The sequence below is a fragment of the Amblyomma americanum genome, chromosome 4 (genome assembly GCF_052857255.1).
Source record: "Amblyomma americanum isolate KBUSLIRL-KWMA chromosome 4, ASM5285725v1, whole genome shotgun sequence".
Lineage (NCBI taxonomy): Eukaryota > Metazoa > Arthropoda > Arachnida > Ixodida > Ixodidae > Amblyomma > Amblyomma americanum.
Window position 1 is genome coordinate 208,954,530 of NC_135500.1, and position 59,914 is coordinate 209,014,443.

At 45.6% G+C, this 59,914-nt stretch overlaps 3 protein-coding genes across 4 annotated transcripts in view; all 3 read right to left on the bottom strand.

The window, feature by feature from the left end:
* Positions 1 to 210: 210 nt before the first annotated feature.
* Positions 211 to 13,305, bottom strand: LOC144129214 (alpha-tocopherol transfer protein-like). Its single transcript, XM_077663199.1, has 6 exons — positions 12,925 to 13,305; positions 10,972 to 11,121; positions 10,140 to 10,391; positions 3,878 to 4,071; positions 1,838 to 1,948; positions 211 to 1,047 (listed from the first exon to the last, which is right to left on the bottom strand). The coding sequence occupies exons 1-6, from the start codon at positions 12,998 to 13,000 to the stop codon at positions 856 to 858; spliced, it is 975 nt and encodes a 324-aa protein (XP_077519325.1). The 5' UTR covers positions 13,001 to 13,305; the 3' UTR covers positions 211 to 855.
* A 5,738-nt stretch (positions 13,306 to 19,043) lies between these two features.
* Positions 19,044 to 30,965, bottom strand: LOC144127546 (alpha-tocopherol transfer protein-like). Of its 2 annotated transcripts, XM_077660539.1 has the most exons (6): positions 29,535 to 30,965; positions 26,202 to 26,408; positions 24,993 to 25,241; positions 23,524 to 23,717; positions 20,435 to 20,545; positions 19,044 to 19,549 (listed from the first exon to the last, which is right to left on the bottom strand). In XM_077660539.1, exons 2-6 carry the CDS (start codon positions 26,338 to 26,340, stop codon positions 19,358 to 19,360), a joined length of 885 nt encoding a protein of 294 aa, XP_077516665.1. In that variant the 5' UTR covers positions 26,341 to 26,408; positions 29,535 to 30,965; the 3' UTR covers positions 19,044 to 19,357. The 2 variants fall into 2 exon arrangements, with proteins under 2 accessions (XP_077516665.1, XP_077516666.1); XM_077660540.1 differs by lacking the exon at positions 29,535 to 30,965 and having other exon boundaries at positions 26,202 to 26,606.
* A 14,388-nt stretch (positions 30,966 to 45,353) lies between these two features.
* LOC144129996 (alpha-tocopherol transfer protein-like) overlaps positions 45,354 to 59,914 on the bottom strand; it is a 17,568-nt gene continuing 3,007 nt past the window's right edge. The window contains exons 2-3 of the mRNA XM_077664044.1: positions 52,030 to 52,223; positions 45,354 to 45,518 (exon numbers count right to left, since the gene is read on the bottom strand). Coding sequence (XP_077520170.1) covers positions 45,354 to 45,518; positions 52,030 to 52,223 — 359 coding nt within the window. The remainder of the gene's footprint in view (positions 45,519 to 52,029; positions 52,224 to 59,914) is intronic.

Genomic DNA, 59,914 nt, shown 5'->3' on the forward strand with positions numbered 1-59,914 from the left:
GGAAAAAAAAAAGAGAGAAAGCTTGTTATGTTCGTCACTGTGCTTCAAGGTTCAAGGGGATAACTTCAACGGGAAAGCCAAGCATATATTTAAAGTACAAATCGAAATACACGTCATGCAAAGAGCGGCATACTAGCGCTACTTTCTGAAGTTACGAACAAAAAACAGCGCAAAAAACGACTTGACAAGAGAACGAGACAACAAGAGTGCTGACTATCAACTGAGGTTTATTTTAAGACAGAAGGAACTTATAGTCACATACAAAAAACAAAGAGCACGATACGGGCTGCTGATAATCTGCAGACAAGAATGAAAGGCGCTGTTTTCAGTTTGTATCTCTATGCACCAACTAGCACGCCAACATGCCCTCCTAAGTTATCTGCTTGGTCCGTAGGTTAGTGCCCTCTTACATGCCAGATCGAAACTGAGGGCACTCTGGCTCGCCTTAGAGAAAGAGGATTAATTTCAGCAGCTGGGGTTCTTTACCCAGCACTAAGATCTCATAGCATTGGCGTTTTCGCATTCCTATCCTGTAAAAATTCTACCGCTGCGGCCAGGATCAAACCCGAATGCTTGTGCCCAGCAGCTTAACGCCATAGTCTAGCACCAACGCGGTGGATCACGCCTAACGTAGAATGACGTCTTTGTGACATCTGAGACCACAAACATCACGGCGAGCACTCGCCCAGTGCTCATTTGCTGCAATGCTCATTTGTTGCTATATGAGCTCTGATATAGCAGAACTTGCCATGTTGTCAATTTGGAACATTTATAACCACTAGGGACTAGCATGCACAGTATTTACATGGGTAATACATGCGAGACTTTAGGTACAAAGCGCCCGTCGATCAGTGGTTACACGGTGTCCTGTGGCGCTTCCCGGTAGCCGTAGGAGTTCCACTGCTCGAATACTTCATCTCGAGCCTTGAGCTCCCTTTCTATGTCGTCGTAGTCGTAGCTCTCGAGCGTACCTCCGTACTTCTCCGGAATCAGGTCATCGGGAACAAGGCCGTGCAGCTTGTTGAGATCGTAACCAAGAAGGTGAAACTGAAAGCAACGTGCAGATTTTCAAACGGTCACTGCACTCTTTGATTGCATCTTAATACAGCGTTTCCTTTGCTTGCTTGCAATCACTAGTAGACTGCATTCCCGGCTGAATTCTCTGGATTAATTTCTAAATCCAACGCTACCCCCCCCCCCCCCCCCCCCCAAACTACCATAACCCAAGTCTGACAACCAGTACCCTATCCCGCAAATCGCATCCTTACCGACTACTTCCCATGCATGGGCGATCTGGGGAGTTTTCACTGGCCTGCTCTTATGGCGACGGGTCGCTGTGGTGGCTATTCCTGATTATTTTTTTTCCTCGCTTTCGAGTGCACTAAAGACCGTTTGTCCTCAGAGGCATGCTAGTTTCTTAATAAAGTCTGCTTTCTTATTACGACGCGCAACTGGTGCGGGCTGAGGTGTTATTTTTCTTAGTTACTTTTATACGCCTGAATATAACTGCTGTATTTAATGTTCGCTAAGAGTGTGAGTCAAGCATTCGGCTCTGTTATTGCTCTTATGCATCATTGGAGCAGACATCGAGATAACTGTTGGGAGCTGTCGCCTTTAGTATTCTATACCTATAAAAAGCAAGCGAAAGCAAGTCTTAGCTTGTACGTGTCAAATAGTGTCCCATCTGTCATATAGTTATATAAATGAAGAGAGCTTAATTCTATCTGGGGCGCAGACCTCATTTATGGTTAGCAAGAATTTTATGCCCAAGAAAAAATTACTTGCGCAAGACACCGACATGCAGAACGGCGAAAAAAATGAAAGGGATGATTCTCACCCTTTTCACCAGTTTATGCTTCAGAAATGGCTTTGCAATAGCAAACAAGATATCGAATACTGCGGGGTTGTTGATAACGTAGACTTCTTTGATCCTCATAGGACAGCAATCCTAAGGTAAAAAGAAAACGTGCGTTAGCGGTTTCTCGCTTGCCTGTTTTTTTTTATCGATCATGACACGGAGAAAGCATTGGCTGCCGCCATGCTCATAGCGTTCTGACGATATGTATGTGGCAGGGCCTATGTCTTTCTCAATGACATTTCCGCAGATTTTTCGTCACGAACTGATTGCATGCTCGTGCTCAGTGACGTTTAGCCTTTCAGAAAGATCGTGATGCATCTCTCGACGGCTGTTACAAGAACCGTGTCCGGAAGCCGAGAGATTGGCATGGGTGACCGCATTCCATCTTTATATGCGAAAGCACTGGTGCTGTATGGCTACTCCTGGCCGCGGGGTATTACACGTTACCATCGATCAGTGACGCAGCTACGTATACGGGGCACGCGGCCATTTATTTTTTTATTTTCTAACAGAAGACCCGGTACTGCTACTGTGGCTATTCTAGTGCATTTGCGGGCCGTGCAGTGAGCAATGTTCTCTTTTTTTTTTCTCGCGGACTGGTGTCTCAAAAAATATTGCACAGTACGCAGCGAGAAAAACGACGCCAAGCGGCGAGTGCAGAAACAGGTCACGTGGGCAGGTGCGATGATGTGTCCATTCGTTATACCGGGAGGCTAGAGGGAAATAAAAAGAGCATAGGCGAGCCTGGCTGGGGCTACATTGCATGCAGTGTATTTTCTTTGTAGACCTTTCTGTCCTGGCGCCTTATACCGTTGGGAGGCCGAAAAATGTTGCGCATATGCATTGTTCCTAAGGTATACGTACCAACAAAAATATTGACCGGCGATCTGTGCGCCGATATTAACTACGGGTTCATGCCTCCAGTACCATGTTTACAATCCAGTCAAGAATGTGTTCGGTATCATCAAAGTGCAAGAGGAGCATTTAAATGGTGGTGTATTTCGTGCATAGAAAATTAGTAGCACAATTTCGGGACATGTAATTGGCGTTCGTAATCCAAGTATCTTCTTCAGATCCATTGTAGTTTCTCTGGCTACCACGTCCAAATTTGTAAGTGGTTGACCGTACTGAGTTTCTCGGGTAATTCGTAGGTTCTGCTGTAAAAGTGATAAAAACTACACGTCAGTTTCGCATGCAAATGCCGCGAGGCTGTATATGCGCCGCTAAAGTATACAAGTTCTAACGCAAATAGCAATAAAGTTTTGGCTTGTGGGATTACCGTAAAGGTAGGAACCTTATTCACTGACATGGACGGCAAGAAAACTTCGCAGCACCTTTCGGTACTTTTTCTGAAACCCTCTCATGCGAAATATGTTTAATCTTTCATATGCCGTTCACTTAAGCACGTGTGCGTTTTCCACGCCCCTAAGAAACCACACGCATGCGGCTTTACCTACAATTGAGGTACTCCGACTTTTGTGTAGGTGCATGCTACGTGAGATTTGTGTAGTTGTCCCCTAGCGCAGATATGACACATTGCTCACTGAAAAGCTTTCATTAGTTTATCACAAACTTCTTGCGAGTGCAAATCATAGAGAACAGCTGCAGCATCAGTATTTTCGCATACAAAGGAACCATGCTCTTGACCGAGTCATTCGCTTCACTAATGAACGCGGTGCTTTCTACAGCATTCGCAGTGTACTTCGCCATCTTTCTGAAACCCCAAAGTTCATTGAACACAATCATGAAGTCATCCCACCGTCAAAAATTTAGAGAAATGTCGTAGAACACGCCCTGTTTCTAAACGTGGCCGCCGGACCATTGCGGCAACAACAGGGGAAAAAGAAAAAAGAAGAAAATAACACACAGGCATAGCCAATTAAGGCATACATAAGTTTGCCGAAGAAAGCTTGACATCTCTGGGACCCCAAACGAATGTTTGCTTCGAGACACACGCGAGAGACAAGTCTTAAGAGGGCAAACTTTTCGTCATCTATCAAAGTGACGTTTCCTACTTACTTGGACAAGCTTGACGAACTTCCTGACATTATAAGGCGTGTAGTGAGCCAAATGGTAGGGACCAAGGTTCTTAAAATCTACCACGATCACGACGCCTGTCACCTGGAAGCAGTCCTTGAAGATGATGTGCATAATGTGCAGTATGCCTACTCTGTAGTACTGATCCAGCGAGCAGATGCTCGTGTTCCATGTGCCTGAAAAGATCGCAACAAAGGCATGTAGGTCCCACAGACATGTTTCACTAGAAAGAGTGGAACAGCATTTTAAAAAGAATCGCAGGATATTTCGGACTGGAGCAGCATTATGGCGAGAAATTTTGTTGACATCTCTTAGCGTGGGACCGGTGAAAGCCGCAATAGCCAACGCCTTTTGCAGTGAGAGCAGTTAGGCGCCCGTCCCTCGCTTGTGCGTCGCAGTCAGCCTTCGAGACGCCGAGACACCCTGTCGCTCCTACGAAGAACCAGTTCACGTCTGCTCTTTTTTGTTCTTCTGTTCACGACTGGCGTTTAGACTGTCATAAGGACCGTTGGAGAAGTGCTTCCGCTCGATTGCCCGAAGGGCCGCCGTCTGTTCCGCGGTAGTCTTTGACTGTCTGCCTTCGCCTCCCAACAACACCTCTCTGCTCTACAAGAACCGCTGTTGAAGAAGAAGGGCATAATGGCTTACGGCACTTCGAGTATGCGAACACATACCACGCAATAAACAGGTGCTTTTGTTTTTCGTCCCCATAGAAACGCGGGTAGTGCGGCCATGAATTCAAACCGTGAAATCATGCTCATTAAAGTAAGCGTAACAAGATAAAATATATGTAATAAAAAATAAACATAATTGCTGCGGCTTTGAGGAAGTTTCAATATTTCGACATCGTGTCCCGTTAAAAATGACTGATAAAATACCCAGGGGTAAGGCAAAGTTTATTAAGCGTGTACGCAACCCTCTTTATTTGGCTCTCGGAACTTCGGGGCTATTCACGGACAGGGTGACCGTTAAAAATCGATGTGGGCGAACTTGCTTGACCTTCTCTTCTTACCATGTATAAGGAAGCAATTTTATTGCGAAGCAATACTACTTTAGGTCGCACTTCAGCCCGTTCCGTGGCGAGGCGGTGGTAGGCACCATTGACCTTTAGCGTGACCTCGCTGCGTGACGTCACACCACGTGACCTAGAGTGATGTCACACCAGCTGTGTAAAAACGGGGCCCCATCTCACGCCGTCGCGAGGCGAGGCGGTAGCCACCAACGGCGGCCTAACTCCCGCTCCTCTCACCAGGGGCGCTACGGTCAGAGTGACGTCACACCAGCTGTATAAAACAGCTCCTCTCCTCTCGCCAAACACACTATTGCTTCGCAATCACCAGGCTTAACCAAGCTAAGCCACGGCCGTTTTTTTTTCTAGTGTTACTGTGGTTTTAACGCCTCTACCAGCTGTTCCTTTTCTTGTGTACCACGAGACTACTTGCACTCAATGGACAATTTACCTCTTGGGCTGCTGCGGGCCCGATTCCGGGCTGGGCTGGGCCCGGGCTCAGTAGAGAGACAATGTGGCGGGCCCTGTTCGGGAAAGGGCTTGAAGCGCCAGGTCTGGGCCTGGTTCAGCCTTTAAGTCTCCGGCTCGGAACTCAAAATACGGCCAGTGTGGTTCTCTACCCTGAAGTAATAAGGGAGTAATTACTCATTGGCATCCACCCAAGCGCACCCATACGACTAGAAAGGAAAGCTATACAGCTTTATCAGAAAGTTCGCAGTTCAAGAAAAAACCATCCTGGTGCGGGGTTTGAACCCGGGACCACCGCTTCACCGCAGCAGTCACTCTACCAACTGAGCTAACACCGGGGCGGCAAGCTTATGGTAGGGCGAGAGCGAATTGATCACTAACTCGGTGGTGGACCAGTGTTGGTCACATGTTTAGGGGAATCGCCCAAGGTGTAGTAAATTTCGAGCCCTGGTCTGGGTTTGAACTCCGGACCAGGAGGAATTTTTCTTTAAGTGCGAAGTTTCTGAGAAAACTGTATAGCTTTTCTTTGTAGCCGTATGACTTTGCTTGGGCGGATGCGAATGAGTAATTACTCCCTTAATACAAACCTAATCCACCTTCGGGGATTCCCCCTAACATCTGACCAATGCTCTACCCTGAGGTCATTTCCTTTTATTCCTACGTGGCTAAGACTCCAGGACAATGTCGCGCCCATTTCCACGTGAAATACGTTTGACACATGGCTGCACTGGGGTGTGGAGGCGCGCATTTAGTTTATCATGATTCATTTTACAATTTCATGTGTGCGTTATGACTCAAATCGATGTCAATATTTCGGCAGCAAGAACGCAGCCCTGTTCATCATCCTTTTTTTTTCTGAGCGACGAGGCACTGCACCATTTGACCAAACCTTTATCTCTCGATTAGGCATCCTTCAGTCAGATTAGATATAGTTCATGGTACTCTCGATATTTCACCCATCTTTGAGACTCCTTTTTAGTTCTTACCTAACATTCACTACCCTCTGCTAAATCACACTAAATTGAGTTTAACGAAATATGGCCTGCGATACTGACCCTCAATTACTAGTCCCAGCTGCCCTGAAGTCACAGGTACTTGAACTACCTGTTGTTGTCTTTTTACATGCAGCTTGTCAGCCCTTGTTGTTTTTTTTCCTCTTTTGGACACTGGCAGTATGGCTGGAAAGTTCAAGGGCGAGCCTTGTGCGGGCCAATCATTTTTCAATTTGCCTCCCTTTATGTGCTCTTTATCAGCATCTCTAATCTCACGAATATTTATACCTCCCCACCCCGCTCCCTAACAATGAACTTCGGTGCATCGCGACTAGAGAACATGCAGCTCTAAATAGCTGTTTCGCAATGTAGCCGCTAGTTAGTTAGCGAACGAACAAAGTGAAAACCTGTCAGCCTTAACGCGATAAAAAAACCGACTAGATATTAAACAGAAGCACGTCCGTCTTCTGCACTGGTTCTCTAGTTTTTCGTTATCTCTTTTTTTAAGTAAACAGAAAGGAAATCGCTCACATTCTGCTCACCGAGCTCGTATGTAAAAGCACGATTGGCCTCTCTTGGACCTGGTGTGCTTCTTACGCTATTTTTTCTATTTGGGAAGCAATCGAGCGGTTCTGTATCATTTCTGCACTGTAGAGTTATTTGAGCAGACGGTTAACTTTTTGTCTGAGTTATTACAGTGTTCCAAAAACAAAACATGTTGACTGACCTCAAAAGCGCACTGAAAAAGTAGCATCGCTCATACGAGTAATGCTGAACGTCAAGGGCCAGAACCCTTCAAAGAAGTACCATACAAACTGATATTGCCCTGCCCACCTCCCTATATTTTTACCGAGAGGATGTTTGTGTATGTGGCTTGCAGGCGTTTCGTGTCGCCTCAAGAGACATTGTATGCTCGTTTCTTGTTTCACCTTTACCTCACCAATTTTTATTAAAAACATTTTGTCCCTACTTGTATATGCAGACCCCAAGAAGAGGAATTTACTACTTTTGTAATGCGAAACTCCAACTGTTTATTTTCTACAGGCATGCCCGAAATTATATGCAAACGGTCACAACGATTAAATATTGTAACATTACAAACACCAAAAGTTGGTCACTCGGGGTACCGTGGTCTGATATTTATTTGCCTTTGAGGAAGCGCATCAAGGTAGACAATTAATGTAAGTGCAACGTCATTATTATGGACGACAAAACTCTGTCACCATGATTACGCTGAAGGCCGCGCTGCTAAGCTGACTTTTTCAAACAATTTTTATTCCGCTCGCCAGCTAACATAAAAAAGCCCCACTTGCAGTACTAACAGCGGTGAATTCATCTCAAACAAAGCAGGCCTCGCTCCAAAATTTTATATTAAAATATGTCAGTTCACTTAGCTCACACTTGTGTACATAACGCAGTGAAGAGTGCCGAAACATTTCCGAGGTCCGATTGCCACGAGGCTTTCTGGTTACTTCCAGCGCGAATGTTTGAATGTCGACGTTTTCGGGTGGGCGCTGAATAGTAAAGCCAATGCGCCAACAGTGTAAAGATTAGGACTGCGCTTTGATAACCTTGTGCATGCGCACAGACTCGAATATCTTCAACACTTCGTAGCAGTCTTATCACCGTCTTGAGCTTACGAAGGGAAGAGTGAAACATGGGCGGAAGTGTTCATGTTTGTAACCGAATTCCAAAGCCTGTTCTCTAAGGCAACCATGTTGACTTGTTTGTCGTGTAAATATTTGTAATACGTCAGTTCGTAAGTAGGAAAAGGCTGTAGACGCGGCAGCCGGTGACACATCACGACTGGCAACACGTTCTGTACGTAACAGCTGCCACTGAAGCAATGTCGAGAGAAGGAGTGCAATGGGTTAAGTGTGAAACGCGCCAAGGTGTGGCCGTCCTTCCTGAAACGTTTAGAATGCACATCCGCTGCATTGTGCAATGTGCGGCTGGAAAGGAAATCAAGCCTTGTATGTTGTCGCAAGCATCTTTTCTGCCTCATTCTTTTTGCTTTCTATGAGAGATAGTTCCAACATCATGGGGCACACCTCATAAATAAGCAGTGTCATCCGCTCCGTCCAATATTGAAGGCGGGAGAGGCCAATGGTAAAGAATGAAAAAAAAATGATTTGCGAGAGGAATTGATCTACGATGCGGTTCCAAGGCGATTCCCAGTTTTAATGTATTTATCAGTTTTTTTCTTCCTGTCCGTGGAAGACAAGTCAACAAAACTGTAGCCATTTAGAAGCCGCATGGCTTCACTCGTATGCTTGATCGCGATTATTATTTTTCTCTGAATAAGATTTGTAGGAATTTCCTTCTACCTGCTCTCGTGGCGCAATTCTCGAGTGGTTAAAGGGACACTGAGGAGAACTCTATCATTTTTTTTGTTAGGAAAATCTGATAGTTCGGCATTTCATGGCTTTGTTGCCGCTTGTCCGGGCGCGAAAGATGCATTTATTTCAAAGAAATTTGGATTCGAAGATGAAAAAGTTTTTCCCGCCGCTCTGATTCAAACTCAGGAAACTCTTATGACGCCACGGCAACTCTTATGACGTCTCAGAACGGAGTGACGTGATACGTGACGTAAACGCAGACTCCGTGATTTCTAACGGCTAGCGGTGCTGTGCGCAACCTTCCTTCGCCAGCCTCAGAGATTCGTGGATTCCTTGAATTAAGGAAAATTCCTCCAAGGTGGCGCCTCTTGTCCTAGGAAGTCATCACGCTTGTACTTGCGAGATTGGCCTGTGGCGGCGACACCTGTATTTTGGTTTTTGCTATTTTTTACATTACAAGAGCTTTGTTTTCGGTAAGAGTGGCGTTTTTGTGATCAGGAGCTGCTATTGTATCGATAAAAGCCAACTTCAATTTCCCCTCAGTGTCCCTTTAAGAAGATCGTGGGTCGAATAAGTAACTACGCAAAAGAAGTGCAAAGTTAAGATAAAGGAAACGCGAAAAATGTGAAACGGAGCAAAGATGAAGCAACAGAAAGGCCTAAGTGCCCTCGAAGGGCTTTAGAAAAAGGCCAACCAGGCCTCAATGTATGGTTCGTGTATGTTCCTTGTGTATCACAAACAAAATTTCTTGAATGGCATCTAATAAATGACGTTTTTCAGTTGACTTGAGTTCACGGATCTACGAACAGACGCATATAGTCTCCTAATCAGCGCTGACGAAAGACAGGCTCCATAAATCATGTAAATGCTTACCCACTCAGTATACTTCGGTTGGGTGCAATCCTACCTGTGACGTGTAGCGCTTACTTGGATAAATTCATTAATTAGCCAGACTACTTCTGTGCCTGACAGTAAAGAGTTGGCCTTCAGGGTGCTTGCCTTTTTCCTCTCATTTAGGTCATGCTAAAGAAGCTAAGGAACGACATGGTGGAGAGATGGTTATTTCTTTCCAGAGCCACCACGACTCACCACACCACAAAATATGCGAGTAGATCCTTTTCTCTGGAACCAACATGATTCCCAAGTGCTAAGCAAGCCATATCATCCCTAATAAGAGTCACTAAACCATAAACACGCACTTTGGCGTGGAAGGGCATACCTTCTTCAAAAGATGCAACAGTTTGTGTGTCAAGCCATAGGCATATATTGTACTTGGTCATTTCTGTTAATTTTTTTTTTCCTGTGCAAAAAAAATTCCCTCACAAGCTTCGAATATGGCTATAGCTCACAGGCCCTTCAGCGCTCTGATAGCAACCACGTTATATCCCTTGGTACCGAGAGTCGACACACGAGACAAGCAAGTTCAATTACCTTACCCAAATTCAGCATTAACACTGGCCGCCCTTTGGGATCTGTCTTGCGAGACAAAGTCACCAGCTGATGCTGCCGACAGGCGGCGTGGAAGGGGACGCTGTGCAGACAGAGGGCATCGAACATGTCCGGATTTTCTCTTCGCGCCTTGAAGTACCTCTTTATAGTATTGAAGGCGCAGGGGACGTCGTACTTCCGAGCTCGTAGAAAAATTAGTAGAGTGTCTTCGTCCTCGGTGAAGTGGAGTGAAGGTTCGTCTGATGAATACAGAGAAGACAGAAAACAAACACTTCGAAACCGTCTCAACTTAATTGCCGCTGTCAGCCACACTGTCGGGGCAACATTCCACATCTTTTGAAGGGAAGCATGCCGAGCGCACTGCCACCACAACAAAATTGCTCCGCGTGGTCTTCTCTTAATGCCCAGAAAAGTCGAGAAATTTTATTTAATAGTTTGCGCAATTAAACTAGTAATTGAATTTACAATTTGACTTTTTTCATGTTGTTCCACTAGTAGCGAGCGGGTATCTGCAAGCGGTTTACGCGGCGAACTCAGTTTTGTCCGTAAATCATTTGAGTTAAGCTCATGAACTGACCAAAATTACAAACAATTTACGACTCACTACCATGTCGCAAACCACTCACGGGCTCTGAACTCAGATTGAACACTGCAGAAAGAGGTTAATCTACGTTGGAATTTTCGTTAAAACCGCCAGGCTCAAATAATCTCAGCTCTCACTGTTTTGTTTTTAGGTGATAGTAGGCCAGGGGCGCACAGTTACATTTTCCTGGCAGCTTGCTTCGTACGGTGTGCCAGCAGTAGGCTTCATGGGCTTACCTGAAAGGAGTTGGCGCAGTTGCTTTAGAGCCTGCCGTCTTACGACGGCCGTCTCTCCAAGTTCTCGGTGCGCGAGAATCCTTAGGCATTCAGGCAAGTCATCGACTACCAAACTTTCCTGACCTTTCGTGTTGCTCATCGTAGTGGCACCTTTTATGGAAGAAAGTATGTGCAGTCCGATAAGTGCAGGGAAAACTGCACAACTCCACAGGTGACAAAACTAAAACCTGTAGGCAGGCAAAACACTGCACACCCGCGTGAAACAAGCTGTTAGTGAAAAGCTATCTAGAAATACTTCTCCCACTTCGATCCTTCTGTTCAGTTAAGGAAGTGGGCCCGATATTTTCATAATAAAAAATAATAGAGACATACTCATATTCAATTTTTTGTATGTACACACCTAAAAAAATGAAAATTCATTGGTGGGCACTTTGTTGACCTAAAGTGTGGTGAGGCGAAATCCCTTAGTTCGGCGTTGCGGCTCGGGTCACTGATGTGTGGTTAAGATGATTAAGTACTCAATTGTTTGTGAATATTGATTGCTGGAGACAATGGGGGGGCGTTTAGGAGGCATCCATCCGATTCGACGCCTTTCCGCAAGCACTCTCCGGCGTCCTAGACAACGAGAACTACATATGCTTTGGTAGGAAGTACCGTAGTCGTTAGAACGCTCTGCTGCGGAATGGAAGGATGGTGGTTCGAATCCCATAGTACAAAAGTATTTTTTTTATCAAGTTGCTGAAGAGCGTAACGGATGGACGGATAGACAGAGTCGCAAGCATAAGCCATTAAAGGCTTTCGCCTTAATGGTAGAACTGAAGAGCAGTTCACTATAAGAAATTGTTTTCCAGCTCGCTTCTTAACATTTATCTGCCGAATGGCGCAGAAATTTTCAACTTATTTTATGTCAGAATAACATAAGGGCTCTAAGGTAGTCGACAGCTTTAATACCACAAAGTCTGTCTTGTATTCCTACACTGAATGGAAAGCTTGCAACGCTTGCCTTTGTTCAATAGCTTCCTAATTCGAAGGAAATATTTATTACAATAGTTGTCACGTGTGTTCTGACTTTTTGGTGAATCTGTTCTTCTCAAGCTCTTGTAGCCCTATTTTCATCCCAAAAAGTTATGGCGTGATGTTATATCTGCTTGGGACGTAAACACTCATTGTCTAGGCTTTTTAGCTCCATCCGCGGTCTATCTTATCTATAACTCTATACTCAGGAGTACTTCAGGTGGCAAGCTTTAGTCGCACAGATTGTTCTCTTTTTGCCTGGCCGCAAACAATACGACGTTTCCTACACTCATTACTTCTCCACCACAGCCATCTTCTTTTTTGTTTTAGTAGTATTGGCTGTTAATACTGACAACCAGAAATGTAACATTCTTCTTATGGTTGAAACTATGGTTGAATACTGTTCAGGTGGTTGAAACGGTATTTTGAACATCTTGTACAATGCTATACAAAACATCTGAGATGACTCTTTCCAATGTCAATCTGACATCACCAGGTTAAGCAGCGCCAAATCGTTCCCTGCACGAAATGTCTACAGCGTTGCCACAATTATTCCACGCCCTGTTTCCCCTCTAGCACATGATAATCAGCCCAATAAGCAAGAAATCAATGAGACTCGTCGTATGGCTCCCTCCAGACTTACCTATTGCGTTACTTGCAGTGGGTCTGCGGGGACATTGAGAGGGCCAAAAGAAGACCACTATAAAGGAAATTAGTTCTTTTTCGCCGTTGGAGGCAACGCGGAACGCATATAAAGCAATATTCTACGACACTCCCTGAAACTGCACATAGAGAGCGCCCTTGCTAGCCATGCATGTCATAGATCGCAACATATGAAACAAAAATGGCGTTCAAAACTGAATTTCGTCCTAAAGGTGGCTGGTTTACAAAGACGTCGGTGTTTTCTTTCTACGCTCGATGAAGAGAATGTGGACATACCGCCCGTATCCTTATGACAAGGTGTGGGTTCGGGTGACGTCTCCGCGGTCCACTCCAGTCGCAACGTCGCCGGCATCCCAGCGCACGACGGCAGCACAGTACACGGTTCACGTCGTCGATCCACACAAACAGCTGTGCGTCCGGCTGTAAGTCTGCGCGCCTTCCAGCGACAGCCTGTCTTCCTACGTGACGGCCTGCACCCGCGTCGACGGGGCAGTGGTTGTTGTCTGCGTGTCGGCAAAAATACGAAATAGAAATTCAGCCATCGCACTCTCCTGCCGCGGCCTTGGTATCTGCCTCCCTCCTCCGCCTCGCCTTCGTTGCGCAGGCCTCTCGCCGACGTATCAGCTTCCGCTGCAGAATTGTACACAGCAACGCTACAAGCTTAGCAATCTCCGTTTCGTAACTTCCTTCGCCCAGACGGGGTAAGAAAAACAACCTTGTAGTATCTTGCGTTCTTTGCCACCACGAAATGAGGGCACTCAGCAGGGTAAGGCACCCTAATGACCCCTAATCTGGGAGTGTAAGAACGAGCGAATGACAGTATGAGGCGCAACACCCTCTTCTCCATTCACACCTCACTCTTTTGATTACGTTTCTGAGACGTCGAGACTGAAAACGGGAACTATACATTCGCAACCTCCGCGTCCGCAGGGTCAGCAGCCCAGTGCTGCAGACACTGGGCCGCCTCATGTGCTGGAAGGAAAGGAAATATAGTAATGAAATAAATAGTTAATTCCTCCAGTATTAATTTGACACTTCGCCAATGATTCAACTCAAACCATTCGACCCTCGTCGGCTTTCCCTTTCATAAACATCGCGCGAGGTTGCAGGAAGGTGATCAAGTCGGGGTAATGACTTTCCAGGCAAGAGTGATCGCCTCCCCGCCCAGCCACAGGGGCAAGTGAGTGCAACTCTGAGAAACGGCTGTACGTTTTTTAACGCCGACTTCCACAGCGACGCGCGAGCGGCGCCGGAGGTTATCACGTGGCCCACGTGGCCTCGCGCAACTTCCCTCACGGGCGTTCACCCGCATTTCTATGTTTTTGACGCCAGCTGCCGCGGGCAGCTGACCTTTTTGCTTCATGGCCAACGCGTGTGGCTTCGGACTGAAGCAATTGAATTTCTCCTTATTGTGACCTTGCCACGCAACGCGAAAAAGGCGAAAAAACAAAACAAAAACAAATATCGATATAAAAAAAAATAGGACAGTTCACGAAATCGATACCCGCGCGCGCAGTTGTTGCGGCTCGTGCGACTGACTGTACTGTGGAGCAGTAGAAGGAGTTGCTGCACTACGGTACCGAAAATATTCGGATTGGGCACCATAGACTGTGCGTGGTATGTATCTGCAGTTTTCTTCTCCCCCCATTTTTTATTGCCTCTTTTTTTCTAGGCGTGGTTGAGGTTGCCACGGCTTCGCTTCCTCCTAATCTAACGTACCTACCTTTTCGGAGGCTATTCTCAGCAGAGTTAAGCAGTACCAGCAATCATTTGCAAAACATATATAGTCGCGAATCGCGGGCAAACTGTAACAACAAAGAAAAAATTGTTTGCTAGGCGCTTCGCGAACTCACGGCTCGTAGTTACTAAAACCACCTGACATCCGCATAGATGGCACTTTCACTGCTTGGAATCATGCCCTAAGCTCAACTGGCGAAATGGTTCCTCCTAGGTGTGCGACCGTCGGCACGCAATCCGTAAATCTGCCCGCTGGCGCGTCTCTGCAGAGTTTATAATGCAAAGAGAGAGAGAGAGAGATCTTTCATAATCAGAAGCAACAAATTGTGGATATCTGCGAATGCGTAACGACATTCGAAACGTCAACGGCTCCAGAATGTCCTTCAGTTAATGTGCAAAAAGCTGCACAAGCAGAATGAGTGTTATCAAGTACTACATGTGCAAAAGGCGTTTACCAGGCAATGCACGAAGTCATCCTGGATATGTTTCTTTCAATAATATCACCTCCCACACCTCCCTCTATACTTTCGGGAAACAGCGGATCTCTGCGTCTTGAATTGTCACGGAATCATTCCTTTCTGATTTCAATGTTTCCCATCACTGTAGTAATTCATGGTTGACTTATTTGACTCCTTGGACCTCAAGTAGTAACAAAAATATTGCGCCTGCATAATATGCCTGCTGAAGGCACTCTTCGCACCTTTGATTTTTCTAGTTTATTTGAAGTGTGCACTAACACATCTAGACACTTAATACGCCCGTGAAACCTTAAATAGTGGGAAGATGCAAGAAGGCCACAGCTCAATAAAATGCAATGGGGGGAGGAGGTTTTCTTTATTACAACTGAAGATTTTATAGTCAGGTAGGTATATACCCTGCGTGCTACAGAGAAGAGGATGGTGAAGATGAATCGATGCATACTAGCACAAACGTCACTCATGCGTGCACTAGTACACACACACATTTCTGATAGCACGCGAATGAGTCCTCTCTTCCTGGGAAAATTTGAAGCGGCCTACGTCACACGCAGCGGTTAGGGCGCAAGGGCTTGCGAAAGTGGACTTGATCGTCCTGAATAGCTGTCCAGCTGTCCATAAGGTATTCATCTGATAAGGCGCAATTAAATTTAAGCTTCTTGTTAAAGGATATTAGGATCAAGCTTGATGCCCGATGGTGTTGTTACTATGTGTGACAGCATAATCAGGGAGCTAGAAAAATACTGGAGTTGTACTGCCAAGAGTATCCGATTGAAATGCGGGCTCGCGTAAATGAGGTATATTTATTTAGTATTTGTTTATTTTCAATACTTCAAATGCCCTTCTGAAGGGGTTCCACCTGAGAGGTGGGCATTCGTAAGGATAGATGAGTTCTTAAATGATACGCTTCAAGTGGTAGTAATTGCAGCGGGTGACAGCAGCAGCAGGAAAACCATTCCAGTCCTTGGGCGTTCATACGAAAAATGACGAAAAAGGGGCTGGTGAATGGGCTGAAGGTGGGTTCACGGTAATGGCTGAGGCGGCCGGAGGCGGAAGAGTGGTAGGTTAGCTTGCACATTTACTTTATATTTTATGAAAATTTTGCGTCCCAAAGTTACTGAAACTATGAGAGACGCCGTAGTGAACGCCTCCGGAAATTTCGACCGCCTGAGGTTCGTTAACATGCTGACATCGCACAGTGCACGGGCCTTCGCTATGGGTTTATTAGTGCTCGATATATATGAATAATCAGAAAATTAAAAAAAAAAACGGGCAGCACGGTTCTGAACGGATTCTGGTAAGTTGGTGTGGTTAGCTTGGTGGGGGTTCCAGATAGTGCATGCGTATGCGAGTTCAAGTGGAACGAAGATGCGCTAAAATAGTAATTCTACGGAAGGGGGTCTAATCGGTGGTTGCGGCGCAAATTTCCGATGCACTGTCAGGTTCATTGGTCAGTTTCGTTATGTGATCAGTCCATAAGATAAGATAATTCCTTAATTCCTAAATAACTGTAAGAAGTTAGGGAGCTGAAGTCAGAGCCGTAAAGGATTTTTCCAAATCAATGGATTTGGAAACACCGCATCCATGAGCCCAATTCCATTTTGTTTAATAATTTATTACCCGCCGCGGTGGCTCAGTGGTTAGGGCGCTCGACTACTGATCCGGAGTTCCCGGGTTCGAACCCGACCGTGGCGGCTGCGTTTTTATGGAGGAAAAACGCTAAGGCGCCCGTGTGCTGTGCGATGTCAGTGCACGTTAAAGATCCCCAGGTGGTCGAAATTATTCCGGAGCCCTCCACTACGGTACCTAATTCTTCCTTTCTTCTTTCACTCCCTCTCTTATCCCTTCCCTTACGGCGCGGTTAAGGTGTCCAACGATATATGAGACAGATACTGCGCCATTTCCTTTCCCCAAAAAAACCAATTTAATAATTTATTCAGTGTACCTACATCACCCGAAGGCATTATTGTAGTGGGTTAAGTACATCAAAAGCGCAGAAATTATGCGTGAACACTACAAAGCAGAACATAATAAACGAAAAATAAAGAAGCATTGATTTGGGTAGCATCCAATTAGACCTGCGAGTGAAAAAAAGTGACCGGCATTTATTCAAAGTGATACGGAATTTCGGTGTAGGAAGTATGGTTTTAATTTTCATCTTTTGAAATTAGATTTTAATTTTCTCGTTTGAATTCAGTCTTCTTGATTCCGCTTCTTCTTTTGCCTTTTTTTCAGCATGGGCTGCCTCGTGCCGCAGGGGTTTGCTGTCGTTTTCGCTGCACTCAAGAATATTGTTGCCCACTCCTCTATTTTGCAGCCTCTGCTTCAGCCGCTCGAAATGTTGGATCTTGACGCCTTCTCTTTGGTTCTCCGGCGCGGATGGCAAACCTGGCGGCTGCGGTCGCTAGTCGAAGGATCGGAGTCTATTGCAAACGCTAGAACACGACCGAGAGTGAACGGGGGCGAGATCGCATTTTAGTTTTATTTTTAGCGGTGTTTATTATTTCAGATCATAAAAGAGAATTGGTTTTGAGAATGCAACAACGAGGTGTGGCATCGACCAAAAGGCGGCTCAGCAACCGCATGATTAACTGCATGTTGCTAGTTCTAGTTTTTCGCGCTCGCTCTGGGGGCGCTATTGCAGCGTGCCTCATCTTTCTCTGCAACGGTGGCCTGACGGTCTGAGCTTCTGCCTCGCATGCGGGAGGTGCGAGGTTCGATCCCCAGTGCCGCCGGGTACCCACCGGTAATCCAATCGGCACAAGCTTTCCCCTGGCCTGGTGCTGGGTTTCTTTAGGGCAAAATGCTCGGGAAATGGTTCTTTCACCCCACCTTGAGAAGACGAAAACAGCTTGTGCCATGGCGCTCTCTGGCCCCAGATGCTTTTGCGCCATAAAAAATCACAACCATCAGCTTCTCTTTCTTTCCTTTAGCAGTCCTGTCGTTCCGGGGCTCCGAAGCGAGCGTTAGTTTCTCTCGCTCTCCCCCTTACCCATTTCCCTCTCCTCACTTTTCTCTCACTCTCATTCTCTACGGTCACAAAGTCATCAACAACAGGTTTTGCGCAGACGTGGCCGTTGAAAAAAAAATGTGAGTTGCGTGCGTGCTTGCTTTTAAAGTGCGCCTGAATTTTCCCACGACTCCCACAAGAAAATAGACTCGAAGGCTAAGCGCACTGCAGCAACTCGCAGGACAAACGCCGAAGGTACGTCGCTTCCACGCAGGTGGTAATGCGACAACGCGCCACTGTGTCACGAAAATGTGGCAGTGATTTGAGAATACCGAAAATGTCGCGCAAGCGCGAAGGCTGCGACGAGACTGTAGAACCCCGGCCTTTCGAGGCTCGAGAGTGCCGGCAGTTAGAGTTCGCCGCGCTTAGTTGAGTGCAGAACACTTCTTTACCCTGGCTCACACCAACCGGAGAAGTTGTGTGGCTTTTTGAACTGACAGTGCACTGCCTTCCTTACAACCTACCAAGGAATCGCATTAAAGTGGCATTTCAAGCATCGATGCTCACATCTCTAGAAGGCTGCAATTAAAGATGCATGCACTTTTCTTTCAATTTAGCATGCGTTATGCGCATTTGTGAAAAGGCTGTACTCGAGCACTGAGCCATTTCGCTCAGCAGTGAACCTTATTTCTTACCATTAAAATGGTAGTCACCTCTCTACAGCAAAACAGTGCCCGGATGGGGATTCCTGTCACAGGATGTACACTATAAGACAGAGATAAGATGCGCTGTAAAGCGCACTTGAGGAAAATTAGCGGTTTTTTCGTGTTTGGTCCGATACATTCGAATGACAAAGCTTGTGGAATAGCAAAGTTGCAAATGATCATGTGTTGAAACTCTTTGAAGAGGCAATGATGGACAACTTTTACCAGATACAAATGCTAAAGGAAAGGCCACAGGTTATAAGTTTCACCTCTAAATTTAAAGTTATTGTGATGTGTTTCTATATTTTGGCTGTAAGGTATCCGGAAAAGTACTGTCACTTCCGAGTTTCAACGACAGAAAGGACCAGTAAGTTGGCAGGTTTACAATAGCACGGTTTATTTGAAGGTTACATAACAGATACTGGATTACGCAGTCCAGTTTTTTTATGAGGTTGATCAGTAGACGATCCAGGACAGGACAGCAGAAAAGTACAGAGTAGGTGGCTCGTCAAGTACAGGGGCTTTTTTTCATTTCGCCTTCAATATGCTGTCGCCGGAGCTGGGATGTAACCTGTAAGCTCGCGCCCAGCTTCCAAACGCTGTAGCCTTCTGTCCCGCTCGGCGGGTGGAACCTTGAAGTGGGGTGGCGCCTCTCTCATTTGAAGCCGTAAACATTACGGCCGGCACTCACTGGTAACTTTATGTATACCGGCGGTAATGCTGTAGTAAGAACAGACACTACGCTGTCAATGCAGCCCACTTCCAGCCGACAGCGGCCTCATAGAGTGCTTACGTAGCTATTAGATGGGACGCGTAGAGTGTAAGGCGCGCCCCACTTGGGGTTAGCCGGCATTCTTCGTCGCTTTGAGGTAACTGTACGAGTTCCACCGCTGGAATAATTCGTCTCTCGACTTCAGCTCTCTCTCCACGTAGCCGTAGTCGAAGCTCTCGTGCGTGCCGCCGTATTCCTCAGGAATCAGGTCGTCCGGCACAAGGTTGTGCAGCTTGTTGACATCGTAGCCCAACAGGCGAACCTGAAAAAGGCGCGCGAAAATATCGTTGCTCCTTTTAGTGAATGGTTGGATATCGCTTTATTTCTTTGCAACTTATCCAAATTCATTCCCTGCTACGTTGAAACCTTACAGCTGTATAACACAGCACTAACCACACTGTGGCATGCAGTCATCGTAATCAGGGTTAATAAAAGATACAAATTTAAATTCGGACACTTATGTGAGCCGATATCTTGACGCGGTGACGAGATAGTAAAATGTTTCTATAATGGTGCCGAATTGCCGCTGAATAAGAATATGTTCACGGATAAGAATGTATGAGACCAAGCATAGCAGTCAGGTGGAATGCAGAAATTAGTTGTAGTGAATGAAGGGATAGCTGAGAGGAATTATTAGTAAACTTAGAGAAAAAAATAATAATTCATCTGCAAATTATGAATACCTTTTTCTACTCCCGCAAAAGAGAAAGCGGACGCGGAAGAGCCCAAATGGTAAGACTGAAAATGAAATATGAGTCATAAAGTGAGCCCATATGTGGGCATCGCATAGAATTTTGAGGAAGGGCGCATAAGCAAGTTAGAAGGAAGGGGCAAACTGGAGCAGTTCAAAACTTTGCTCGCGGGCACACATTTTGCTCAAACGAAGAAGACGGGGATAGTGTAGATGCGATGAATCATAACTCATTTACTGACGACGCGTTTGCTACAGTGTGCGAAAAATTGCTCGTTGGGCCTGGTGCAAACTTCAACGATTAGCTTTTTACTCTATCCTCTCTACTATTTTTTTTTCGTGGAGCAAAAAGCATTTTTACTTTTCAAGGATGTCACGCCCTGGAGCGATTTTTTTTTTTTTGTCACAAGCAGCCGACATGCAGGATAACAAAACGATGAAAGGATCAGGTCTCACCCTTTTCACCAGTTTATGCTTCATAAAGGGCCTTCCGATGGCGAACAAGACGTCGAATATGGCGGGGTTGTTGATAATGTAGACTCTTTTGATCCGCATAGGGCAACAGTCCTAGAGTAAAACGAATAAATGCGTGTCAGTACCTGGTCACATGGCTATCTTTGATTTCCAGGGCTTGAAACGAAGTAGTAAGCTTCCGCCGAAATCTCCTCTGGCACACGAACTGATATAATGACAAAATGAGCATGATTTCTAAAAAGCTATGAGAGCAGAAACATGAAAAATAGAGAAATTATCTGATAATCAAAAGCACAAAGGCTGTCTAATGTTGGTGAAATGATAATGAAAGGCTGATTAAAAAAAAACAATCTTGGAAGCGTCCGCGGCGACAGTCAATTAGAGCTTTAGATCGAAATTTTATTTTCTTTCTGAATCAACCAAAAAAAAGTTTAATCTTACGCATGAGAAATACTGCTTAAAAAGTCAGATAAGAAAATTTCGCATGCATGCATGGGGTTTTATACGTGGTTGCATTCTGTTTAGGCGTTCCCATTTTTATTTCCCGTTCCCGTACGAACATGGTAGTGTCGAGGTTCTCTATTCGCTGCCGGCATCCCAATTAGTAATTTGCGAGAAAGTCACACAACAGCCATTGACATCCAGGCTTATACGTGCTCTGTTTCTGAGAAGGAAGGAGCGCATGAGTCTGACTTCCCAGAGTGGAGGATGTGATTTCAGTGGTCTGCTTTCAAGCTGCGAATTTCTTGCACGAAAGGCAGACAGCCTACGGGTCTCAAAAAAAAACAGAAAAAGACAACTGAAGAAGGTAACTCCTGAAAAATAGTTTTTAGCATTGCTGACACTTTTTTGCGGTATTGAAAACAAAACATGGGTACATCTTCGCCGTTTTGAAGATATATTAACTGCGATAAAATCTGAAGTAATACAAGCATAAAAATAAAGTTCCGGTGCGCTTTATACGCACAAAAAGTTTCTACGGGCGATGCCTAAAGACAGCACACTCTGCGAAATGTTTCATCGACGCAGTAAGACTGGCTTGAAATGTACAGATTGCACTAATTACGCACTCAAAAGCAATGCTGTGCTCCGTCGGCGCAGCTGTAAATATGAGGAACACAAGACTAGGGATCTTGAGGTTCTAAGAGACGACACGAGTAGCAGAACCGCAACTAGCCAACAGTACAAGCCGGAGTCAGCAGCTGCCGCAGCATTGTATGAACGTTGCTTGCAGTCGCGATGCTGAGACCGGTTGAAACTGAAGGCAAGTAGCGGACGGATGGCGCGGACATCAAAACGCCATCTTATTTAACATAGTCCATGTTGCGCGAAGAGGATTCAAATTTTTTTGAGAGCGAATGCAGATGGCAAGAGCGAGCTCATAACCTACTTTCGACCCTCAGCGAGTCAGTACCGAGGTAAAAGAATGTAACCTCGACCCTCGTACTTCCACGAATGCCATGATTGCAGAATTACGGCTTCTACTTTCAACGGCACAATATGCTACAAGTGCATTATCTCGATGTTTCAAAGCTACGTACTTAGGCGGGTGCGCAGACACACGCTGCATTTTTTTTTCTTTGATCACCTCTAACACAACGTGGCAGTTTTCATATTTTGTCGCTCATTGCTTTCATCCCCCTTTTCATGCGTGAGCGTGTTAGGCCTGGTTACACCGGTGCATTACTACTTCTTTATCTCTGCCGACTGGAACGGTTCCTCGCTTTAAATGCATATCAGGGACGTTGTCCAGGTTATATTTAGTCGTATAATAGTAGCCTGTATGTCCTAAAAGAAAACTCGCAATAGTGCGTCATCGTTTCAACAGCATATGACCATCTCCTGACTAATCAGAACGGAGCTTTGCCTTGTTCACTGCTGGCCGATGATACGAAGGTATCATCTGTGCCCATGATGGCATGTGCTCAAGGGGAGGCTTCTAGTTTCTGGAGTGGTAGTGAACGTTCTCAAAGATTTGATTTGATTTGATTTTTTTTACGGGCGTTTAACGTCCTAACGCGACTCAGGCGATGAGGGACGCCGTAGTGAAGGGCTCCGGAAATTTTGACCCTGGATTTCTTTAACGTGCACTGACATCGCGCAGCACACGGGCCTCTAGAATTTCGCCTCCATCGAAATTCGACCGCCGTGGCCGCGATCGAACCTACGTCTTTCAAAGCGGTCGGGTGAGGGAAACGCGGGGGGTAGCAATCCTGTTATTTCTGCACGGAAGAGGAGGAAGTGTCCATAATTTTGGTGCATTAGCACTATTTAGCGCTTTGTGGCAGGCGGTCGACCTGCCCATCTGGTTGTGGACAACTTGCCAGATGTGTACACCTGGCAGGTCTTTACCCACGTCTTTACCAAAAGGCCTTTAGGGTAAATGCCTTATGATGAAGACCTTCATGGCAAATGCCATTTGGATGAAGACCTTTAGGTCGAATGCCTTTAGCACTTAAGGATATTAAATGCCTACTGTAACTACGATACCACGCGATATTCGGCGTTTAGCCATGCTAGAACACGCGGTATTTTTGTTTGCTGTTTATCTAGTTGTTTTTGTGCACTTCCGTGCATCGAAAACCGGGATTTCGCTCTTCAGCACCTTCTTCGTTGCTCGCGTCACTGCTGTGTCGTCAGTTGTGATGGGTAGATATACGTATCACAGAATGTGAAGATTTTCACACGCGAACTCTAAAAAAAGGCAATGCAAACAACGTTACTTTTTGCTCAGAGCTCAGTGCATATATAGCCTCGAGTGGCTTAGGTCGTCACTTCGTTTTTTTTTTTTTTTTTGGGGGGGGGGGGGGAGGGGGTTATGGTAGAAGCGTAGCAGACTGGGTGAGTTGGTGTTCCATGGTAACGATGTTCCATGGGTTATGGGTTGTTAAAAAATTACTTCCTCGATGTAGTTACAAATGCAAAAGCTTCTTCAGTCAAAGAAGGATTTAGCATGGGCTGACCTTTTTCTGGCAGGAGTCAAAAAGCACTTCTGCTTGTAGTTACGCACAAAACAGAGTACTCAAACTTAAAAACCTCGCCGCCGAAAGACACGAGGTCCCTCTACTGACCTGAACAAGTAGTAGAAATTTCTTGACCATAAAAGGTGTGTAGTGAGCCAGATGATAGGGTCGGAGGCCCTTTATATCCAACACGATCACGGTACCCTTGACCTGGAACTCCTCCTTCAGAACAACATGCATAGCGTGCAATATGCCCACTCTGTAGTAGTCATTCAGCGAGCAGATGTCCGTGTTCCATGCTCCTGAAAAAATGCAAAGAGAATATGTTGGCTTTCAGTCCGTGTTGCGGATGCAAATAATGTAGCAGGCATAATTTAGAAATATTCATTCTTTCTTTTTCTAGATCTTGAATACTGGGCATTCGTGCCCTAATCCTGTGCCATCCGTTGCTGATGAGTAGTCGTGATCGTGTTTTTCTCTATTACTGCTAAATTGTGACAGTTTCTTCGGACTTGAATCTGAAGGATGCGCTCTGCTTATCTAAGCAGCTGATACGGATGTACGGCATACAGGCGAGTCAGCTCATGTGTGGTCTCAAAATCAAGAGGTTGAAAGTGCGATTCTCCTCACCCCATGTCATCATTTGCATTTTGTTTAGATAAGTACCCTGAACATAAGTTTGGCGTGGTAGTTAAGATTGCGCACAACACGCGTCCAGATACCTCACCTTCTTACACTTTTGTTCTCCATAGCGTAGGTGGTCGGGATAGTTTGTGCTACTTTGGGGCGGGGGTTTGGCTCTCAATTCTGCTGCCCTCCGCGGGGATCAGCGAGCGACGCCACATCTCTCCATAAACAAATGCGAACATGTGGCGAATCCATATGCAGCGCCATCGGAACTGAAACAATGCGCGACGGCAGGGACACAGCAACCTCCCGTCTTGTGGTGAATCGAGAGGTGTGAAAGTTCTTACAGTGGCACGAATTATGAAAGAGAGCAGCTTATTAGCCTGAAATAAACATCCCTCCCAAATACATATTGAAGGCTATATTCCTATTTTTTAGAGTAAATTCACGACTGTGAATAATCCGCAATACTGCTTCAATTTTGATGTCGAAGTAAACATAATCTTGGATTATGAGGCTAGCTAGGTGCCCCATTTCGTAGGTACTGTACGTTTGCGTACGCCACAACCTGCTTTGAAAACCCGTCCGGCATCTTGTTAGTGGCGTCGGTGAAATCAATTGCAGTGAGTAGACTGCCGCTTCGGAGAGAAGTTTCTTCGCAAAGGATGAAACTAAACATAGGATGCCACGTCGCTTACGAAACATGTTTTGAATAATTTTCCCGCTCATCTGCCAGGCTACTGCGTTTAGCAGACTGCTGTGTATAATAACAAGCCCATCCTCAAGTTTCAATACTCCCCTTCGGTTGCCAGATATTGAGGCATGTATATTTATAACCACTCCTTTTATCGCACAGTTTTGTTTATTTTCGGGCAGGTTCTAAGACTCGATTTCATTTTGCGCTGAAAAGTATAAGCCAGACGCTCTGCGCATTATTTCAATTATCTCACCGAATTTCAGCATTATTGCCGGTCTTCCTTCGGGGTCTGTCTTGCGAGACACGGTCAGCAGCCGATGCTTTCGGCAGGTGGTGTCAAAAGGAACACGGTGCAGACTCAGGTCGTCAAACATATCCGGGTTATCTCTTCGGGCTTTGCAGTACGTCATCACATTCTTGAATGCGCGCAGGACATCGTACTTGCGGGCTCGTAGAAAAGCCAGCAGGAAGGTTTCGTCCGAGGGGAAATGAAGGGGCTCGTCTGATCAATGCAAAACCGAGAGGAAACTAAAGGTTAGGCAGCGTCTCAGCATAGTTGCTAATATTAGCCGGCCAGCAGGCAAAAACATCCACCCTTAAAGAGGTGAGCCTACCGAGCGACCATTAAGCCTCTTCTCCAAAGCGCTGCTCTCCATATCCAGCATGAGTTCTATAAAGTCAAGGATATGCGATAACACAGGCGGTACTTGCAGCACCACGCACGCTTCTTTTAAACGGAAGCTCCGAGGGCTGTTCGAACATAATGGGTTGATGACAACGCCTTGGCGCCTCCTGCGATCAGCACAACATTTACTTTAATACTAAGCCTAGCAAGAAACTGAAGAACAGCAAACCAACACCGAAGCCGGGCTAACCAGACGAGGTGAGGGCTACGCCTGACGCAGACATGACGTCACAAACGCTATCGACAACACTCTCGCACAGGTGTTAAATAGGTAAACTGGGCATTGGAAGGTATGGTTCCGTTCAATAGATGCCTCTAAAGAAAGGACACAGAACAAGCAGCCTTTTCCTAGGGCTTTGTGGTAAGCGCGGAGTTGGTACCGAGGCGAAGATAGTTTGTTACTCAAATTTTAATGACTACTGCACCCGTGGTAATGCGGATGGTGAGCGCGTGCTGGTGCGCATCGCGCTTTTCCAATTGTTGCATATTTGCTCTGAATGCTGTTTTTTTTTTTTTTTGGCTGGGCTACAACAAGCTTTATGGCTTGAGAAGCGTGTTGTCTCGGGCTTGTGCGTTCACGGCCATTGTCGCGAGGGCATCCGCCCTTTGCTCGGCCTGTCGCATGTTTGTGGCTCTTGCCTTCCGCATACGGGTAGCGTTCCAAGCACGATTCCCCACCTCCGTGGCGCACAGAAACATCCCACCCAGCGCCAATCTTGCTCTTACAAAATGTCTCGCTCTATTACAATGTGGAAATGGCAGGTCTTGTACACTTACCTAAAATAAGTTGACGTAGTTGCTTCAGTGCCTGTCGCCTTTTTTCGCCTGTTTCTTCCAATTCATGTAGCGCAAGGTTCTTGAATCTTTCTGGCAAGTCATGGAGAGCGAGTATGGCCTCGCTCTTTTCGTGGTTCATCGCACCAGCACTTTTTCAACGGGAAAATGTGGATGGGGGTGATTTTAAGCGCCAAAGAAATCTAGAACCTTAGACGAGACAAGCATGTGGAGAAAAACATCGTACAATATGCTTCAGTACATCTCGAGTAACGAAACTAGTAAACATTGCTGCATGTGTCTAACGCTACTTTTAACGCCGATGTAGTAAGAATAGAGGATGCAGGCAAACCTCAGCGGTGTGGTTTTTGATAATATTTTATTCCTAATTACCAGATTTAGAGCATAGAGAAACATTCTTAATACAGTGTCACAAATTCTGCTGCTCTGAAAGCCATAGACGATTTCGTATTTTTGAGTAGAACATGTTGGGCGGCTAGTTGATACATATGAACAGAAAAAATTGACGCCAAATCGGACAACACACAGCAAGAAGGACTAGACCTCAACACTGTAAAGCCTGCGGTAAAGAAGAGAAAAAGCATTTGCGTGGCGAGGCTGAAGGACAGCAGTATCTTAAAAAGGAGTAAGGATAAGATAGCCTGTGAACTGGTTGAAGCTTTCCATGGACATCAGTGAAAAGAGTCGTGATTGTATTAGCACCCCTTCAATCAACATGTATAAGAATGAAAGCTTTTTTTTTAGAAAGATTGAGGTCAGATATGCGTGTGCTGCTGTTTCTTCCTGAAACGCATTCCCTTGTGCCCATGGATGGATACACCTTACCTTCTTGATGACACCTTCTTATATTCGCTCGCTCACTCTGTGAATGAAAAGTTGCAAGTTGCGCCTGTCCACTCTTTCTTGCTGTGTGTTGTCCAATTTGGCGCCAATTATTTCTGTTAATATTTTTTAAACGCCGTTCAGCCCGTGCGGGAAGCACACGTGTCAACGTCTGCTACAGTGAAGGAAAATCGGGGAGGCGAGTTAACGAACAGTACATCTAATTTAGTGCAGGCAATAACAAAACAAGGGAATACATACGCTGCAAAGAGTATTTACAAAATTAAAAAGTAAAAAGAAAAGAGAAAGCGGGAAGAAGGAGGGGAATGTTATAACGTGTAAACTTAATAATGATGTTATACACAAATTAGGACCCATTCACACCCACCGCGGTGGCTGAGTGGCTTTGGCGTTCGGCTTCATGATTCCAAGGTAGCGGGATCGAACCCCGTTCACAGAGGCCGCATTTCGATGGAGGCGAAATACAAAAACGCCCGCGTACTGTGCAATTCAGCACACGTTAAAGAATTCCAAGTGAGCTTAACTAGTACCGCGCGCTCCCCTAACGCGTCCCTCAACACCCGTCGTGTGTCATTTCGAGACGTAAAACCCCACTTATCGACACCAGGGCGAATACAGAGGCACAAGTTTACAGCATTACAAACGATAAAAAATGTCTGGGAGACAGCCGCCACGTACTAGATCGAGACGACGGCTTCTAGCGGGGTGATCGGCGTCCGGGCGCGGGCTCGTTGGTAGCGGACACGGGGCAATGAGTCACGTGTTCTGACATGGACTAATCGCACACTCAGCCACCCGACAGTCTTCCGTCGCCTGCTCCCCACCGACTGCGCCTCTTCAGCTCCGCAGGGCTCCCTCCAACCCTCCACCGGTCCCCGTTTTTAACGCGACAGCGTTAAGGAGCTCGAGTCGCAGAAAAGCCGGTGTCGTCGGCGTCGGCGGCGTTGGCCGTGAGCAAAAAACTTCCTCCTGGCACTCCTCCTCCTCCTCTTCGCAATGCACGCCACTGCCTCAGCAGATAGCGCGCGACGGCAGCGCCTCCTGCTAGTCTCTTTGGGGCGCAGTGGGGCCGTGCGGGCACGCAGGAATCACGCGGTGAGCGGCGAGTAACGCAGCGCACATCCAAAGCGCGTTCACCACGAAGCTTGCGGCTTGCTGCCCGTTCGTTCGGCGCGGAAGCTATGCTGGCGTTCGTGGCATCGGGTTTGTCGAGAAATATGTGTCGACGAACTACGAGTGCAACTAGAGTCCCGCGCGTTTCGGCAAGGCGCCTGGTAACGCTTCTACGTGGTTTGTCGCTCCGCGCGTCCGTTTCACGGTACGTAGCAGAGCGATTTGTCTAACGGGCAAGGCGTCGCACCGAACGGGCGATGGCGTTCCGTGGACTCCCTGGCAGTGCTGGAACGCGCTGTCGCGTTCCACTCTTAAAGGAGAAGGTTGAGCGCCCTCCAAATTTTCTACACAAATGGTTACTCCGGGACTTCATGGAACGGCGACATTCCGGCACCCGCGTATTGAGGGTGTGGTGAAGGACAAATCGCTGAGGACGTGAATGAAAATCGCTCCCTCGAGCTGGGAGTTGCGCGCAGTCACGCGTACCACAGTATATATGCCACAACCCAAGAATGCGGTACGTGACGTGCAGAGATAATTGACGCCAAAAATGTATCCGCAGTTCTTGATTAGTCAATTTAAGAGTCATGAAGTTGGCTGTAAGTGCAGTATGCTCGCCTTCATTCACGTAGGTACCTCATTTAACTTCAACACTCTGAGATGCTGTCTCTAGAAAATCGCCATCATCCACGACAGAAATTGCTGCTGCATCATGTCTACAATGCAGTAGATTTTCAATGCATCGTTTCAATACAGAATAAATTCAGCAGATATGTTGTTGACCGAAGTGGGGACGCACTGTTAAGGATTTCAATGTAAATTCGCACGTCCTGCTGATGCCTTGCTATCGTCTCGTACCCGCTATCCCCTAAATGAGCCACATTGAGCCGCCATGGCTCTACCGCGAGTGAATCACTCCGTCTACGCGTTGTCTGCGGTCTTTTTATGATCATTGCCTGACTGGGTGCTGCGTAGTCATGTTAGGCTCTGCTAACACACTAAAGCCCCGATCTGGCCTCTAGACCGTACCATCCCTGACGTATTAGTGGTAGTAAAATTAAAAGATTCGTGAAAAAAGCAAGACTAGCCGGGAAAAACTGGTAATATATAAAACTACGTTCATTATCGGCGGCGCAGATAACAAGGAAAAGTCTTATCGCGAAGTTTTATCGTTTCCCTGGAGCGACTGATTCGTAAAACTTGTTGCCTCTTATTGTGTGCATGGCTAAAGGGGGAAAAAAGACGGCGCACACAGATGGGCTCCTTTGTCGAAGTTAGTTTGAAATTACTTGGTTGCAACTAGGGACAATAACGTTGTTTTTTTTTTTGGTGGTGAAAGTAAAAAAAAATTGGGCATACCGTCAATATTCCAGCAGCGAATACCGAGCTCCAGGTCGCGTCTCCACGGTGCAGTTCAATCGAAATGTCGCTGGTATTCCAACTTCACGACCACCGACGAAAGCGCAGTTCACGATGTCGATACCCTCAGCTCCTGCGGTCACCTGATGCACTGGACGAGTTCCGGTGTCACGTCTTCTTCCTACCACTCTCCAAGGACTTAAGCCCCGATTGTCATGAATGTAAGCGCGAGGCATTGATGCACTCTACGTATGGAGAATTAAGTGAGCGCGCTCTACCATCGCGACCTTGCGATATCTTCCTCCTTCTTCCATATCGATATGCGCGACCCGAGCCGAGGCATCAGCATCCTCTCCAGAATTGCGAACAACTACGCAAAAATACGCTATGATATGCGACCAACATCCTTGTCGGAAGTCGCTTCGCGCTCTTTGGACACGGAAAGAACGGCGTCCTTTTTATGTTTTTTTTGCACCATACACTAAGCGCACTCAGATGGGCATATTTAAAACATTAGCGCTCAAGGACGAATTACGGAAGAGGAGACCGAAGGGTCAAGCATTGCCATACTTAACACGAAAAAAAATGGCTTTTGAACTAACAAATTCCTTCAGTAAAATAGAAACCTAAGCCGGTGGGCGATAGTTAGGAGTACCTTATGAATTAGCACTGTATATGTCATTTCGCTTTTTCGCGTTACTCTCTCAAATATTGCCAACTAGTACCATCCGGCCCAGGCTTCGATATAACAGCACTCATGTGCGTAACGCGCTCTTTAACTCATTATGTGACTGATCTAGCCAGTAACGCAGGTTTTAATAACAAGTGTCTACGTACTACCAAAACGTTGCACATACAATCCAAGGACATGTATGTATTAGTGACCGGCCAACAGACGATGCGAAACGTTAATTCGGGCGTTCATCTCCGCGGGCGTAATTTGCATGCTACTTTGCCATTTCCTACCGCAGGCGTACTAACCAAAAACACATAACCTGCGAGTAATTCCGTGCAAGAGAGAGCATGCATGACTGATTCTTCGCACAGACTGACTGTGCGTGGCCCTTTTGAGGCAAATAAAAAAAAAGAGATGGAGAAACCAAAACAATAATCTGCTTTTTGGGGGACATCGCAGATGTCGTCAGCTGGAACCGTTCAGGGTTGTTTATTTCCATTTTTGTAAAACGCCGCAAACTCGAAGGAAGGTGATCGAGCCGAGGTTATATGAGGTGCGTGCAGAGTGTGACCGCCTATACACCTTGGCGCTGGTGTAAGTGATTGCACGTGAATCCCGGAGACTGGCTAACGCAGAGTCGCAGCGAAGCGTGCGCTGCGCCACTGGTTATTATGCGGCCTTACACAACTGCGCTTCTCGGGATTCATTACTGCTTTCCTTCATGGTCAACGTACAGGGCCTCGGATGAAAACGATTGAATTTAGTCTAGATTTCGCATCGCCGCGCAACCTGGGTGACGGCAGATGAGTAAATTGATTATTCCCTCTTTCAAATAAGCGAGGTAGAGCATTAAATTAGAGGCCTGCACGCTCAAGGGTAGCGAATCGCGGGCGAAATGTGCCCTTTACTTCCAGGACCTTCTTTCAGTGTATCCTAGCGCTCAGTTCCGACCTTTAGCAAAACACTGTCGGGGCCGCAGACGGCGACCGGCGATGATGAAATCATCGTTTGGAAAACGCTCCGCGCACTCACGGCTACGCTGTTGCCAAGGCCACGTGACTTCCGCGTCGCGCAATGCTCTCGGGGTTCGACTATACGCACGCCGCTTTCCGCTGACGAAATGTTTCAATACGAAAAGTGTAGCGGTTTTGTCATGAAGCGTACGCAGAAGCTGGTTTGTGGGCATCTTGTAGAGAAATTTGCTGCCAGCTTCTGTAACTAATTGCTAGTTGCTGATTGCTAATTGCTGCATTGAAAAATCATTTTATAATTACAGACATCTTCTAAACAGAGTGGCGAGCAGTGAAGTGGAAATTGGGCAATCTTAGCAGCTCAGGTGCACTATTCTGGTCGCCATTATTTTGAAAATCAAACGGGTTAGGTTGAAACACGTTTGAAGCGCCTAGTGGTCCATGAGACGGATGATGGCGCCTGTTGATGTGATGAAGTATTTCATGCCGCGACTGTTCACATCCCAAAAACTGTACTCACTCGGCTGACAACTGCTGAATGTGGTTTTCAGCGGAGTATGCAGATTATTCTTTTTCGCAAATAGTCATCCAATGTGGCAAACGATAAGGTGCGTCGGCCTGGCACGTTACCACTGTAAAGCATGCAACCATGCTCACACATAAAGGCAACTGCTAAGGCATTTGCACATTCACCTGCCTTTCGCTGGTGTTCTGCACTCAAATAAATAAGGCGCGGAACATCTGGCGGAGACACTCGGGATTTTGTTCTCATCGCTGTCCATATTAACGAGACAAACATACCTAGGTCCCATTGGTCTCCGTGCATTTTCACCCTCTTCATTGTCCGGACAGCGAGTTTCTATATTAACGAGGCGTAAATACACAGAAGAAGTTTGGTTCCCAGAAAAGTTGTCCATAATTCGAGTCGTCCATATTAAATGGGGTCGTATTAACGGAACACGACTGCATTCGCTTGTAGTTGGTGCAATTGGATGTACTAGCACTGACTGCTACTAGTTGAGGTCAGCAACAGATCAGTAACAGAGAATAGTCGTTGAATATGGGAAGCAGCTGTGATGACAGGGAGGATAGTGGCAAATCCCGAAAACTGTCCGAGTTGGCCCTTCGTGATAGTAGAAAATAGCGGGTAATCTAGACGCGAACACAGAGTACCATAAACAATGCATTGCTGTGTAATAAAGAGATAGCGACTGCCCTAAAGTGACCTGATAAATTTAGGTCCTTACAAGCGTAGTCTCCAGCTGTGTCTAAGCAAAAACACTTGTTTCTACAATTTTTTTTTAATTACGAATGCAGGCTCTCCAAGTTGATCTTCCACATGACTAGGAAGAGTCGCAAAAATGGACGAAAAACCAATTGCCACCAATTCATGACATGCCGATTTCTCACATTTCAGTGGCGTTAACAAATTGCTCGATTCAGTTTTTCATTTTCAATGCGTTATCTCGCTTAATGTCGCAATTACGCTTCTTTTTCTTTGTTTATTTCACACTGTGTTTCTTAAAGCGTTAATATTTTAGGCACCATTACTACAGAAGAAGCGAACTGGTGCCGCAGCTCGAAAGAAATGCGGGTGCCTTCCCAAATCGCGCAAAATGTGGATGAGTTTGACCCCCAGCGTTAACCGGATTATGTTCAGCGTTGTGGTGAATGAGTCAGAGCCACGAATTCAGGTAACAACAACAAGAAGCATATTGCCCGGAAAATACACACAGAGGACAAACGCGGCGTTGCTTGCATTAATCAAGGAATATGAAGTGATAGCTGCTGACAGAGTACTATACACACATAATTACACTTGGCATCTGGAGCACGTGCAAATTACGAAAAAGTGATTCCAATTAACAAAGACAGATAATAATAAAACGAAGCGATAAAACGCAATTGAAGAGAAGTTGAGAACAAGCCTACGATGACTGGGTGCGCAGCGAGAGTCCTTTCACCACGACACGGAGCGGTTCTCGAAGGCGGTGGTACTTCAGGAATAGAAAGCGGGTTGTCGAGGGTGTTGGAGTTCCGGTGTGCTCGGCGACAGTTCTACCTCCCCCCCCCCCCCCCTACCCCGACCCCCCCACCCTCTCCTTCGTGGAGCGGTCTTAAGCGGGTAACGAACGGGCCTCTTTTTATAGGCTCTGTGGCGGAAGTCAGAGGCCTTCGTGAACACTCTCTTTTGTTCACCGATCACCTCACTCCTCAAGCGTCGCGCATGTTCACTCACACTGCGTCACTGCTTGGCCTTCCTGCTACACAGGGGTGAAGGTCACTTTGGTCGGGGGCCGTACGTAGTTGTGGTCAACTCCATGACCGAGAAAGTACATAAAAAAAGAGACACGTTTGCCCTTACTTTCGTACTGCTAGAGGTCACTCTGAGGAACAAACAACAAAAAGCAAACTGAAAAATCTTCGCGTACATCCTCCTCTGTCTCCGGTGGTTGACCAGAGGAACCATGCACCGCATGTTCATACACGTACCATCGGCAAGAAATCAAACGCGAACAATTAAGACAATTGAGCTATGAACAGCAAAGTAAGAAGCTGTTAGCCACGTTAAGCACAATACTAGTGGATGGTAATTTCACTTCGAACGTACGAGGACTCTCCTTCAGAAGTGTTAGTCAACGTCTCTTATCATGTCCTATCCAGGAGCTGATATGGTTGTGTTTTTGTGTTGCCATGTCAGTTTTCTAGCTTTCATTTCATTAGTTGCTGATAGTACACCACAAATAGAACTACATCCCAAAGCTTAGGTACATAATGATCTTAACATCAGGGGCATGAACGCTGCCACGTTTGAGATAAATGGCCTATTCGAACACTTTTGGCTCTCCGTCATTGTAGATGCGTAGAGAAAGACATTCAGTCAGGGCAATCGCTTTCAAGAAAACAGACTTCTTTTAAGCCATTGAAGCCGACAAGCAGCTATCCTGGTGCCCAAGTATCGTCCTTTCGATAGTGTTCGGGTCGATCTACAGGCGTCGCAATGTCGCGGAAACTGAGTGTGTATCAAGGAAGTGTAACGGGAGCTGAAAAAAGCGAGATTTCTTGAAAACGCATATGGCACAGGCCTCACTACTGCCAGTTTTTGTGTGGAAACAATAAGATTTCGTGGAAGTCACTGCGAACGACTTTACGTCGGAAAGTAGCTTCCCACGTTGAAAAGCTTCCCATGTTGAAAATTCCTTCAAGGTCCGTCAAGAAGCCTAGCGAAGGGTTCGAAGAGTGTATCCCAGTGTGCAGTAAGTTTGGCGTATGTACTTCAATAATAACCGGTAGTTTCTAGAATTCCAACCTATCTCGCAGTGTCTATCTCTACGAGGCATTTTAAAGCAAACACTCATATCATGAACCTATGTGATGATCAACAAGTCTTAGTTGGCGCGCTCGTCCCCAGTCGTGTCACGCTGACCAGTCATCTGGAAACTAGTGAAATGATACTTCTTCACTCATATCGCAGTGATATTTCATAAACTCAAGTCCTCGCCCTTCTTCTCACCATGCTGCTGGTCTGGTTGAGGAGAGGCAAAAATATTGTCGTTATCAGTGGCCTAAGAAGGTGGTACTCCAGCGGTGGCGGCTCTCATCCGCTCAAGTCGCCGCATTAAAAAAGTACCAGTATTGCATCCGTTGCTGAGGGCTCGCATTTATGATGGTGCAGGTAGGATCATCTCTGTCGAGGAGTAACCGATGATTTGTCGTTTTGGTGCTCGCGAACATTTTTGACCCACGGAAACATTCTCAGTATTCCCGCCCTTTGTTAATGTGCTCTGTTCAAGAAAATACCAACATATCAAACAGCGTGTGTACTTACGAACCAATAAATCTTAAACAACATATGAGGTTACTGAGTTATGAACGCGCAATCGGTGCTGTAATGCCTCATGCCTCTTTGCAGCCATCAGTGAAAACTTCTTGAGGAATCCCTTTAAAGAAGTGTTTTTTTTTATCAAACCGCATAATGCACTTCGCTATAGCATGCATTCGGGTGCTTAGAGAGCGATGGCGGGATGACATAGTAACTTACGTCATCTTGAACTGATTGCTGCAATATCTAGCTAAACAATCACCGCCGATTTCCTTTGACCAGAACGGTGTATCTTACGAACCTGCTCTCAGTACATAAAACAGTATAAAGCTCAGGTTCCCTGTACAGCAAAGGGTAAGATGCACATTTTTGTGTCCATCTTCATTCTTTGTTCCTGTTCGGTTGTTCCACGAAAGATAATTTGCCAAAATGTTTGCATAACCGCACATGCGCATCGATTTGTTGGTTGCACTCCTGGAGTTTCTTGATATTACCGAGGGAGAAAGCTTCCGTTGCTACATTTTATCCACCATGGATAGTCGCAGGATTGCCGAGAAAATTAGGGTTCGTTTTTGGCTTACCTATAGGGGGGCATAAAACATGGGTTGAGCCTAGCCAATACGACTCTCTTCTAGACAAGCTTCGACGAAAAGCTGTGGAAGTTTCCATGCCATACTAACGCCTACGTTTCACTTGCGTTAAATTTACTGAAGCGGTGAAAAACGCGCCACTGAAATAATTTAAGCAGCGCACAGAGCACAGCATCGCGGCAAGCTACGAATCCACGTTTTCATAATCCGCGTTTTCGGGCCAACACTAGCCGAGCCAAATATGAAACCTCGCCTTCCCAGCATTCCCGCGACGGATAAAGAGCTCTTTAAGAAATTCGCATAGACGGTGGCGCCGCTTTTCTTTGTAGGTAATGCTGAGAAGCTCGTTGGGCGCAATCAGTTACTAAGCAGACGAAAAGCGAGAGTGCAAGAGCGGTGGGAATTGTTCCCTTTTTGTATCTTACTCTTTTCTGCTTTGTGTTCCGACGGAAACTGGTTCATCTCTGACGCCCGCCACACCGCGAAGGCCCTGAAGCTGCTTCGTACAGTCGCGTACGCGCTTCTCCAGCTCGGATGGAAGCCGGCGAGCACGTGCGGAGCATGCGATATGTCTTGTGCTATCTAAGTACAGCCGGAATCATTATCAGCCAAGTGCTGCACGTGAGCTGCCCTGCTTTCGACGGAGCTTCCTGGGACCTTGAGCGCCCCGTGACGTGCCCAGGAAAGACCTACTTTCGGTTTCCGCCCTTACTCAAAGCTGGAATACGGTTTTGTTGTTTTGTGTGGAAATATATTTCAATCTATTTATTCAGTCTTATGCTTGGTTGAGATCAGGATAAGGCACCCTTTAATGATGACTGGAAATGTTAGGCTGGTAGTATACCTGGGCGGATATTCCAGGTGAAGGTTACAAATGAAACGACACCGACACTTACATACTCCCACCGAAGGGAGGATATAAGGCCCGCGTTCCTTAGAAATTGTAACTACTGTACATAGCGCAAAAGCTGCGGTGCATTCAAATTCAAATGCTAAGCTTAAGTTGAGTCTTGGCGCTGACTAGCGCTCTCGATTTTGACAATGAACGCCTTATAGTAGCAGTCATGTCTTCTAAGCGAGAATGAGCGGCACACTAACATTTTGCATGCTGTGCTGGCGAATGAGGGGTCACTTGGTGCGGATATTTTGTATTGCATACGTCGTTTCAACACGCCGCGTGCCTCTCCTAACCATTATAGTCGACCATCCAATAATTACGAGGGCGTATGTGTAACTTGACTATCAGTATGACAGTGTAACTTGACTATCAGTCTCATTGAGGTGTAAGCGGATGCTGTACTGATAACGCAAACCTTTGAACGAGATAAACGACTCGCCAGGTGTCAGTCGCGTTGCAGTGCCAAAGGTCGCCACTTTTGCACGCCTTCACGAAGACCACCTGTGTGTGTGTGTTTTATTTGTTTCATTAGCCATGGATAAATTTAGGACAAAATTGAGCAAAGCTGTGCTCGAACTTTGTTCCTGACACGTTCAAGATTGAGGTGGCAGAGAAAGTGACATCGAAAAGGGAAGTCAAAATCACTGTGGCAATACTTAACGGATAAAAAAAAAATTAGGAGGGCTCAGCATGAATTCCGCAATGTGCAAACAGCTGGCGCGGGGGCTCATTGGTTGTGGTGCTCGGCTGCTGACCCGAAAGACGCGGGCTTGATCCCGACTGTGGCTGTCCCTCATATTGATTATCCTCACAGCCATCATAGGCTCATAACCTTCATAGGTTCCTCGCTGCATTAGTCCCTTTGGGACATTAAAACCCATAAAACCAAAAACGAAGCCAAGAAACGTGCAAACAAGAAAGAAGTCTAGGATAAATGTGGTCAAATGAAGTTTCATGACGTAACCACTTGGTACTAAATTACATCCGTGTGAATACAGTTCGAGAGCGGCGTGAAAAATGAGGACACTGATAAGAAAGGCAAACGCGCGCCGGTGTTATCGCTTCCACTTTTATGTCATGCTTTCCCACCATATCTTTTGGAGAGAAATATTACAAGAGTGGCTCAAGGTTTGCTCCTCCCCCGAAACCCAGATGAAGTCGACGCGCTGCGGCATTTATTTTGCCGAGATGATTTCGCGCTTTTTTCAAGCAGTGAACGCGACTACTTGTCAGGGATCAGTTTGAAGCTTGAGTTATTGTTTTTAGTGGCATTACCAAAATGGGGATTGTGGGGATTAACGGGTTAATCAGGATTAACGTCCAAAAGCGGATCAGGCTACGAGGAACGCCTTAGTGGAGGGCTCCGAGTAATTTTGACCACCTAGCTAGGGTTCTTATCGTGCACTGACATCGCACAGCCTACAGACCTCCAATATATCGCCTCCATCGAAATGCGACTGCCACCGCCGGGATCAAGCCCGCGTCTTTCGGGTCGGCAGCATAGCACCGTGTCACTAAGCCACCACAGTGGGCGAAAAATTCAGTTTAGGGAGTAATTACTTATTATTAGGACCATCCTGACGAGAATGAATTTTTCACCTGCGCTGATTTTGAAGCAGCTGTGTAGTTTTTTTTTTTTTGTTAGTCACAGATAAGCTCAGGCCGATGCTGTTGAGTGGTTACTCCCTAAGTGAGCTTGAAGCAATGATTGAGGCCAGTTTTCTTTTTGTTTATTATCTATGACCAGCGGTTTAGTAAACCAACTCTTCGCTTTCAAAAAATCACGCGAGAGAGAGAAAGAAACACAAGGACCGAATAACAAGGAGGTTAACCAGGTGATACCCAGTGGGCAACCCTACACGTGGCGAGGGGAACAAAGAGAAAAAGGAAAGAAACCACGTGAATAAGCTATAAACATTTGATCTGCTCAGTATTAAACACTGATGCTCTCCTACGAAATCCATGAACCGCAATAGTTTTTCTGTAAATGCGCTGTGCTTGCTGAAGAGAATGGAGTTTCGGGCTGAGTTTTTGCATGTTTCGTGCCACTCGATTTATTTTTCCTCAGTAATTTGAAACGTGCCGAGAGGAATGCCGTCGCCAGTGCAGATATTCTTTCATGCCAGCACTTTTACTCAAATCGCTATATGCTTTCGACTACGAGGCGGCTAGAAATATAAATGCACTGACAACAGACAAACTGCCACCGTTTTACAATAATGAATGAATGCAGTAAGAAATACGGTATTGAGAAATGTTTCATAAAACGGTTCCTGCGCTGCTAAGAGGAATAGCTGCACGTTGGTATCAGTGTACCATCCAATTCCGAGCCTTCTACACTTTGGACAGATGTCGACGCAGAGTGCGACACATATGAACCTTCTCACGTCAGCCTTGAGCTAGCCAATAATTCATAGCAGGCCACATTTTTAAGCATCCGTTGTCAAAACGAGCTCGCAGCTGCTGAAAACAAACTATTCAGTTTGCTTGCTTTAGTTTTTGACCAGTATATCCTTCGTGTGTCGCAGCTCGCGCGTGGTGTTGGAGGGAAAAGAAATTCGCAAGCAAAATGCACGCGGCAAAGCCGTATCCTATCGTGCAGGCCCAACGCCCTCATGAAACGGAGCAGCGCCTGGCAGGCCTTCACCTGTCAGGATCTTCATGTGAGTCACAGAGCATGGCGGATCTGGGCCGCTCCAGCGCATGGCATAGAGACTGCCTTTCAGCACTGTATGAAGGACATGCACAGAGAATGTGTGCTATGGTCTCTCCGCACTTCAGATCAACCGCGCAGGATTATGAGCCATACCGATATAATCACAAATCAGCGGCGGTTCCTGAATGCGACACCAAGCCAGAGACGACGAAATAAAGTTGCTTCACGCCATAGTAGGCTGGGTGGACGCCAGAGCTTCAGTTCAAAGTCCAAGTGTAGTAGACGTTGCTTCGACAACTGGCCGGAATTCCACAAGGTAAGCGTAATCTCCCGCACAATTGTTCTGAGCTTATCTGCGGCGTCCACTCTCGAAACTGAGACCGACAAACGATCGCCTTCGTGGTGGGCGGCGATAACAGGAGATAAGTGGTTCCCAAACACACGTGCATTACAGTAAGAGTTTGCTTTCAGCGAACTGTGCAAGTGTTATGCCGCATGCCCTCTTCTTCCGGCCGTGTTCACGAGTGTTTATAGCGTTTTTGGCCCGCGCTTCTACGTGGACGCAATCCAATTGGGCGACCTTCACGCGCGGAACGCCAAATACACACAAACACATACACAGGAAAGCACCAGCGCAAACCTAAACACACACTGGGAGAGAGAGAGCGAGACATACGGGTTTTCCTTCGCTGGGCTTGCTATCGTTATCTCTCCTCTTTCGTAGTTCCCCTGTGACGTGTGGCATCGCGCCAAATACGTCTGTTCGTCTTTACTTCCCTTCAGGGTTGTAAACAATTGCGCACTCACCATGCCACAATTTCTCTCTCATTGCCAACGTCTGCTTGTCACTTATTGCCGCACCTATACGAAATTTTCTACGAAATTCAAGCTCAGTTTTGAAAGTGATAACGTTTTTACTACATCATAGACACAATTTGCTGTTGTAGTAGTAATTATGCCTGCATAGCTACAATTACAAACAGCCTGTAAAGTCATACGAGTAGAATCAAGCTTCGCACCACGGTTCCTCTCACAGCAATCGGCGGCTCGCGGCGACGGAGAGCATACGCCGCATTTGCTAGCAGTCCTCTGGGAAGAAGCGAGAGCTGCGGTAAAAGATCGCCGAGCAAACACAGCTTGTGAACAACCGCTTTCAGGAACAATGTCAGCCGCGCACACAGCGTGGTCGTTCTCGATGAACCTGGTGTGTTAAAGAGATTGAGAGCCTCGTTGAACTGCTGCCATTATGACGGCCCAGCTAGTTTCCTTGCCGTGTGCAGCCGACTTCGGTGGTGTCAAAGCGTATTCCTGGACCACCTTGTCCGGTTAGAATCGTGTTATCAAAGCAAAGGCCATCTTTCCTTGACTTCTTTGAACGCAGTGGCTACTTACCGGTAGTATAGCGTGCGTCTAATGAAGCGTCGATGACAGATGTAATACTACTTTTATAGAGCGCACCTCCTGGTATCGTATCCTTGTGACATATGCCAACGGCAGTGTCCCCTTGCTGATGGAAATGTCGTGTTGTACGCTATGGTACATGGGGTTTAATCTCCAACAGCTACATATATGGGCTATGGGGGACGCCGTAGTGGAGGGCTTTGGATGAATTTCGACCACCTGGGGCTCTTTGAGGTGCGATGAATCGCACAGTACATGAGTGGCTTGCGTTTTGCCTCCGTCGAAACGCGGCCGCCGCTGCCGAGATCGAACCCGCGTCCTCAGGCTGAGCTGTAGAGTGCCCTACGAAGTGGGGCATCATGGCGGGCTAAATGCCGCATTGTAAGGAGCCCCAAGGTGCCGAGGCTCAACAACTGCCACTAAAGAGCGGGTAATCGTGGGATAGAGGAAGGTTCAAGGCTGCATATATGAAAGTCAAGTGCACATTAGAAGACGATGGAGCTCCGATCAACGTCGTCAAGGACACACATCTCACCGACAATTGCATGGCGCTGGTTTTCTACAACGGTGGAGTATGAACATGTATGTAAGCATTTCCTAAACAGCGTTGGTGAAAATGCTATACGGTGAAATTTCAGAGCGTAGCAGCAACTACCCGTCCGATGTCATCAATACATTTATGCGTTGCCCAGTTAGTAGCGACAACTTATCTGTTGAAGTCACAGCCGAGTGCCAGTTTCATTTCTAAATGGTCGCTTGCGCTCCGCAGTGTATCATCCAGCCTGCTACCGGCGACAGCGAGTTCGCTATGTGCATTTTGCGTCACTTATATAGAATTCCGTGGCGCATGTGTGCGTTATGTAGCTATATCTGCACGCCATCGCAGTGTAGGTCAGACTAAGGCCAACGTGCTGTCAGCGGCACCAATAAGACAGATTGTTTCTTTCGTGTGCGTGAGTCGGCCCGAGACCGTGAAAAGGCCGCGCACCGTTCGTGTTCACTCTGATTTACGCCGATAATAAGGGCCCTAAATGCGCCTAAAAGCTAACAAACCACCCTTCATGGGACTTCACCCAAAAAATGTTCCTTAACAAAACTAACGGCACCGCACGACATGGAGAGGTGCGCACGAGAACCAGCAAAAAGTATCGCGTGTTTCACAGTTCAGCGCCGTAAGAAAACAACGCGCTTTATTTTAGCGACCACAAAGCGTTGATGGCGTCAGACGTTAGCGTTGTTTCAATTAATACAACAGTGGTCGTGCCTCGATAACTTTGTGGACTGTTGGTTAAGTTTACCCATTCTGTAGAGCTGCATTATGCGTTCTTCAGCAGTTTTTATCATGCGCAAATCGCAATAGCGCTATTGTCCCGCGTTTTTTTTTTTGTCCCATGACAGATATATCACCGTCATCAGCCTGACTACACAGACTGCAGGGCAAAGGCCTCTCCCATGTCTCTCCAATTAACCCTGTCATTTGCCAGCTGCGCCCACCATATGCCCGCAAACTTCTTAATCTTATCCACCCACCTAACCTTCTGCCATACCCTGCTATCACCATCATCAGCCTGGCTACACCGATTGCAGGGCAAAGGCCTCTCCCATGTCTCTCCAATTAACCCTATCCTTTGCCAGCTGCATCCACCCTTTGCCTGCAAACTTCTTAATCTCCTCCGCCCATCTAACCTTCTGCCGCCCCCTGCTACGCTTACTTTCTCTTGGAACCCACTCCGTTACCCTTAAAGACCAGCGGTTATCTTGCCTTCGCATTACATTCCCTGCCCAAGCCCATTTCTTTCTCTTGATTTCGACTAGGATGTCATTAACCCGTGTTTGTTCCCTCACCCACTCTGCCCGCTTCCGATCTCTTAACGTTACACCTATCATTTTTCTTTGCATGGCTCGCTGCGTTGTCCTTAACTTAAGTTGAACCCTTTTCATTAGCTTCCACTTTTCTGCCCCGTAGGTGAGTATCGGCAATATACAGCTGCTGTATACTTTTCTCTTGACGGATATTGGTAACCTGCTACTCATGATCTGAGACAACCTGCCATATGTGCTCCACCCCATTCTTATCCTTCTAGTTATTTCCCTCTCATGATCCGGATCAGCTGTCACCACCTGCCCTAAGTATTCCTTTACCACTTCCAGCACCTCGCTGCCGTTTGTGAACTGCTGTTTCGTTGCTAGACTGTTGAACATTACTTTGATATTCAGCATGTTAATTTTTAGACCAACTGTTCTGATCTGCCTGTCTAATTCATTAATCATGATTTGCAGCTCACCTCCTGAGTGACTCAGCAAGGCAATGTCATCAGCGAATCGCAGATTATTTAGGTATTCTCTATTAGCTCTTATGCCGAACTGTTCCCAATTCAGGCCTCGGAATATCTCCTGTAAACAGGCGGCGGACAGCATTGGCGAGATTGTGTCTCCTTGCCTGACGCTCTTCCTTATTGGAATTTTATTGCTAACTTTATGGAGGACAAAGGTAGCTTTGCAGTTGTAATTATATATTCTAGTATTTTGACATGAGGCTCTTCTACACCCTGATTCGTCGTTGCCTGTACGACTGTATAAGGTGACAGATATATGGAGCACGCGTGTGAAGATAAGGCCAACACTCATCGTTGCCTTTTTACGCACTTGTGCTTATCTCCTCGCGATCAGAGGACCTCAGCTAAGGCTGTTAGAGCTGCGAATTTAATCGCGTGTCAGGTCTGAAGTCACAGCAAGGACTCTAGAAAGTGATATGCATAAAAGTACACTGCATCTTGTTGTACACCGGTCACACCCTGTCGAAAACCACAACATAATGTTTTTTGTTGTGGCAACTGATTTTCGCCTAGTAAGTTGGCGCCTGATGACAAAAATTCTTGTTGTGACAACAGGATTTTCTGTAGTATTGTGAAGTACCCTGTCGTAACGATAGAACCAGTTCTGTCGCGGCAACAGACAACTTGGTGAACTTAAAATTAATAATAATAATAATAATAATAATAATAATAATAATAATAATAATAATAATAATAATAATAATAATAATAATAATAATAATAATAATAATAATAATAATAATAATAATAATAATAATAATAATAATAAATAATATTATTATTATTAATAATAATAATAATAATAATAATAATAATAATAATAATAATTGATTTTAGGGGAAAGGAAATGGCGCAGTCTCTGTCTCATATATCGTTGGACACTTGAACCCCATCGTAAGGGAAGGGATAAAGGAGAGAGTGAAAGAAGAAAGGAAGAAAGAGGTGCCGTAGTGGAGGGCTCCGGAATAATTTCGACCACCTGGGGATCTTTGACGTGCACTGACATCGCACAGCACACGGGCGCCTTAGCGTTTCGCCTTCATCGAAACGCAGCCGCCGCGGTCGGGTTCGAACCCGGGAACTCCGGATCAGTATCCGAGCGCTCTAACCACTGAGCCACCACGGCGGGTGAAAATTACAGAAAAAGCTGTTTTAAAGACAGGATGGCAAAACATTTGGTCGTATTTTAGGTCCTCGGATAAAACAATTTGTAGTGTTCAGTTCTTACCAACCGGCACCTGCGTCATCCAAGATCGTTGTGTGCTTTGATGTACCGTCGCACGTGCGTGTCTGCCGGGACAGTTCAGTTCGCACTAGGAGTTACATTGCAACAGGGAAGCAAATTTAGCAAGTTGTAAAACTTAACTGTAAAAAATTCCAGCGCTAGCAAGCAACGACACAAAGGCAGGGACACAGTGCTTATCCCCGTGTCGTTGCTCTTGCTAGCAATTGAATTTTACACAAGGAGATACATACACCGTTTCGAAATTTCACGGTATCAAGGGACCCATTCAGCGCCGATTAGGTCTCCCCCATTCGTTGTTGATCTCGCCAGAAGAAATGGCACATGCTCACGGCATGGTATTGACTTCGGTTTGGTTATTTCGCGGTCAAAGCCTTTGGCCTCTCTTTCACGCTCAGAAGATGTTTCTTGATTTCGAATTATTAAACAACGCGAAAAAAAGCAGTATAAAACGAACTTCGTGCACTTGCCTTGCAAATAATTCCATTTAAAGTGTCCATTTGTAAATGTTGCGAATCCCTGTCGGAATCGTAAACATTGTACAAAAATGGACGCGATACGCCACTTGTTGGTTATAAAACAAGCCCAGCTATTAAGGGCATTTACAGACCCTGCCATATATAACGCCGCTGAGTGGCTTCCATGACTTGCGCGATTGAACTCGGCACACACACAAGCACCAAAAACGGAGAATCGCCGCTGTGGCTCAATGGTTAGGGCGCTCGTCTTCTGATCCGGAGTTCCCGGGTTCGAACCCGACCTCGGCGGCCGCGTTTCGATGGAGGCAAAACGCAAAGGCGCCCGTGTGCTGCACGATGTCAGTGCACGTTAAAGATCCCCAGGTGGTCGAAATTATACCGGAGCCCTCCACTACGACACCTCTTCCTTTCTTCTCCCAGTCCCACCTTTATCGCTTCTCTTATGGCGCGGTTCAGGTGTCCGCCGATATGTGAGAAAGATACTGCGCCATTTTCTTTCCCCAACAACCAATTTTTCAAGCCGAGCAAACAGTCCTGGTAAGAAAAGCGGCGGATGACGTAGACTGCTCAAGCCTATGACACGTATATAGCTTTCGCGTTAAGAACTCCCCTAGTGCGCTCCCCTAGTCTTGCGCAAACAACTTGGGAGACCAACTGACAGACCAAGCCATCTTTACTGTGGATTCTTTCTAACACTGGCCGTGAAGACATGCACCGGTCAGCGTTGAGGCGGCGCTCCCTGCGCCCTATGGCGTCCGTAGGAATTCCTTCACCCATTTCTCCAGGCACGCCAGCTGCTCCTCCTCTTCGGTGTAGTCGTAGCTCTCGAGCGTGCCTCCGTACTCCTCTGGAACCAAGTCGTCAGGCACAAGACCATGCAGCCTGCTCACATCGTGGCCAAAAAGGTGAACCTGAAATAAATGTGCAGATTTACTGAGTGGCCACCGCTCACTGTAATTAAGCGCCGGATACTGAAGAAGAGGTGCGCACGCACGGTACACATACAGAAGCGTGAGCTCCTTCTAAATTAGAGACAGACGATATGAGAAATACGCGCCGCCATCTCTTTCTTCGAGGTCCGATAGTTAAGTCCGCCATTCTGGCTTGTTCTAGAAAATGACGCCGTTTCAAGGCGTTAGGTAAAGACTGCTTCGTGCCAAAGCTGAAATGGTGATGCGCTTTTGCGTTACTCTAACCAGAGTGAGAAGATACTGCGATACGTGCGGGAACGAAGTACGTTTCAATTATCAGTTTATGTTATTTTTTACTGCTTGTGCACGTTTTGATAACAGGAAATGCCATCGTAGGCATCCTGTATGCGCACCGACCAGTATGCAGCTTTCGCTTTCTGCGATGATTTTCTCTAAAGCTTCGCAGGTAATTAGCGTTCAAATTACTATACGGACCAGGCTGTTTCTTGTGTGGTCAAAATGGCGAACGAGAAGAAAGATTTAGCATAGCGCAGACTACAAGACTCCTTCTGCGCATGCGCAGAGGCCCTACCAGGCCCCACCGCGCGTGCGCAGGAGGTGTCCGGCAGTACGGTATACACCTACGCTAGTACGTCTCCGCTAAGCTGAAACTTTATAATTTCGTGCGTTCATCAACGCTGCGGTAGGCCGCCACGTACGTAAAGGAGGAAATTCATCGGGAAAACTGCACATACGTCGGTGCTGCTCATGCTTGTTGTCCGGCCGCTAAAAAAGGCCTTTCATTAATTTACCGTCATATCTGATCCAGGCGCCCTCGGTGCTCTTCAGCTAAAAACCTCGATAGCTAAAGCTATGGCGTAGGACAGTGCACAAAAAGAACCATGCGCTGATTACTACCTAGCTTCTTGGTTTTCCGGCTGTTGAATTATCAACGTATTCACTATTTTTTACAAGTCCTAACAAAGCTCACTTGACCGCACAGTTGTCCAATAGTGTCACGCGCTATTTTCCTCTGATATGCTATCGCTCCTGCATGTTATACGCGTTAATGCGTCCATATGAAGCAATACATTGTGCATTATGATATAAACACTGAAGTTCGAGTGTTTTATTCATTCAGGGTTTCTGCAGTCGATATCCACGCGACACAAGCTTGTTCACAATTGAACAATGTAGCTATTTTGTCCTGACGGAAGATTTCAGTTCAGAGGTGAAGTATAAAGTAGGACAGTGTGCTAAAAATGCTTCAAGCTGCGAGATTTTGACTGAAGTTCTGGGGTTCAAGTTTCCGAAGCGACAGGATGAGCTATCAGGGGCGCCGCAATGGAGGACTACGGGGGTTTTAATTTAAACGCCTGGTGTACATCAAAGAACAATAAAGGGAAGTACTAAGTGAGGCTAGATTGAAAGGCTAGATCATGTCACAGAAAATATCTCATTTAAACGAAAAGAAAGCTGTTATAGGGAATAAAAATGCAAAAAGCTATGTACACGTGGCGCCACCAATCGTCGATTCGTGCAACTGCGGCTGGGAAGTGTCTACTGCGTTTCCTCGCCGAACACTATTTCGCCTGAAATGAGAAATTACCGGGGAAATACGAGGAAAACAGCACGGCGAGGGCGTAGCCACGAATGCGAAGACTCTCGTGTAATTAGAAAAGCGCGAAACAGGCGACCGAGAGAAAGATTAGAGGCAAAAACGAGCACTGAATCTCAGGCCCAGCGTTTTGCGCACACTGGCTGCGTGTGGTCGTACGCAGAAAGTTCAGAACCGCAGCTCTCAACGAAATTCGGACTCCGTTGTGCTTTGCTAGGCGGCTGGTGAAGCGGTTTTTTTTCTCACTTAAGACGTCGAAATGGCTACACTGTGTAGGCTAAGCACGTTCCGGTAGCGCAGTTTTTTTTTTTTTCAGTCTTCAGCGTCTGAAGCGTGATGCAATTGCGTGGTCTTCCGTATTTTCTGCGCATGGATAACGGGAATATGCTTTGAAAAATGCGGAAAAATATCTGAGAAGTACCCAATGCATGCACCATTACCTTTCCTTTGACTTATTAAAGAAAAAGTTTCCGAGCGCAGGTCATTATGCATGCAGTTTGTGCGGCTGTGGCACGCAAGGAAGAATTTTAGCGCCTTTCATTCGAGTGCTCATTTTCTACGGCAGCATACAAATGCGATATTCAGCTAAGTGGGTGTTAGCGATACATGCGCTTCTGTGGAAACAGATATTCAACCAGATATTCGTCCAACCAGATATTCGTCAACTTTATTTACGTGCATTCCCTGCCTGCAGCTAAGTCAACAAGCGGTAGATTAAAGCTTGGCGGAACGTATACCTGATTCCTTTCCACTTACAACAAACAGGAAGCAATTCTCGGACGTAGAAACTGCAACGACAGCAGCATGCAAGGTCACTCACAAGGGTCGTTTGGGATCACACTTACTGCGTAGTTTGCCAACAAACACGCGATAATCGACAGCACAACGCGATGTTTGATGGACAATGTGCGAGCAGTTTTCACTGAGATGTGGAGTTGAATGAAAGACTTAGAGTGCGAGTGCTGCTCGCCCACTTCCTAGGATCCCTCGAGCATAGCTGTACACTTCACGACGGCACACAACAAACGGAACGCCACATGCTCGCGTTATCGTCGCAGATGCATACCGATGAATCGGAGAGTACAATAAACGCAGAGGTATGACAGTACAGAAGAGGAGAGGCTTACCCTTTTCGTCAATTTAGGCTTCATGAAGTGCTTGGCTACCGCAAAAATAATGTTAAATATTGCAGGGTGGTTGACAATATAGACTCCTTTGATCCGCATGGGAAAGCAATCCTAAAAAAAAAACAAATGAATGTGAAATGGTGGCCAATAGGTCGTCTATTGCCTAGGCCGCAAACCCTAAAGTAAAAGAGAATAGGATAAAGGAGTGTTAGCACAAACTAACGGAAAGCAAATTGTTTCAAATTGCTGATGCTGTTCAATAGCAAGTGACTGAGGAAGAAATAACTATAAACCACTGCATAAAATGAGTCTAGAACGATTGACATGTCTCATGTGCGTAAAAAGTTGGGTTTCGACAACTAAGTCTCTTAGGACTGAAATTACTGTACACGTTGTGAGCTTGTGAGGGTTCATAGTAGGCGTTTGTGCGGTGCTGGTAATGAACATTTTGCGACACGGCTGCGTCTCCAAAATTTTTTTGCGAGAAATATGTTCAGAGTGTCACAGAGTGGGGAACAAAAATATGAATAACCGGGCCAGTTAAAAACACACTGAGGACAACTACATGCGAATTTTGTTCTAATTAAATATCAATTGTGTGTTTTTCCACTCTGGTGATGCTTGTTGGCGCATTTATTGGGAAAAAAATCTGGTTTACAAAATTTCCTGCGCTTGATTGAAAGTCGTGACCACGGGGAAAGAATCGATTATTTTTCCGTCGTGCTTGTGAGGTCTACACAGAAACGGACTCCGCGATCCTAGTAAGAAAATTAATGAAGTTTGCTGGGCTCAGGCATCCGTGCAACAAATTCTCTGCCGATGCGTCGCAGTGCCTGCAAAAGCGGTTGGGTCAGCGACATCTATTTTAATCTTTTTCTAGCTTGTGATAACTCTGTTTTCAGAGAAAGTAGCGTCTTTGTCATACAGACGGGAATTGTCTAACCATCTGTTTTCAGAGAAAGTAGCGTCTTTGTCATACAGACGGGAATTGTCTAACCATCCAATGCCCAACAAAAACATGCGTTTAAAGTTTGCCCTGCGCTGGCACTAATCAATTAAGACTGTCATACAAAACCAGTGGGGTGCGTTTTTGACAATAGACAGCAGGAAAATTGCGGGACTCTTAAGCTTCGCCTTTAAGAGATGAACGCGACAGCTTTATTGAGTCCCGTTCGCATCGCCGACTCAGTTACCTAATTTATAATTAGCATAATCATAATTACTGATGTGCGCACTAGTACATAGAATGCATTTTTTCAGCGCGAAATACGCAGGACAAAGGAAGGAGGTACACGCAGGACGAACACTGTCCTGCGTATGTCTCCTTTCTTTGTCCCGCGTATTTCGCGCTGAAGAGATGCATTCTACGTACCAAGACCAACTAACCAATCTTTCCACTTTAGCATCAGTACATTTATCTAAAATACTTCGGTAAGTCAATGACCACAAAGCATCACTAGGTACACCTTTTCAGCTCAACTAAAGAGTTGACCTGCCAGACACGTCGTATGGTGTAAGGTTTCTACCTATCGATAATGAAGGGGTTGTGTCATGCGACTTATTGATGCTGCTCTGCCTTCACAGTGTATGGAAAACACGAATGGCTCTAAAACACGTTGATGTGGATGCTCGCTCAGCGAGAGAGTATTTCATTGAAAGCGCGGCTCATAGAAACAATTTTACAATGCTCAGAGCATGAAACTAACTTGAACGGATGCCATTGCTGAGTGATCTGGAAAAATTGAGACGTTTTTGAATCACAGCGACGCTTTAATTGCGGCTGCCTCAATTATTGTGTTGTTTTTGTTATTTTTGCCCTGATATAATTTTTGAACCATGAGCAGAAAATACAGAGAAAAGGCTTTCGTGTCCTATGGGCAGCTTTCCCGTTTCGCAATCCGAAGGTCCTGGGTTTAATTGCCACCCCTTTGCAAGTTACCCGGATTTTATTTTAATCTCAATTTTATAGTTTTTTTCTTCCACCAGGATTTTCGTTTATGGCCAACGACAGCGACGACAATCACGACGCCAACTTTTCTGCGGCACGAGACCTTAACGCTGTTACTTTAAAACTGCAAGCGTCCAGAGGAGGAATCTGTGGATATGTTGATTGTTATGATGCAGTCTTAGGTTATGCGAAATAATTGCGTTCATGAATAATCACCCGTTGAAAAAATGCGATTGCCCAGAAGTTTGGGGCATGAGACGCGACTGAGCTTTTAGCGCCCTTTTTCCAGGTGAACTGAGACGTAGGGCGTGCGTAGTGCGCCCCTTTTTTTGTAGCATGATCAATAAAGTAATGCACTGTTATTTTTAGGAGTGAAACTCGCTGTGATTTATCTTAGAATGCGCTAAGAAACGCAGAATGAACGTCGTTTTAATGCAGCAGTTAACACCTTCATGGCCGAATTTTTATGTGACTGCTGATCACTACAGGCGATTTCTTCAAGTAGCGCTTCAATAGATATCCTACATCCCACTTGCCAACCGATTTATTACTACTGTCCATGCACAGAGGTCAGAATTCGTCAGAATGTGCATATATTTTTGGGGGAAATATCGCATCCTACCCATTTTCAGCGAACAGAAATTCGATGACTACTCAAATTTAACATACATTGCGACAGTGCATAGACAAATGCTTACCACAGCTGATTTAGCCATAACAAGAGTGTTTCAACGCCAACGATGCTGCTGACGTTCGGTACCGATGTACCCAAATTGAAAGCAAGCCACTTGTGTCTAGTTTGTTGCATCTAGTGAGGTTCTCCTATTTCTAGAACAATTAAGCTACTATTTTTTATTAAGTCATTTTTCCAAAGATGAAGAAATGGTTCTACTTATTGAGGCAGCAATGCTGAGATTAATTCAACGACTTGCGTTCCTTCATTTGCAGTTATAGATGCGCCTAATAGTAAATCATAAATACAGAAATGTCCGCAAGAGGGCTAAATGTTCTCACGGTGGTTGCATTTGCTGTTCTGGAAGATTAATCGCTGAAATATATTACTGTGTGCGTCTGAGAAAGGGTGCGCCACCCACCATTGTTCTTATATTAGAATGAGAGCGAGTTATATTATCGTTCCCAGTAGGCTAAGCATGGTGCATCTCAATTCAGCTTCACAAAAAGGGCGCTGTAAAAACTGTGGGCCACTCGCTAATGCATGCTTTGCCTGTAAAACACCGAGCTTGGCATCACAGGACAGGCCGTTAGTGAATCCGTGCTCCACTGAATTCAAAACATCATTTGAGGGACAAAAACCTCGTGGTGCGCGGAAAAATAACAACACGTTTCGTTTATCTTGATGAAAATCTATTGAGAAAGATACGATGGCGGTTGGGTGAAAAGGTGGCTTACTCTTTACCACTGGATTGCTCTCGATAACCTACCACTTCTGTCTTAAACCTCGTGGTGCGCGGGAAAATAACAACACGTTTCGTTTATCTTGATGAAAATCTATTGAGAAAGATATGATGGCGGTTGGGTGAAAAGCTGGCTAACTTTTTAGCACTGGATTGCTCTCGATAACCTACCACTTCTTTCTTATCATTTTGTTGAAAAAATGCCTGCATGCTGATGCAAATGTACCCGGCAGCTCAATTAGGCTGATTGTTATGGTATCGTGCTGTAACCGCACCCCGGGTAACATCGGTATACTTATATCCAAGCGTGAAGACGTGCACGTATGGAGAGAACCATCGACCAAGAAATGTTTCTTCGCCCGACACTTTCCCGTCAGCTCGCAATGCGAGGCTGTCAACTGACCTGCATGAGTGTTATGAACCTTTTGATAACAAAAGGCGTGAAGTGAAGCACATGGTGCGGTCCGAGGTCGGTTACATCTATCACGACCACGATGCCCTTGACTTGGGAGTCTTCTTTGTGGAGCAGATGGAACGTGTGGAGTATGCCCACCCTGAACAAGTCTGTGACTGAGCAGACATCAGTGTTCCATTTTCCTAGGAAGAGAATATGCAGATTTAACACAGTTTTGCAAAAGGCGACTATTAACAGGATTCAGCACAGTTGGACGTAAATACCACCGAGGCGTATACATAATTTCATGTTGTGTTCACCGTAATCGCTTTGTCGCTGCATATGAAGCGTTGCACATAGATGTCATTGTTTACACGTCAGCTTCGAGCCCTGTCCATTTCGGCAGCTGTCGGAGGCCGATGTTACCCGGCTAAGACTCGTCAGCAATGCACCGCATTCCGGACTGAAGTAATGCGTGGGCGGATCTTACACGCGCCAACACGAGAGTTGCGTTGCGGCTAGTTTTTGTGATTAAAGCTGAAAAATCAGGTCTCGGCAACATAGCATTTACAGTTTAATGTCTCCATGAAGTGATTCTCAAGGTCCAGTTAGTCTACGGAGGGCCTGGCCCTAAAACGTGTTCTTAAAGAATAGAATATATTTCCTGCTAAGTGAAGGAAGTCAGTTACCTGTGTGGCCTGTTTCGTGATTAGAAAGAAAAAAATACAAACTATTGTGTTAGACACACTAGTTAACAGCAGTAACTGCTAGAAATACTCTGGGAGGGCTTTTTTAACATGTGGAACTGTTCTTGAGACTTATCGTTGTAAACTAGGAAGCGCAAAATACCGGACTTCTCCGATGCGTGACACACAGGGTCCTCAATAGCGATAGCTGTGTGTCAGCCTTTGGGTCAGCTTAGTAATACACTTGTAACCTACATGGGTCTTCGCGAACTGCTGTAGTGGCGGCCTTTGATGACCCCAGCCTCATAAAAGTTGATTTGCATTCCAGAGCTTACATCTTAACCACGTAATTTAGATTCCCAGATCTGTACTGCGTATTCGGGTTGGGGGCTGTGCTGTGCTGTGGCACACTTAGCGGCGCAAGGAGGAAAAGGCTCTGAGATACAAAAAGCGGCTGTAACTCTCTCACGAAATGCTAAGTACATCCAGCTCGGTGGTTCCTGGAGCTAGCCCTATAGGGACGTCACGCTTTTGCGAACCCACGCTTAGTGGTGCATCTGAAGCTAAATCTCAAGATACAAGGCACTGCAGCTTTCGATTGTTCCAAAACATGCTACGTCTTCTTCGAGCATCCGCGCCATTAAATGAACAGGTGTGATGACCGATATGCCGACACTTTGTGAGGCCCTATTACACCGCTACCTTCCCATATATTTCTTACCACTACCTTTGGCATACCTTCAAAAGCCTTCACAATTCGCATTTTTCGTCCTTCCGCCTCATAGTCGACTGAATCTTTCTCGGGGTCAGACCTCAGTTCGAGAGCTCTCTCCTCTCTTTGCATATCTTGCCACCTTTAGGCTAAAACCTCTATTCAAGGGAGAATTTGATTCTGCGTGCAATTACTCGTCGTATCTTCTTAATGCTGCGAGAATATGTCTGTCACGTTGCGTGAGAATTTTTGTACCACGTTCTTATTTCTACGACGCGGCGCAGGTTCGAGATTAAGGCCGGCGATGGCTCCTCACGAAGACTTTGTAAGAACTTTATTTTCGGCATTTTTGTTGGTGTGACCTTCCTTACAGAGGCCCAAAAAGGCATGCGATTCAGAAACTGCACAGTATGCAGTCTTGCAGCGTGGCTTGAATGTATAACAGCACTCCCAGCTGGACATGGTGACGGTTGCGACCAGTTTGCACGTTTTTTCACCTCTGAAACTACAAAATTTCTTTTCGCAGCATATTTTCAGTAATAAATCGTAGCATGTCATAAAATACAGCCGCTGCTAAAATGCGACAAGCGGACATTGTCTTCTTTGAGCGATATTTCTTTGGGAAACCTATTGTGCGTCCTAGAATAATTTCTGCCCCCACGATTACTTTTATTTTTGATATTCCTACCGCCACACAAATACTGGGCTCTTCTGGTGTTGTCATTTCTTTTATTTTTTCTTCGTTTCTATTTCAGAGTTGTTGGCGAGGCAATATATTAAATGAGCGACCTTGTGCTTAGCGAAAAACTTGCATGCACTCGCTGACCTTTCATTCAGGAATTTGGCGTTTTATATGTAGAAAAAAATCTCATATCGCGTGCAGAGGTTGCATTACACGCACCGCTCATGTCACATTTTTCTGGGATTTTTTTTCTAAATTTATGTTGCTTTTTTGTTCATGGAGCTGCTACGTTTTTTCTAATTACATGCTGGGCCGTGGATGATAGAACTATACCCACGTAAGTTCACAGCAGCGCTGCGCACGTGTGCCCTTGTTCAGATGCTCCATGAGTATGTTCGGCACACAACCTTGCGACGCAGATTTAAGCAGGCACGTAATTCAGGCATTCTTTTATGAGGCTTGTATAGAGTTTAGATCATAGACTATGGCGTAATTAATAAATGTCGTTGTCACAATCAACGGAATCAGCAGCAGCTCAACTACGCGCACTGTATGACAAAACAGTTTCCATATTCTTACCTAACCTGATCAGTACCGCCGGTCTCCCATGCGGGTCTGTTCCTTGAGATACCGTCACCACACGATGCTTGCGGCAGGCGACGTCGAAAGGAATGTTGTGCGGGCCCAGAGATTCGAACAATTCCGGACTCTCCTTTTGCACCTTAAAGAGCCCCTTCACCCTCTTGAAGGCGCTCAGGCTGTCGTACTTCCGAGCTCGTAGGAAAATCGATAGGAAGGAATCGTCCGTTCTACAATGCAGCGAAGTGTCACCTGACGAATGGAAAGGTGAGAAAAATCAGGCATTAAATTTCTGCCGTTACAGACGCTTTCTCATTTTGATCGTCTGCCTTTAAAGCAGCCTACGAGATTCGGTCTAAAAAAGTGAAGTGTACGGTAAAATCAGCCTCTCGATGCCGAAGATCGTATTTACACAACAGATGGTCTTTTGAAACCTTTTACTTCTTTTTTTAAATTCACGGTGAGGCGTAAGAGATCTGAGTTTAGTAAAGCGGAGAAAAGGAATGTCGTTTTCAAGGTTAACACTTGGGGTGTCGTTTTCTTTACTGCCGGCGCTCTCTTGCGGTACAGTCGGCAAGTTTAGTTCGACGGGACTCGCTCATACCTGTTATAATTATTCAGGTTTGATGAATGATGTTATTAAAAGAAGGATGAAGAAAATGATAAGGACATATCAGGGTGTCATCGAGAACGATTTCCAGTGTTCAGTCACTTGGGGTCACCCGCTGCTTCGTGTTAGGATAAAGCACTGCAAAGTCTGATTAACATGGTTGCCGTGACAGCCTTTTCCTCTGACCAGAAAAAAACTGCGGCTGTCCTGAAACAGGACAATACGTTATACTTCGAACCCGAGCGAGGCGGCCGCGTTTCGATGGAGGCGAAACGTAAAAGGCGCCCATGTGCTGTGCGATGTCAGTGCGCGGTAAAGATCCTCAGGTGGTCGAAATTATTCCGGAGCCCTCTAGTACGGCACCTTTTTCTTCCTTTCCTCTTTCACTCCCTCCTTCATTCCTTCCCTTACGGCGCGGTTACGGTGTCCGGCAAGGTACGTGAGACATTTCCTGCGCCATATCCTTTCCCCAAAAACCAGTTTTCAATTTTTTATACTACGACAAGCGACCGTCGATCTAGTTTGTGAGCTTGAAGGTGATGTACTTTGATGAAGACTGAAGCGTCATAGCAGTAGTTTGTCGGGTATTCTTTTGAGAAGAGAAAATAAAATGGTAAGCTGGTTTCCAGATCATGCTCTTGTGATGTTTTCTGCAGTTATTACCGTGGGAGGCACTAAAGAAACCTTCCATATCCTTTGCATCTCTCGTAGCCAGGGTCGCTTTGGGGCGCAAAACCCTATAAACTAAACCTTTCAAATCCTTACGTAAAAATATGCTCTTAAAACGTCCCGACGGTCTTACCTTGAATGAGTGCCCGCAGTTCCTTCAGAGCACACCGTTTCACATCGTCCGTTTCTCCAAGATTTTGAAACGCAATTTCCTTAAATAGGTTTGGCGAGCCATCGACAGTGATTTGCACCTTTGTCTTCATACTTGCCATGAGAGCACCACCGTCTGTCGCAGAAAATGTTCGTAGTTGAGTAATAGGGCTTTCATAAAACCCAATAACTTCCGTGAAAAACCAGCAAGAAAGGAACCAGCATGAAAACGCACCGCACTGCATCACTAGAAAAAAAAACTGAGTTACCATTATGCTTTTTACGATGTGTGTATGTTCGAAATGATGGAGAAAAACATATTTAATTATTTTTTTTCATAGTTTTGTTCCCGTACATGGCCAAGCTGAATCTGATGTATTTGCTTAGAATTCTATACACTGTTACAGTGCATAATACTCTGCAACTAAAATGTCAGCGGTGCATTAAGACAAGAAAGAATCGGTTGCGAATGAAGCGTAAAATGCATTTAGTTGCGCTATAGGAGATATTTACGCATGTTTATTTTGTGGCATTTCAAAAAACCTGTATTCGCAAAAAAAGAATTTGGTGATTCTTAAATGTGCAAATTCTTAATTCAAGTGTCTGGCTCAGGAATAAAATGAGCTCTATACTATAGCTTCCGTTAGATCACAAGTTTGATTTCCGCGAACCATTCCTAAATGTTATTCTACTATATGTTTTTTTATATTCTAGTTTTTCTCATGGAATGGTAGTTTGCCGTAATCGCCACTCTCATGCCGTCAGTATATCTGTATATCTGCAGCATCTATGTCGAATGGAGCTGAATTTCTGGTTAACAGTGTGCAGACAACATCGTTGTATGTGATATGGCAAATGGTGCAAACGAAATCATCTTGCATGAAGGCCATCTCGTTAAATACGAAGTAAATCACTTTTCGCACAGCCGCCTTTCGTGTCACTTTTCTCACAGTATTAGCGACTCCTATCTGACGTGAGCAATATGTAAAATTGTTTGGCGTCCTTCTGAACATCAATCATCGCTCACAGTTTTCATATAAATGCCATTATCGCCAATCTTAACTACATGCTAACGCTTAGAAAACAAACGTTTCCATTGCATTTGTAGGAGCCAAAGTGATATGTTATATTTGTGTCTGTTTTGAACCACAGTGTCTGAAGTAAACAGGAATGTGCCGACGCAGTACGCAACCGTAACATGGAATCAGTAGTGCCTTCTAAGCTGTTTTTGCCCTGGTACACTTTTTTCTCTTTGTTGCTATGGCCGTCTACATATCGTAAGCTTTGAATAACTCCTTGTTACTATAGCATCTTTCTAGGCAGAGAAAACTCTGGAGCGTCTGCCATAGTTCGAAAAAATTATCACGCAACTCAAAATATGAAAAACGCTTCATCCCGCCACTCACATGAAGTTCATGGTGCACTGTTCGTTCATGCAACGTATTTCTAGTGCTTGCGGGATATGTTATCTACATTCTTTCTTTCTTACAAGTTTATTAAAGCGGAATGGGCTGACTGAAGCTTGGGTTGTTATGAACAGTATCGTGATTTTAAACAGCCTATCTTATTATTATAACAGACCACAAGCTTCAATATTTCATCCTTTTTTTTTTATTTATGAAATACTGCGGACACTAAGTCCAAACAGCGTGGGCATACAAGTGAGTGAAATAAGAAAGAAATAACACTGGAAAATAGACAGAAATAGCACTAATTGGTTAGACCTCATGGGGCAATGGTTGGTTTATTTGATTCAAATCTATTATAGTTCGTGGGAAAAATGAAAACTTGTAGGTGTCTGTTTTGGCGAATATAGGGGTTAGAAAACTAGGGTGGTAATGTCGAGTTTGTCTGGCAGATAACGGCTTTAAGTAAAATGAGGGGTCCAGACCAAATTTGTTCTCTAATAAAGGCGCAAGAAACTCTAACCTGAACTTTTTTCTTCGGAGTTCAAGTCGTTCAATTTGGTTAATTTCCATCAAAGTGGTGGGGGAGTCAGTCTTTGCATATTTATTAAAGATGAATCTAACAGCCTTTCTCTGTATTAGTTCCAAATTGGCTATGTTAGATTTAGTAAACGGGTCCCACACTACGCATGCGTATTCGAGTTTTGGTCTGATTATAGAAGAATAACAACGTAGCTTGATGTTAGGAGGCGCGTTCTTCAGTTTATGTCTTAAGCAGCACAATTTGCGAAATGCTGAAGAGAAAATGTTATTGATATGCAAGTTCCACGTTAATTTGCTAGTTATAGTTATGCCTAAGTATTTGTAGTTAGATACTTGTTCAAGAGGGGACGAAATTAATTTGTATGTGTAACTATGTGGTATGTCTTTTCTTGTTATCGGAAGATACACACTTTTGTCGGCACACTTTTTACGTCGTGGTAGTACATTTGTTCATGAATGTTTTTCTATCGTTATGAATCGCTCCTCATTCTGTAGCGTGTAAATCAACATCTAAGAGACAACCTAAAGAGAGCACTCGAGCGATTTTTGTTTAAGGCTACCATGCTTCCTTCAAACGTTTACACTGCTCTGACGCGTTGCCATATTTGTCATTTTATTCACCCCCCCCCCCACCCCCCTCCCAGTTTCTTTACTTGTGCTAGTGGGTATCATTTCTACTTAATCCTTTCTTCACTTTGAGGGCGTCTTGAAGGTATTGCTAAAATAAACAAGCTTTAGAAAGCGACTGTGCATGTCTTGATGTGAGGAAGAACAGATTGCGACTACAGAAATCAACAACATTATTAACAATATCCTCGACTACTATGGTTTTTATATAACAATTTTGAATAAGACTGAACTAATATATTGCTTCTTACGCTTTCAATAAAGATATATGTTTGGTTCTGGAAATTATAAACTCTATCCGTCCAGATGAAATAATCGTTCCGTTAAACAGAGCGCATTGTCGCTTAACGGAAACGAAATGTGTTATCAACTGTGCGTACATATACGGAGTCAGAGAACACGAGATCTCTGTGCGGACGCAGCGATTCGTTTCCGCGAGACCACGTGACATGCAGATCACGCGAGTGCACGTTCTGAGGAGTCGCGACATTCACTGCTGATTATTGCCGGTAGCATTAAAACTCTTTAATAAATAAACGAAATGAGCCGCGGAAAGCTGCTAGCACATAATATAACAATGTTGGATTGGCGCTGCAGGAGCTTATAATCAGATGAATATAAGAAACTTAGAGCTCCGCCTCTGTGCAACTGAACGAAATCCATCTTGAATCGAGTTTTCAGTGTCACGGTAAATCGAATACAAAAGTTTAAGCTAATGAAAAGGGTTGAATTAGGAATATTTCGTCAGGGAACAAACGATAGTAGTTGTGCTGATTACGATGAAAACGAATCAGAATGTTATTAATTATTTAGAAAAGCTACTCTTTTCTGCGGTGAAAGCTCTTCACCTCGGGGGTCATTGAAAGAAATGTGAACATACCGTCAATCGCCGCACCTTTCGTGTTCTTTCAGCAACCTCTCGACGACGCAGCCGACAGGTCATGTAAAAAACATTCCACTTGCACTACAGCAGTGAGGACGTAGGTTAGCTGCTTTCAGCTTACTGCACACGCTCTCTAGCGTAGGCCTTGTTCCTACGGGAGCTGAATGCACTGTCGGCAAGCTCACGAATGCAGTCAGCGCTGAACACTATCTCTCCAATCTAAATATGGACGCAAAACAAATAGAGCCGCACTTTCCCGCTACTCGTCTGTGAACCGGTCACTCTCTCGCATGTCTCCGCGTCATCGCCTTGGAGTGGAATATGAGATTTTCCTCTGCAGTCGCAAA

What these genes read in the sequence shown, in the direction of transcription:
- LOC144127546 (XM_077660539.1), bottom strand. Translation starts at nt 26,340, where the DNA reads ATGAACCACGAAAAGAGCGAGGCCATACTCGCTCTCCATGACTTGCCA. An exon ending in GGCAATAATGCTGAAATTCG is followed by an intron (nt 23,718 to 24,992) that starts GTGAGATAATTG and finishes GCATTTTTTCAG; the next exon opens with GAGCATGGAACACGGACATC. An exon ending in AGCATAAACTGGTGAAAAGG is followed by an intron (nt 19,550 to 20,434) that starts GTGAGACCTGAT and finishes CGCCTTTTTCAG; the next exon opens with GTTCGCCTGTTGGGCTACGA.
- LOC144129214 (XM_077663199.1), bottom strand. Translation starts at nt 13,000, where the DNA reads ATGCCGGCGACGTTGCGACTGGAGTGGACCGCGGAGACGTCACCCGAA. An exon ending in TTGTCATAAGGATACGGGCG is followed by an intron (nt 11,122 to 12,924) that starts GTATGTCCACAT and finishes CTTCCATAAAAG; the next exon opens with GTGCCACTACGATGAGCAAC. An exon ending in ACTGCGCCAACTCCTTTCAG is followed by an intron (nt 10,392 to 10,971) that starts GTAAGCCCATGA and finishes TGTATTCATCAG; the next exon opens with ACGAACCTTCACTCCACTTC.